A 60948-nucleotide genomic window follows, 5' to 3' on the forward strand; every position below is an offset into this window, starting at 1 on the left:
ATTTATGAAACCATATCACATGAGTCTAAGACATTTACACTTAGTATTTACGATCCTCGTTAAAACTTCCTCGTGATTAATGTGAAGAGTGCCTGTGGTACTCGCCTCTCATCTTCTCTCCAATCCTTGAACGGGGAGGTCGGGTAGCCTACTGGTTAAAGCGTTCGCTCGTCACGCCGAAGACCCGTGTTCGATTCCCGACATGGGTACAATGTGTGAAGCCGTGATATTGCTGGAATATTGCTAAAAGCGGCGTAAAACCATACTCACTCACTCACTCACTCCAATCCTTGTATTTACATTCCCCCACTTTTTCACTCAGTTGGCCATCTCGGAACCTATGTTCGTGGATCAAGTGTACATATACGAAACCTACCACGCTGGCGGCCTTCAGAACCTGTCTGTCCGAGACACGGCCAACAGCTGGCACCTTGTCTGGACAACACCAAACATCGTGGTCATCCCTCACAGCAGGATCTTTGCACCAGACTTCCAGGTATTAGACTTCAGGCTGCGACTTACTTATTTACTGAATCAGGATAATTGTTGCATGATAGGCAAGTGTAAATGTATGTTATTTGTTCCATCGGCCCGAATCGAGCTATGGCAACCATGACTTGAGTTCGAATTCAGGTAATGTATATATCTTAATAATACACCTGGAGTATAGAAGAGGTATACGATTTGCCTAATTCAACAGAGGTTGGTAAAGTTACCAGATAAGAACATTTTCTAGGGTGGCTGGGTAGAGAAGGGGTTACAGGGTTCTCTCTGTGCCGAAAAATAAGGCTTTGATTACCAACACTGGCACATTGACATGAGTTGCTTTCTTTGTATAATCCATCGTAATAAGACTGGATTATTTCTATAAAACTCGCTCACTCACTGAGACTCTTGTCATGTGGACGGGGTTTTACATCTTTAATCTTGTGCTCTTTTTAGTGCTTTGGGGATAAGGTTTACCAGTGAGACTATTTATATTTAGTATATAGCAACAAGAGCTATCTGCTATATCTCGTTTTTACATATTACATATAAGCATTTACATATGGATCATTTCAAATGTGTGCAAAGATCAATTATTAAACACTGTGCATGCCAGTATATTATATATGTATTCATGTGTTGATGTTATAGTGTTCAAATTAAAACTAAGGATTACCGAAGTATATATTACATGTTTCAGTCACCTTCGTTCCAAGTAACTGGTTTTCGTCTTCATGTTGACATGACTGTGGCAAATGGGTGGGTGCAGATGGACGCGATGCTTGCCGTGGGTCGGAAATAATGGAGGCTTTGGGAAAGACCCTGACGCATGCCTACTAACAAGGATCAATACTCTTTGCATCTCTCCACCCTGGTTATGCAATCAGAAAAAGGACAAGTAAAGTTGCACTGTACGCATTACTGACCGACCAAGGTCAATGCAGTTTGGTATGCTGATATTAGCAGAAATTAGCATACAGTTTAGTGTCTTTGGGCGAAGACTAATCTACTCTTTCTGTATTCGTCCTCGCCTCGCCTCGCAATTATATGGTATAGGTGCCTTCTGCTGCATAGAATCGCCTCAAAGATCCGAAAGTTGATGATTGTCAATGATTGTCTATGCCGTCGGTTGGACCCTTCTTCACATGAAAAGATCACTAATTCTTTCAAAACTCAACTTTGAATCCATGGTGGAGCCTTTAAAAGCAACTTTAAGATTCTATCCACCATCAAGGTCTAAGACCAAGGTATTGGATCTTTCCGAACCATCTCTATTGGCAGTTTGTACATTGAGGCCGATGAGCCATCTCTTAAACAGCACCGTATAAAATTATCATTACAATACATAATGAAATCATATTGAAATGAGTCAAATACTGCTTATAACTGCTTTTCAACCCCTCCTAATGAGGAACTTTTCAACAAGAAGTCATCTCTTATCCCATCCCCAGGAATCAGAATTAAACTTTTTATTCCTGCTGCTAATATTGAAATCGAAAGAAAATCTCTTTTCAGTCTGCTTTCTTCTCCTAATTGCCAATTGGTAAAGCCACCTGTGGTTCTGGGTCTGGATCCTTATCTAAACTAAAGAAATCTGACACTAATCAACTACAATATCAACATGAATATACTGAACCGCAAAAGTAACGTCACCCCAAGTAGCATTGCATTTAAATATCTTGGTAATGGGTAATTTTTGTCAAAGATCCTGAAATTTAACATTACCTTGTCCGGAAAAATTAAACTTGATGATAAAACACCCCAAAGCAGATGACAATAAAACGGATCGCCCAAATGCATCACAACAAAGGCCATGGTAACCCGATGCACGTGAGTTCCGTGCAAATTTAAATGCACATGCGTTTTCTTGCCCTATAAAAATCCACCCAGATGGGATAACATTTATTCGTTATTGAATTGCTACCACATGCCAAGATTGACAAGAAATCAGCGGCACCAAGCCCTTGGACGATTACAAGCTGGACAAAGTGCCCGGCAAGTAGCCAATGCATTATAAGTCCACGTAAGGACCATATACAGGCTCAAGCAACGGTACCAGACTACACTACAGATGACCGACCACGTAGTGGAAGAACAAGGCTCACCACCCGACGTGGGGATCGTCAGATTGTGCGACAGCTTCTTCAAAATTGCTTTGTTACTGCTGTGGAAACTACACAACAGACAATGAGGACACACCAGCGACACATTAGTGTGGACACCGTGCGTCGACGATTGACGAGCTCCACTGTCACAGGCCACACCGAGGACCCATTCTGACCCCGTCATCGCCGGGACCATCGTCAGTGGGCAACACAGCACCAGCATTGGCGCCATCACCAGTGATGGCCGAGGGAGAGTCATCTCGGATGCTTGTGTTGTTTTGGTCCGAGCATCATGGTGTGGGTTGCAATTGGTCTTGCACAGAGGGTCGGCCCTGTGGTCGTCTCAAAGTATGTTTACAGTGTTTGGACAAATAAGATTTTTCATATATCTATCCATGGTGATGTTTCTTTTGCGGTTTAGTATATATTTAGTTAAGAAGCGAATATGATACTCACAAATCTATTTGTACAGATGGATCCAAGGATGGTGATGCTGTTGCCAGCGCCACTATAATTGGATGCAGAACGTTATTACCAGATAACACCCATTTTCACAGCCGAATCACAGGCCAGTTTAACAGATCTGGAATGTATAAGTAAACAGTCTAAACACAAGGAATTCATTATTGTTTCAGACTCGCTGCTCTGTTTAGAGGCAATAAAATATACTTCGTGTCAACATCAAGTTTTACGTGACATTTTTCACTTGAATTTCATAATAATCTTGCTACTGAACAATACGACATCGTCTTTTGTTGGTTACCCAGCCATGTTGGGATCGTTGGTAACACATTGGTAGATACCCGAGCTTGAGCAGCTCTCAACAAATCGGTGACACCACTTCTTCTCCCATACAGCGATTATAAACATGTAATTAGATGTTACATCCGAGATCTAATGCAGAAGACACCCAAGTAGATATAAAAAAATACATTCAATAAAACCAAGTATCGGTTACACCTACTTGGGTTTTCGGTCCAGATTTGAAGAGGTCATACTAAGACGATGTCGTATTTGCCATTCCAGATACATACATGGATACTTATTGAAAGGTGAGGATCCTTCGTTTTGTGTCACTTGTGATGAAGGAATCACGGTCAAGCATGTCCTGCTTGACTCTGTTGATTTTCCCATCACATAAGAGAAATATTTAAGATCATCATCTCTTTACAAATATTAATTCTCATTTAAGCATATAAGGCATTTAGAGAAATTATGGATGCCAACTTCTTTATTATGGGGTACACAACGAGTCGGAGGTGAATGAATAATATGCTTACTTACTTACTTACTTTGGAGATTTAACGTGCGCTTTCCGACTGATGCGTATTTCGCACACGGGCCCGGCCAGGCCATTTAATGTGTTTCCGAAAGGGGCGAAAGTGGTGTATGCAACCCAAGAGGGGGCTTATATAGAATTTGGTAATTTTGAGATTTGGAATAGATGCCGATGGTGTTGGGGAGGAGAACTAAGGGAGCTGGGTATGGTGGATGTTTGTTTGTTTATGTGATTTTGATTTGGTAGGTTATTGTGTTTTTAGATGCGTTTTATAAGTTCCGTTTTGATTAAGAATACGCCTAAGGCCTTGAAGTTTTCTAGTTTATTTTGTGGGTTTAGTATTGCTTCTAGAGTGAGAGCCTTGTTTATATTGAGGGTGGTTTGCAATGCGGTTCGATGTGTTAGGTAGTGTGTGCAGTGGATGAGTGCGTGTTCTGGGGTTTCTAGTTGTTTGCAGTGTGGGCAGTTACTTGTTGTGTGTTTTTTTATTTTTTTTAGGTGGATATTTAGGTTGGTGTGTCCTGTTTGGAGTTTAGTGATTACTCTGTCGATTTTTTTGATGGGTGGAGAATTTTTGGTTTGGTTAGTGGTTTGCTGAGCACTTTTTTGATTTGGCTATTTGAGTTTAGATATAGGTTATGCCATTTTTTTGTGATTTTTTGCTTGTTAACACTTTTAATTTCTGATTTTGAGATTGGTAAGTTAAAGCTTATTTCTGGGATTTTGAGGGATAGTTTAGCTGCTTTATCGGCGTTTTCATTACCGTATATTCCTACGTGGGCGGGTATCCACAAGAAGGCAATTTGTTTGCCTGCCTTAGTTAGGTCGTTGGAGCTTTTAAGTATTTGATTTATTAATTTAGGTCGGTTTTTGGTATTTTTGTTTTGGAGGGCTTGCAGTCCACTTAGGGAGTCGGTAAGTATTAGGATTTTTTTTGTGGTTTTTGGATTCTTGATTATGGAGGGCTGAGGCCATGCCCATTAGTTCTGCCGTGAATATTGATTGGTTGTTTGGGAGTCGGAAGGATTGTGTGGTTTTAGTTGGTTTGTGTGGTATGGACTCCGAAACCTGTGTGTTTGGAGGTCGGATCTGAGGATCCGTCCGTGTAAGTGTGACACCAATTTGGCCAATTTTCGTGTATGTATGCTAGTGTGGTAGTTTTAGCTATGTTTGGGTCGGTTTGTTTATTTATTTGGCTAGCTAGTGTTGTGTCTATTTTGGGTATTTTAAGTTTAGGGGTGAAGATATTTGATTGTTTGCAGTTTTGTTTAAGATTTTTAATTTGGTGTTCATTTAGGTAGTTTGTTATTCTTTGGGATATCGGGGTAAGTAAGGGGTGTTTACGAGCTAGGGCTTGGTTTTGGGGGCTGATGTTTTGGTTTATTAAGTTTTGGATGAGAGGGTTTGATTGGGACGCGGCCCAGAAATTTAAGCTTAGCTGTTCCCTGCATAGACTTAGTGGCATTTCTCCTGTTAAGGCCTGAAGTGAGGTGTAGGAGGTGCCATGTTGGGTGCGTGTAATTAGTTTGAGAGCTTGATATTGTATTGAGTCAAGTTTTTTAGATAGAGAGTTGTTTAGGGTGTTGTATATGGCGCAGCCGTAGTCTAGTTTTGATCTAATTAGTGATATGTAGAGAGAGAGGAGGGAATCTTTGGAGGCTCCCCAGTTAGAGCCAGTTAGGCATCTTAGGGTGTTTAGGTCTTTACTGCATTTAGTTGTTAGGTTTAGGATATGAGGCAGAGAGCATATATATGTACGTGTAAGAACAACAAACGTAATAAGATAACAAAAAGTGGAAAATTAACAAGGGAATAATTGGTACTGTTGGGTAAAGGATAGCAATGGGCAAATGGAAGCCAACTAGATAATTGGCGCTAACAAAGATCCAAGCAATAAGTACCAAGCACTAGGCAGATATGTTAATTCATTCACCTGATGAAGGATAAAACATATCCTCCGAAACTTTGTGTTCTTCATAACAAAGAAGTTGACATCCATAAATTCTCTTCCTCAGTTAATTATAGTTTTTTTAAAAGAAATAGGACTTATTGATAAATTTTGAATTGTGAAGATAGTTTTTTTTATGAAATTGATAGTGTTAAATTTGTAACTTAGATTGTTAGTGGGTGTACCCCATTATAAGACATCATTCATGTACCTTTTTTCCTACCGATGTTTTAGAACGTAGTATATTTGTCATTTTAATTAATTCCGTATCATCGCCAGCAGCTGAAGGGATGGTGTTAATCTTGCTAGGGAACCGTACAGGTAGCAGAAGTATCGTAAGTTATTACTTGCTTACCAAAAGAAGATAGGCAAAGCTTTTCTTAAAAAATTGGCGCCCAATCTCATTTTTTAATACATCTTATAAACTTGCATCAGCAGTGATAGCAAAACTGTGTGACATGTTATAATAAATGAGGACCAAAAGGGATTTGTTCCTGGGAGATATATTGGAGAGGTGACTTGACTTATATACTAGCCACATAAAGAAACTGTGCACGGAGAAAATATAGATATAAGGGCACACCGTCCATATATGAAATATAGGTTTGAACACAGCAATTATTGGAGACATTCAAACGCTCATGCACGTGCCATGCGATATAACGTCATTGATGGGGGCCTATGGGCGTGCAATGTGTTACTGCACGTGTATCCTGTGCAGCTGTACGCAGCTGTACACAGCATGTGCAGCTCAAAATTCGCTGTCACTTTGGAAAGCATGATCTGTGGTCATTCAAAAATTCAAAACTTCTCAGGCGCAGACACAAGCATATCACAAGCAAATCATGCCAAGATTGACAGCTGCACAGCGTCATGAAGCCATTGTAATGATCCGAGCGGGAATGAGGCAACAACAGGTGGCAACACATTTCCAATGCCATCGTAACACGATATCGGCATTGGTGAGGCGTTATCAGAACACAAATGACGTTACCGACCACCCACGTTCAGGACGTCCCCGAGTAACGACGCCAAGACAGACAGATGGATTGGAGTTACACATCTCCGACACAGGTTCCAAACGGCAGTAACGACGTCCCAGACAATTCCTGGACTGCGCCGTATCCATCCCAACACTGTCAGGAATCGTTTACGTCAGTACGGGATTCGACCACAACGCCCTGCCATACGTCCCATCCTGACACACCGTCATCGAGTCAACCGTCTAAGATGGTTTCGAAATCATGTTCGCCAACCTCGAATATGGTGGAGAGTGTTGTCTTTACAGATGAATCGAGGTTCAACATTTCCCACAGTGACGGGCGCCAACGTGTCTCCCGGCGTTTGGGAGAACGTTATGCACGCAACTGTATTGTGGAGAGGAATCGTTTTGGAGGTGGGTCTGTGATGATTTGGGGTGGGATAACAGCACGGCACCGAACCCCTTTGGTGGTTGTTCAGGGCAATCTCACCGGTGTTGGCTACAGAGATCAGATTCTGAGGCCTGTGGTCATTCCTTTCCTGCAACGTCATGGCCCGGGATTGACATTTCAACAGGACAACGCTCGTCCTCACACGGCTAGGGTCGCAATGGATTTCCTTCATCATAACAATGTCATGTTACTGCCATGGCCTGCAAATTCTCCAGATCTCTCCCCAATAGAGCATGTGTGGGATGAAATGGAGCGCCGTCTGCGTCGTCTTCCACATCCTCCAGATAACGTCCGTGACTTGGCACAGGATTTGAGGAGGATATGGCAGGCCATTCCCCAGGCCTTCCATGCCCATTTGGTGGACTCCATGCGTCGCCGATGCACTGCTGTGATTCACGCACAGGGTGGTCATACCCGTTATTGACTTTGTGACTTTGTCGTTTGACCCCCTACTCCATTTTGATCTTCTGACGTCATCGTAACAGATGTTGTTCAGGTCCCGTTGACATTTTCTTATGGTCCGATCATTCAGCTGCTACAGCGTCTGCATCATTTTGTTCTTGCTGTGTTGTATTTCAATCCAGAATATATTTTCTCCGTGCGGAGTTTCTTTATGTGGCTAGTATATATGATTTAATTGATTATACAGAAAGTTACCAAATCCCAGGTGTAAATAGACTCCGAGAAAACTTTTGACACGGAAAACAGAACTTTTATCATTAGTACTGAAGTTCTTTCAATTTGGACCAAGTATTCAAAAATGGATGTCAACATTTTTTAATTGCATGTGATTTAGGTTCTAGCAGTCATGAGTTTACCGATCCAACACTAAGGCACAGTCTTGTACAAATATTAGACAAAATTGAGATTCCAGATTCAAAAGTTTATTACTTCAACGCACGCCAGTGTGCATGGATGTATTTGGTAAAAGGCTTCAACAAAATAAAACAAAGGAATTACTCTTCATGCAATAAAGAAAAGACACATGTACGTTGGTAGTTTTACTACCGTGTGGTAGACTATAACTTTATATAAATCCGAATCATCCCAGCATAGCATTAATACTGAAAGAAACGTCAGAGCAATCATTAAGCTTATACAGCAAACATTTATAAAAAAACTACGTGGAGATTTTAAGTTCGCAGCGTGGTTTCTAATGCTAAATTACACCAGAGTTTTCATACACTGAAAACCATATTGAAAACGAATTACACTTTTTGTTTATATGTCCAATTTACGACAACCTAAGATTGAAATATATGCCTGATATCACTTAGAACCACTATTCCATGAACAAAATATTAATTTTTAATGGTATCCCTAGTCAAAAATTAACTAAGATATTACAATACATCTATCAAAGTCTACAAGTGCGTAGTAAATTACTTAGTAAATCCGATATGTCCAGATATAATTAGTTGTTTTAAAACTTTCGCATCTAGATCAGGAGTATCTACATTTCATTTTTGTCTGTTTGTTTCTACTAGAAATGCATATACATTTAAATTGTCAAATTGTCTCGACATGATGAGTATATTACTGATAGATCCTTTTGTATTGAACGTCGTGCTGTGGCTGAAAGCCTTTGCGACGTCAAACTTCATATTTCCATTCCATTCCTTTTGTATTCCTTTTTATACTACTACTGCTGCCACTGTGGTTATTACCACTGTTATTACAATACCTCTATTACATGTCAAGCATCATATTAGTTATCCAATAATCATATAATGCGCTGTACAGCTGTAAATGATATTGTTTATCTGTATGTGTATATGGGCCAACGGCCTTTCATACAATGAAGATTGATTGATTGATTGATTACACACAAAATATAACATAAGTTACATCCAAAACATATCTAAAAGGTTCTTAACGATATAATCAATAAACTTACACTGTGGATAGCTGAAGTTCGACCTGAAAACCAATGTGGGGAAACCACGGTACCAATGTCACCCATCTTTTCAAAATACTACTCAGTGAGTGAGATAAAGGAGAGTAGGAAGAATGAATGTCTATATTTGATGGAGTGAGATAAAGGAGAGTTGGAAGAATCAACGTCCATATTTGATGGAGTGGTGGTCAGGCTCGCTGACTTGGTTGATGCATGTCATCGATCCCAATTGCGTGGGTCGATGCTCATGATATCAATCACTGGATTTTCTGGTCCAGACTCCATTACTTACAGACCGCCGTCATATAGCTGGAATATTGCTGAGTGCGGCGTTAAACAACAAACAAACAAACAAAACCTGGACAAAAGGTGTCATCGATCATATCCCGAAGACATCAAAAGACGATTGAAGAGACCCGCTATCATACAGAGGACCTACTTTCACCGGTGCATCTTACAAGATATACTGTACCATTTTAAATAACAGGTTATCCAAGCATGTAGAAGACAAAATTGAATGTTAGAAGATAAACGAAATGGATTTAGGAAAGGTCGGTCAACAATGGAGCCAATTGTAACTATTGTAACTATTAGGTCTATAGTAGAAACACTTAAAACTCTCAAGAAATCCACATCCGTAGCATTCTTAGACTTTATGAAAGCGTATGACTGTATTATCCGTTATAAAATGTGGACAAACCTATTGTAAGTCAACATAAACGGTAAACTGTTTAATGCAATTGCATCCCTCTAAAAAAGTGTACAGTGTTGTGTGAGACACAAAGGGAAATAAATCTACGTGGTTTGATGTGAAATGCGGTCTTAAACAAGGATGTTTGCTGTCACCCATTCTATTTAACCTGTCAATTTTATGAATGCTATTCAATAAAAATAAGTTATAGTAAGGATTTTCGATGTTGTGTACATGTCATGTGGTGTGATTTCGTTTACCTGCCATTTCGTTGCCTGTTCAACCATTATATGCAACGATTCGTCCTTTTTAGTAACCACGTACTGTCCGTGTGTTGACACAGTGTGCCAGGCCTTGCCTTGCCTTGCCTGTATGACGACGCAAATGCCAAACTGTCAGTAAATTGTTTTGAATAATTCTTCTTCTTCAATTTTTCATAACCTGTTCTTAAATGATCCGTCAATCGGTAGTCATCAACGCGGCAACAGCTGGCATGTTAGCATACGCGGGTGATATAGTGTTACCTTCAGATTCAGAAACTGACCTAAATGAGCTATGAGATTCTTACTAGGAGTGAGAAAATATACCCCCAAAATTGCAGTTTGTGGTATGGGTATATACCCTCCACCCCATCCAACCATCCCCTACCCTGCCCGTCAATGGGGAAGTGTTACTTGACTCTAAATGCGCCTTCGTAGTGTACACAATGGCTATCTAGAAGGAAACGTAATGAAACCTTTAGGATACAGCTGAAAGTATATACTCTTGGCCTGACGCACATAATCCCCAATGGGCAACAGATACGGCAGCAAATATGTGTCATCGGTAGTTCAATGCAGAATGTTTGAAGAACTTAAAGAACAGTGGAGAACAGCCGTGGAGTTCCCGAACAGCAACAGTGGGACAGGTTGCAATAAATTAAGAACGTACTGTACTTTTAAGGACCATTACGGTGTTGAACCATGTGTACATACAAGCCATGAAAGACCTCAAAGAATAGCCCTTCCAAGGTATAGAAGTGCTGTAGCATCTCTGAGAGTCGAGCCGGACCTACATTAAAACACGTCTGGGAGAAAGAGCTTGACCGTTTTGTACGGATGAATTAGAAGATGAAAGGCATGTTTTTCTATATTGTTTTACTGATGGAAACGAATAAAGGGACAATGAAAAATATAGGGAAATAAGCTTCACTGTCAGTACATTTGCAATCGCGCGCATACAAATTAAATACATGTCAGAATCAAATGTTGAGAATGTATTTGTGTGCATTGTTTCACACGCGTATAGGTAGACAAGGCTTGGAACCCATGATAGCATATCACTGTGTCTGAAACTAAGTGTCCCCTTATTCATTTCCACCAGTATATATGAAAATCATAGGTTATATCTTTTTCAAACTGTCGTTTTATATGTTCTGATTTTGATTGTTTCAGTGATTACCAGAAAGTAGGTTTTATTCTATCCAGCCCAGAATTGATTTCTGCAGCTGCCAAGACCTGCAATAATATGTTAACAACACGATCGAATGTTTTATACCATGTGATATTTTCCATTAATCGCTTTTGTGAATAACCTTTTACAGTCATTTACATTTTCTATATATATGTGAAAGTTAAACATGTTTTACCACTGTTTTATATTAGTCTCTCATAATTTCGTATGGAGTGGCTCGTCACCTTTTATGTTTTTATACTAAGCTATTTTTATTCCCAGTGTATTGTATATATGAGTGAGTGAGTGAGTGAGTATGGTTTTACGCCGCTTTTAGCAATATTCCAGCAATATCACGGCGGGGGACAGCAGAAATGGGCTTCACACATTGTACTCATGTCGGGAATCGAACCCGGGTCTTCGGCGTTAGGAGCGAACGCTTTAACCACTAGGCTACCCGACCGCCCATATTATATATATAACGATGTGAGACTCATATGATGAGATGTTTTTCTGTCTTCACTTGTTGGGCATAGGTCTTCAACCCATGCTTACCGTAAAAGGCGACTTTGCTTGTCGTAAGAGGCGACTAACGGGATCGGGTGGTCAGGATCGCTGACTTGGTTGATGCATGTCATCGTATCCCAATTACGTGGAACGATGCCCTTGACATCAATCCCTGGATTGTCTGGTCCAGATTCGATTATTTACAAACCGACGTCATATAGCTGGAATATACAGCCTTGTGGCCGGGTTTTCTTACAGCTAGTCTACACATTAACCTTTCGGACATGCGGCCGTTGTCACAAACATTCGCATTTTATTTCTCAGAATAATGTATATTTGCCTCGATAATTCTTCGAATAGATTATTCGTGTAGTGTTTTGTAAGGACTCCACTGACATCCCTTGCTCTTTCAACTATACTGTTATTATTTTCCAATGCATATTATTAATGCTACCTAAACGACATCAATAATCACACGGGGGTCCGTATTCCCAAGGGTGTAACAAAAGCCTGGTTATCGGTCCAAGGAACACCAAGGAAAGAAAGCTAAAAATCAATATAACTCGTTGATGCACTTGATCCTTGCAAAAGCATTGATCACCTTTCTTCACGTGTCTACTTTAAAAATGACTCCATTGTTTACATACCATAAAAACACACATTGTTGTAAATAATCACGTGAATTTATCTGAATACAAAATATGCGAATGTGGACAGATGAACACATATATCGGTATCCGGGGTTGTATCCAGCGGGTGATGTATCTGTGGTTGTATCCGGCAGGTGATGAATCTTTGGTTGTAACCGGCGGGTGATGTATCTGTGGTTGTATCCGGCGGGTGATGTATCTGTGGTTGTTTCCGGCGGGTGATGAATCTGTGGATAGTATCCGGCGGGTGATGAATCTGTGGTTGTATCCGGCGGGTGATGAATCTTTGGTTGTAACCGGCGGGTGATGTATCTGTGGTTGTATCCGGCGGGTGATGTATCTGTGGTTGTATTCGGCGGGTGATGAATCTGTGGATAGTATCCGGCGGGTGATGAATCTGTGGTTGTATCCGGCGGGTGATGTATCTGTGGTTGTATTCGGCGGGTGATGTATCTGTGGTTGTTTCCGGCGGGTGATGAATCTGTGGATAGTATCCGGCGGGTGATGAATCTGTGGTTGTATCCGGCGGGTGATGAATCTGTGGTTGTATCCGGCGGGTGATGTATCTGTGGTTGTATTCGGCGGGTGATGAATCTGTGGTTGTATTCGGCGGGTGATGAATCTGTGGATAGTATCCGGCGGGTGATGAATCTGTGGTTGTATGGAGGCCTGATGTATCCGGGGTTGTATCCGGCTGGTGATGAATCTGTGGTTGTATGCAGGCCTGATGTATCTGTGGTTGTATCCGGCGGGTGATGAATCTGTGGTTGTATGCGGGCCTGATGTATATGAGTATAGTCATGGGGTCCCTCACCTGCTCCTGGAAAAATGTCACCTTCCCATCCGGTGATTATGGGAAGATCACACTCACGGGCATGCGAGGACGGACCAATGCCACGAGTCGACTACGGTGTCTGGCGTATTGCAACGAGGACATTACCTCTACAGCGAGAAGAGCACGGACTGTGTGTGTTCTCGAGTCCACCCAGATGAGAGTCATTTGACAAATGCCGAGGAGTATTCCTACTATAGTATTGACGGTGTAATACTTCTTTCCAGCATGTCAAGGCCTACAATATAATACTAGTTTAACCTAGTAGTTCAGCCTACAACATGGTGTTGGCTTTTCGCTTGTCGAGACCTGTTATTTGTTATTTTCTTTCAATTTGCTAGTTAGGACGAATAACTTGAGGCTACTGGCTTCGTGCTTGTCAGGACCAATGATTTCATACTGGTTTTGCTCTCACACGCTATTAACCTAATATTGGTTTTTCGATTGTCGGGACCTATAACTTAATGCTTATTCTTTTCGCCTGTCGGGACCTATAAATTCATACTGGTTTTTTTCACTTGTCAAGACATGTAACTTTAGGCTGTTATTTGCATATCAGGACTTATTAGGACCTATAAGTGCATACTGTTTTTTTTCACTCGTCACATGTAACTTGATTTGCTTGTTGGTACCTATAATTTGATTCTGTTTTTATCGCTTGTCAGGGCGGTTTAGTTGATGCTATTATTTGCTTATCACGACCTGTAATTTGATGCTGGTTTCGCGCTTGTCAGAACCTATAACTCGGGCTTGTCAGGACCTATAACTCGGGCTTGTCAGAACCCAAACTCGGGCATGTCAGGACCTATAACTCGGGCTTGTCAGGACCTATAACTCGGGCTTGTCAGGACCTATAACTCGGGCTTGTCAGGACCTATATTTTTGTGGTGGTTTCGCGGATGTCAGGATTCAGAACTCGATACTGGTGTTTCGCTTGTCAGGCCCTATGGCTCGAGACTGGTTTGTCGCTTGTCTGAACCAGTGTCGTCATACTGTTGTTTTGATGTCAGGATCCATAAATTGATACTGTTTTTATTTTGTTGCTAGGACCTATACCTTTATACATGTCTTGTAACTTGTTCGCTGAATGATCGGACAGAAACTGTTCAAGTAATTGTGACACATTGAACTTTTCCCATTTTCATTTTGTTCGTTTTGTAACAGATCTGATCGTATCATCAGAATATGACCAGTGAATATGTTGCGTGCAAGTGATTCAAAGAAAACCAAAGATATTCTGAACATTGGCGCTTCACTATGAATCCTGCGCGTCAGTCATTTTCTTCCCTAATATACTAAACCGTAAAAGAAACGTCACCATGGATATATTTATAAGAAAACTTTTTTGTCCAAACACTCTAAACAAACTTTGAGACATATTAAAAAGATGAAACTTGGCACAACTGATAAACAAGGTTGAAATTAAAGTGTCAAATGTTCTTAAAGTGAAACACAACACTAGTCTCTGAGAAAATGGCATCACAAGTCAGTATCTCGTGTGTCCGCCATAGGCATTGATGACTGCCCTGAAACGTCGATACATGGAATGGATGAGGCGGTTGATGAAGGCCATAGGCACTTGAGCCCAAACTCCGAGGAACGCCTGACGCAGTTTAGCTGCAGTTGTCGGCCTTGGTCGGACGTTATTCAGCCGTCTTTGAATCTCGTCCAACAGGTGCTCAATGGGATTTAAATCGGGACTTAGGGCAGGCCATTGCATGGTTGTGATTCCATTCTGCTGGAGGAAGTTGGCACGGGCGTTATCATGCTGAAACTCGTGGTTGCGGCGACGTGCCAAATGAGGTCTCAAGACTTGATCAATGTACCGAGTTGCTGTGACACCATTGACACTCCCTGGACAGATGTTCTGGAAGACCACAGGGCCGACCCTCTGTGCACGACCAACTCCACCCCATCCCACGAGTCTCTCTCATCACAAGCATCCGAGTAACGTTCCCCACGGCGTCGCCAGACTCTCTCTCTGCCATATGCTGTTGATATACATTAACGGCTCTCGTCTGAGAAGAGGACTCTTCTTCACTGCTGGTGGCGCCAATGCTGGTGCTGTGTTACCCACTGAAGACGATCCTGGCGATGACGTGGTGTCAGAATGGGGCCTCGGTGTGGCCTGTGACAGTGGAGGTGTCTGCTCGTCAATCGTCGACGCACGGTGCCCGCACAAATGTGTCCATGGTGTGTCCCCATGGTCTGTCGAGCAGTTTCCACAGCAGTAACAAAGCGATCTTAAAGATGCTGTCGCACAATCTGAAGATCGGGACGTCGGGTGGTGACTCTTGATCTTCCACTACGTGGTCGGTCATCTGTAGTGTTGGTGGTCTGGTACCGTTGCTGGAGCCTGTAGATGGTCCTTACGTGGACTTTCAATGCATTGGCTACTTGCCGGACGGTTTGTCCATCTTGCAATCGTCCAAGAACTTGGTGTCGCTGATTTCTTGTCAATCTTGGCATGAGGTAGCAATTCAAAACGAATGAATGTTATCTGATCTTGGTGGATTTTTATAAGTAGAAGAAGAAGAAAAAGTGGAAGAAAATATTTTATTAACGTGTCACTGGATGCATAAAATCAGTAACATTGCAAATATGGCATGAATTTAAAATACATCCACCGTCCAGCATTGGCCTACGAGTCACGAATATACGTGTTACATCAATATTTTAAACATATAATATAAAATATACATCAATGCATTAAAACGGGATTAATTGGGTAGTGACATGATATTAAGAAAGTGTGTGACAACGACGCTTATACATTTTTGTCAGTAAAACGGCTAACTTATTACATATTTAATCATTATTCATTATATAATTAAACTGGTCTGCTGGATTAAGTTGTAGGAAGAAGGGATCTAAACTAGAAATAGAATTAAACAAATTGTAACGTAGGTCTTAGTAAAGATCACAAGTTACAAGGAAGTGTATTTCATCTTCAACACAGTTGGTACAAAACTTGCAGAGTCTATTTACTAAAGGTGTTACAGGGTTTGTGTAATTCAATCTCTAAAGGCAGGGTTCCACACCGAAATTTACTCAGAATACTTCTTTCATATCTATCAAGTGAAGCGCTGACATACTTCTCAGTATAAAAATCAGTTATAATTGTCTATACGTTCTACATTTCTCTAACATTCCATAATTCTACAAGCCAGGTAGTTTCACCCCTACACATTAACCACTGTTTTGCAGAATCAAATTCAGCTGGGGATATGTTCAAAACATTTGACACAGGTAATGCCAAGTTTAAAATAAGTGAATATGTAACATTATACCAGGATTTTCTAAACTTGAGCGACCACTTATTCACAGATTTATGTGTCCTTCGACACATTTGACCTCATTATAATTATCTAGGTCAGCTTGATCAGATTGTAAACAAACATTAACATGTTTTGAATACAGAGAACTATAGTCATTTTTCCATGTTTCTAACACAACATCTTTATCTGTAATGACAACGTCATCATCAATAATTTCTAGTGGAATACTCTTATTTCTATCGTTTGATATGCCTATTTTGCCAAAGGTCTTCCAGAACGAAAGTGATTCCCTATTGCTAAACTTTTCTAGTAGGCGTGCCTGTTCATTACGTTGATAATTTCTTTTACATTTTATTAAAAGTTTATGAAACACTTTACGTTCAGCAATGAACCTGCCCTTTAGCAGCTTGCATCTCAGTGTTTTACACTTCAACCAGAGGCGTTCACAGCTGCACACCTTGTCCCACTGCGTTTGTAGAGACTCACACCAGTAAGGTTTGTAGGAAGACCGAGCCCTGGGGTTGCTGACTCTCTGACTGCCTGGTAGAGCCGAGCAACCTTATCCATCTCGTTGTGCAGGAAAGCAAGAAAATCAGAATAGGCAGTATTAATGTCTTTTTAAAATTTTAAAAAGTAGCAGTGATTTTTTTTGTATGTACCTTTTTGAGAAAGAGGCATCGTGGTCCGGAGGGGAAACCTGGGTATTGTCAGCGATCTCAGGAGGGCTATGGATCTGCCAGGTCAGGAGAGAGGGCGAGAATGGTCAGGGAAGCTGTCGGGAACGTTGTTGCCGTTGCTTAAAGATGACATTCTCACCATATTGAAATCTGTGAAGCAGTCGAGATCTTCATGAGATGTGATGACAGTCCATGACAGAATGCCCATTCTTGATGTATGTAAAGTCCTGATGTCCGACTCTGTCGTTGAGAACACACATACTCCCGTTGACTAGGAAGTCAATAAATAAATCTCCATAGGCATTGTTAACCGAATCAATTTCACTTCTGTCTGGTATTTCGTCAGCTCCCTAAATATAATCACTTTCATCCCCCATCCTGGAGTTGAAGTCTCGACATATACATAGAAGACCTTCATTCTGGTACATATATAGCTGTTCTAAAAGAGTTGTGAAAAACAGTTCACCATCATTAGGACGTGACGAGCAGGCTGGTGGTAAATAACACATATAGTCTATACATAGCAGGGTTTTGAAGTCAGGCTTCATTCGAGAAACTAACTTTAACCACAGGATGTCCTCCTTGCTGTTATCCATTACATCAACGTTATATGTTTGTAGCAGACTGTTCTTTACAAAAGCCCCTACACCACCGGATCCCCCATTAACTCGTTTATTTATATGTGTCCTATTATTTCCATACCAAGAGTATCCCTCCAAGTTAATAACAGAGTTCCTAGTTAAAAAAAGTTTCACAAACACAGAAAATGTCACAGTTGAAAGATTTTACAACTGACTCTTTGAATTTACAGTTTTCAGAGTCCCTTTTACACAAACCTCCGGTATTCTAGAATCCAAGCCGTAAGAAGTCCTATTCTTTATTTGCAGCCACTAATATCTTTCCGTGAAACCGATACAGGTCAGATTTACCGACCTCTTTAAGTAATGTCTGGATATTTGCCCTTGACACTAATTCTTCTTGTGATAAGAGCTTGATCAATAAAAACATGTGAAAAGTCTTTGTTGTTCTTCAAGTCCTTTTTTGATTTTAGCAATTTTACCTTTTGCTGAACTGATTCGAATTTAAATTATTACATGATCCGGTTTATCGTCTGAGCGTCTTTTCTAATGGCGGACACCGCTCTGACGTAATTTAACTTCAACCCATCGCGAAACACCTGGGGCGCGTTGCAAGCCACCAATCGCTTAGAGAAAGCAACTTACTCGCTCACCCAGGGGTCTGCAACAGTTCGAAGCGCTTGCGCACTCTTCCAAAATGGCGGCGCAACCACCGCTTGGTTGCCTTGACGTAATGAAGAACGTAATAGAAGAGGCTCGATGACGAGCTGATCAGATTTATGACTACTTTGAAGATGTGAATCCGACCGAGGATGATGGGGTGTCAGCTGCCTTTACTCATTTCCTCGTTGATCCAGTCAAGAATTTCTTCTTCCGCTGTCAAAGTCAGCCGCCATTTTGGTTTGACAACGAAGCGACCTCAGCCAGCGATTGTTTCGCTTGCTAGCGGCGTAAAGTTAGCGCACTGATGTAAGGCGAATCGCTGTACATCGCTTGCAAGCGATTGGCGCTTTGCAACGCACCTAGGGTTTACGCGATTACAGAGCACGTTCTGATCCTCCTTTTCTCGTTTAGCCACGGATAGATTTCTCATGATGACAGATTTATCCAATCAGTTACTACCTGTTTCACGAGGCATTGATCTTATTTTGCCTTCAATATTGCACACTTATTTTTAAAGTCAATCGTTGTTATTTTCACATTTTTTTCAGATTTGTCACACGTTGTGTCAAGTTTTGCAATGTTTGCAGTTACATTTTTAACCTGTTCGTCGAATTCACGTCTTATTTCAGCTATTTCTGCTTTTAGTATGCATGTCAGACTTACTGTCAAGCGAGCTTCTAAGTCTTGAAATTGCGTTTTAAATGCCTTTTACATCATTTTTACCGCTTCTACAAGTTCGGCGTTAGATAACAGAATATCACCCAATCCGGTGGTGTCACTAGGCGAAGTCGGGACTGAAGGCTTACGTTTTTCTGCTGCGCTTGGCTGAGAAGAGTCCGTATCACATTGGTGAACATTTTTGTTTTGTTGACTTAAAACAGCGTCACCATACCAGTTTAAATCCTGGAGTACATCGCTGGCGATATTTACCGACGTGTCCATATCCACACTCAATGACTCTGCCATTTTCAACAAGTCATGGTTGAATTTTGAAATTTCTAAGTTCGTTGGAATTTAACGCTCTTTATACAGTTATAAGACTCAAAATTAAATGTTTGGCCTTAATAAATCACATATATAGCGTAACGTCATTCGCTAATTGACGGATGGATGTGATTGAACACGATTTTGTTGGAAAATTTGCGAGAGCCTTGTTGAACACGACTTGTCTTGCCAGGGTACTTAACTTACTCAACGTGGACTTGTAAATGCATTGGCTATTTACCGGGCACTTTTTCCAGCTTGCAATCGTCCAAGGGCTTGGTGTCGCTGATTTATTGTCAATCTTAGCATGGGGTAGCAATTCAATAAATAATGAATGTGATCCGATCTACGTGGATATTTATAGGAAGAAGAAGTAAAAGAAAAATATTTTATTAACGTGTCACTGGATCTGGGTGGATTTTTTATAGGACATGAAATGGGGGAACGCATGTGCATTTTAATTTGCACGGAACCAACGTGCATGTGGTAACCATGGCCGTCGCCGTGATGCGTTTGGGCGATCTGTTTTATTGTCATCTGCTTTGGTTTTTTCCATCAAATTTCATTTTTCAGGATAAGGTAATGTTAAATTTTAGAAACTTTGACAAAAATTACCCGGATATTTAAATGACAACTTTTCATGCAATGTTACTTGGGGTGACGTTTCTTTTGCGGTTCAGTATAGTATAATCAGCATATACAACACTAACTTTCCATTTGAAGAACGACCCCCCACCCGGTTTTAAATTTGGTTGTTCCTATGTGTAATAGATTTATAATATAATCTTCATACATAACATAATGTTGTTCTACCCATTTAATTGTTTGTTTCTATGTATAATAGACATATAATCTGCACATACAATATCACACCACCCAACCCTTACTGTAGCTTGTTCCCATGTATAATAGGTATATGATATAATCTGCATATACAACACCATCTTGTCTATGAGAGAAACACACAGACCCCTTCCCCCTTTTAATTTTGGTTGTTCCAATTTATAATAGCTATATAATATCATCTGCACATACAACACCATCTTGTCTATAAGAGACACACAACCCCTTCCCCCTTTTAATTTTGGTTGTTCCCATGTATAATAGCTATATAATATAATCTGCATTTACAACACCATCTTGTCTATGAGAGAAACACAAATCCCCTTCCCCCTTTTAATTTTGGTTGTTCCCATTTATAATAGCTATATAATATAATCTGCACATACAACACCATCTTGTCTATAAGAGAAACACAAAACCCCTTCCCCCTTTTAATTTTGGTTGTTCCCATGTATAATAGATATATAATATAATCTGCATATACAACACCTTCTTGTCTATAAGAGAAACACACAACCCGTTCCCCCTTTTAATTTTGGTTGTTCCCATGTATAATAGCTATATAATATAATCTGCATATACAACACCATCTTGTCTATGAGAGAAACACACAACCCCTTCACCCTTTTAATTTTGGTTGTTCCCATGTATAATAGCTATATAATATAATCTGCATATACAACACCATCTTGTCTATAAGAGAAACACACACGCACCTTCCCCCTTTTAATTTTGGTTGTTCCCATGTATAATAGATATATAATATAATCTGCATATACAACACCATCTTGTCTATAAGAGAAAAACACACAACCCCTCCCCCCTTTTAATTCTGGTTGTTCTTAAGTGTAATAGATATATAATATAATCATCACACACAACATCATTTTGTTCTATGTAATGAATAAAAACAACGCCCCTTCCTTTCAATCGAAGAGCACATCCCTCACCTTTTTATTTGTTATGTCCTAATATAGAATAATTACATAAATTGTAATGACTCCACAGTATAGCATCCGAACCATCCATATAATCTCATAGCAAAAAGCACTGGATGAAGGTAAAAACAACTGAGCAATCCTTTGTGCCATGGGTAAATATGTCATCGCCGGAGAATAACCAGTCTGGATTAACCACCCAAACAAATTCCATTCGGCGCAAAGACACAACCCTATTGAAATTATATGAATGGGCCATTGTAAGGCAATGGTGACACAAGGTGTTTGCGAAAACAATAATATAAGCATACTCTGCCCTACCGGTACCACCCTCCACTCTCGCAATATGCATACAAGTAAGCGTTAAACTTTGCTGGGGGACGCCGCACAGCAGTTCCCCTGCCATGAGACGGCGACATGTAAACAAACCAGACAATCAAGTGATGGACTAGAACATTCTTCGACACAATAGCGCACTTAATGACGTTATTGAACGTTTAACCACACACGCCTTTGATTGAGCTATACAAATGTGCTGTAGACAGACAGACAGAAGATTTTATTTACGTCTCACTCGTGGGGATACATGCATATACAATTAAGAATTAAGACATGTATTGTACACGACCAATCGCTTAGCGATTTATGAGAGACACTTTAAAACTTAAGTAAATATATACAACAATGCAATACATTAAAACACATATGTACACACATAAAACACTATTTATGTAAAAGCTGGCGTCTCTTTCTTAAAATATCATGGCAGGCTTTGGAAGAATAAAAGCTAAGGTCCGGGCTGGATAAAATACATAAAAACTGCCCACTGGGTTGTTTACTTATAAAATCCTGAACAGTACGAATGCACTGTTTATAAAGTAAATCTCTGACATCTTTGTATAAGGGGCAAAATAAAAGAACATGTATTTCGTCTTCGACTTTATCTGTACAGTTAAAACAATAACGTTGACTAAAAGGTATATTTTCGTAGCGCCCCGTTTCTACACGTAAAGGAGCAACCCAACAACGGAACTTGACATTAGGCACTTCTGTGGCCACGGGAGAGTGGGTATTTTAGATATTGTTCTGAGGAATACTTTATTTTGTATTGTTTATAAATTCTCAATTTATTCCTTTCGTGGTTTCGTGCAGATGTATCTTTTAAAAGCAGATTTTTCCATTTTGTTATATATTCTTCAAAGACTGATGTCTTCACTGTTTTTACAAATAGCCTGGTTTCAATAGGCATCTCTACATTACAAAAGTGACCTAGGTCCATGTTACGTAGACGGGATGTTACCCTGAAGTTCCAACTTTCCCTTTTACACTGTTCCGTCCACCTGAATATTCTATTAGAAGAAGAAGGAGAAGAAGAACTTTTATTTGCATGAAGGCCTCGGGCCCATATACAATTACAGTTCACAATATACCAATTGTTCACAGATGCAACGGTAAAGTAACGTGACACATGACTTATGTCATAATTGAATTGTACTACTTGTTCTTTTTGCATAAGCGTAATATATAGGAAACGTGATAAACTGCTAAAGACTGCTTCATTGTTATTACACATTATAGATTTGAAATGGTTCAAGCTAGGATATCGACAAAGTTTTGCCGTTAAGTATTATTTTCTGAGATCATTATAACTTGAACAAATGAGTAAAAAATGAAATTCATCCTCTATACCATTATTGCAGACTGGACATTTTCGAAAAGACTTTTCTATCGACAGATATTTGCCTTCATTATTCTTCAATTTTAAAAGACCTGCTCTAAATCTTACAATTATGATTCTAAATTTTCTTTCATTACAAAACTGAAAGATATTTTTCAGGTTCTAAAAGACTTTTAAACTCTGCATATAAATGATATATTGAACTAGAGTGTAAGACTGATCTCCAGTTTTGGTAAAAGATGTTTATACAAGTATCCTTCAAAAGTCGTAGAAATGAAAGCTGGTTCCCAACTGTTTGCGATATCCATCCAAAACCAAAGCCATGGGAAAAAAGAAGTTCTTACAGGCTAATAGATGAACTTTTTCCAATTTGTCATATTGCTGAAATCCCCACACTTCAGAGCCATATAAAAATCTAGGTTGTATTTGCGAATCGAATATCTTAAAAAACACTGACTTTGAAATAAGATCAATTTTACTTAAAGTTGCAATCAATTCGATCAAAGCTCTTTTTGCACTTAGTGCTAGATCAGATATGCTATTACTGAATTTTCCTGATGAATAAAGAGGTAAACCAAGATATTTGTAGCTTGACACTACCTCAACCTCCCCCCCCCCCTCCTATAATATCAAATATCATTTTTTGAAAGCACCCCACCTCGTCTGAATCCAACAACTTTTGTTTTTCCCAGATTTACCGTTAAATTCCATTTTTCTGTGTGGGTTTCTAGAATATTCAACTGAGTCTATAGCCCCGTGACACTATCTGATGTTAAAATAACATCGTCGGCAAACAACAATAACAGTATCTCTATTAAATCAGGGAATAACTGTACATTATGCTTTCCACTAGAAATAACTTCATTTGATAATTCGCTTATGAAAAGTGAAAACAGTAATGGACTCAAAATACATCCTTGTCGTAGACCAGTAGGGCAGTCAAAATAATCTGTGAAACCTAGATCACATTTTACACACGATTTAACACTTTTATATAAACTTCTTAAAGCTTTTAACATTTTACTACTTATACCATAAGACATTAAGAGATTCAACAACTTATCACGGTTAACAAAATCAAAAGCCTTTCAAAATCTACAAATGCAGCATAAAGTTTTGATTTCTTTTTACATAAACATTTCTGAATAATAGCATACAGAGTAAATATGTGGTCAGTGGTTGCATAACCCTTTCTGAAACCGGCCTGTGTTTCTGGTATTCTGTTCTTGATGTTTGCCCATATAGTTAGTCGTTTACTTAAAACAGACGTGTAAACTTTACCTATAACACTGAAAAGTGAAATACCGCGATAGTTATCAGGATTACTTTTCTCTCCTTTTTTATGAACAGGAATGATAATAGCTTTTGATCAAACATCAGGAAAAACACCAGACTCAAATATTCTATTAAATAACACATTCAAAAAGGGCATGACATCAGAGACTTTTAACATTTCAATTACCACATCATCTATACCTGAAGCTTTGCCATCTTTCAAATGAGATATAGCATTATGTATCTCTTCATCGGTTATAGTGGAGTCCAATATATACTCTTCCACATTGTTTACCACATTAGCAAAGTTGGGTTCTAAATTTACTTCGTTGTCTACATTCGATGAGGAGACATTCTGATCACATAAGATATCAGCATTGAACACATTGCTAAAAATGTTGACTTTTGGCAGACAAATTTATATCTATTCCATAAAGTACAGTATTGTCTTCTGAATAAGTTTGATTAATATCTCCGAAATAGTCTAAGATATTTCTTAGCTTTATGCTTAGCTATCCTACACTCATAACTGTAAAATCCATTTCTAACATTTTTATGGTAAACTGTTTTTTTCATACAACTTGCAGCATCTAGCAAAGTGGAAACAAACATATCAAGAGCTGAATTGATGTTGACATTAACGCTAGCCATGAGATTAGCAGAAGTTGCAAAATAGATCGATTTAAGGTTGTCAACAAATGTATTGACATTATCCACATTCCACTGGTATTTGGATGATCTACATTCTGTTGAATCATCTACTTCTACCTTACTAATGGGTGGCCTGTTAAAATATAGCAACAAGGGCATATGTTTTGAATCTAGCCTCTGTTCGACTGTGAAGCGAGTGAAGTATTCAAAAAGAGCAGGAGAGGCAATAAAATAATCAACAACACTACAACCTTGGTCAGATACATAAGTAAATTCCCCCTGCTCATCCCCCTTGAACCTCCCATTTAAGACATAAATGTTGAATGCAAAACAAAAATCTAACAACATTTTACCAAATCTATTCATAAATGTATCCGTTGAAGATCTCTCCACGACATGCACAGGTTCCTCCTCGGGGAATACACTTGTTTCCTCATCATTACCCGGCTCAGGGTGATTATTGTTATTACCAGTACGTTCATTTAAATCACCACATACCGGTACGTAAAAATCTAACAGTTCAGATGAATGTTCAATCAACCACTGTTCCTGTTGTTCAAAACTTGTTCTTTTTCCTGAGGTATCATAGTAGTTTGATCCATATGGCGGTATGTACATTCCAAATAAAAGAATATCTTTATCACAACCGAATAGGCATTTAGATAATTTTATGCAAATGGCATTATCAAAAGACAAGGGGTATTGAACGCAATAAGAAGATAAAGCTTTCTTCACATACATACATACCCCACCTGACAGTCTACCGTAATTTGCAATTTTATGAGCTTTGGCAAAGTAAATATCATAATCATTTAGTTCAGGAGCATCAACAGTTTTATCAAGGAAAGTTTCTGGTAAAATAACAATATCAAAGCTTCTAATATATTCAATGAATTCATTGTCCTCTAACTTCTTACGAAGACCTCCAATGTTCCATGACAAAATTGAGCAACACTTATCACCATTGTAACCAGATCCAGGGCCCTGGCCACACCCTCAACTTCTCTTAGTGCTCGATCGTGAAACACTCTTAGAATCTCTATGGGTAAACTGAGTCCTGTCACTGTTGTCCTCTTCCTGTGAAGCTGTTTTCCGTGCTGTCCTTTCTGCATAGGTGTCCTGTTGTGTAGATGTCTGTTGACGTCGCTGCCTAGTTTCCCGACCTCTCGCTTGATCCTGTTCCAAAGGCTTGGTGAATTTCGTTCTATTTTGAGGTATGCAATTAACCCCTTTTCTCTCATCTTAGAAATATTTTCGCGCTGTCGCTTCGTGAGATCATTGGCAATACCAATGTTTGCATTTTGTAGATTTTTTCGTGACTGAAGAGCTAATATTTTGTCCTCTGTAAAGGAAAACTTAGCGATTAATGGGCGTGGGCTGTCTTGACCATCCGATCATTTTGGTCCAATGCGATGCGCCCTTAAAATGTCTTCCTTCTTCCAGGTCTTCTCCTTCGCGTGGCTATTGAGTGTTGTGATCACAGCTTCTTTAGAGGTGTCATAATCTTCCTTACTTGACTCCTGTATCCCGTAGAACACAACGTTGTCCCGCCTACTAAAGGCATCAAGCCTGTTCACACTATTTTCAACAGCACCAAGACCACGATCTAACATTTCAGTTTTCTCATGTAAGGCATCTATATCACTATACATGATTTCCTGCTTATGCTTAAGGCAATTGACGTCAGTTTGGATACTCTTAACTGCTGTTCCAAGTTAGAGCATTTGACGCCGACCTGATCTAGTTGAGATTTAAGCCCATTCACAGACCCCTCTATAGAAGATCTAAATTCACGCATTTTCTCCAAAATCGCTGTTTTCATAGTATCGAGGTCTGACATTGTCACTGGCCCTTGAATATTCTATTGTTTAAACGCCTCTGTGATGTGTTACACATTCTGGCCCAGTGTCTACACACAGCTGCCCACTGTCTCACTATTGGAGGTACCCAGCCACTTTCACCATTTACTGCTACATTTGGGGCACACTTTCCGAGTCCCAAAAAGAAACGTATAGCTCTGTGGTGTAGAGCGTTTACTGCTGAATACTCTGCTGCTCCGTAGCTCAGCACCGACCATATCATTGTATCATAAAGTTTGGTATATACATTAAATGGCATACCACCTTGTGCTTTACATTTTGAAAATCTCTGGATGTAGGTATAAACACTGAGCAATCCTTTGTGACCTAGGTAAAATATAAAACGTCAACGCCAGAGAATAACCAGTCTGGATTAACCACCCAAACAAATTCCACTCGGCGCAAAAGACACAACAGCAGTGAAATTACATGAATTGGCCACTGTAAGGCAATGGTGACACAAGGTGTTTGCGAAAACAATAATATGAGCATACTCTGGGCTACCGGTACCACCCTCCACTCTCACAATATGCATACAAGTAAGCGTTAAACTTTGCTGGGGGACGCCGCACAGCAGTTCCCCTGTCGTGAGACGGCGACATGTAAACAAACCAGACAATCAAGTGATGGACTAGAACATTCTTCGACACAATAGCGCACTTAATGACGTTGATGAAAGCTTAACCACACACGCCTTTGATAGAGCTATACAAATGTGCTGTACATAAATTTCGTCTTAGTACGACGCATGACCGCATTTGAAAAGGGTAGAAGGTTTGTCAAATGAAGAACAATGTACTGTAACAAAGGACTATTGAGACCAGAGCTTGCGGGACTGCCACCAGGTTCGGCTTTAGGACCTCTGTTATTTTTAGTAATCATAAATGATATAGTGGAAAATTCCATTATTTGCTGATAATATATATATATATTAATGTCCCGGAATCATCAAGCACTTTTCTAAATAGCGACATAGAATCGTTATCAACATGGGCAAAAGCGTATGTAGATCATTTTGATCCTAACCGAACATTACCATTTTCTTTTTTAGAAATAAAACTCAAATGCCAAATATCTTCATGGATGACATCAGGATTGAATCAGTTTTTGCTCATAAACATCTTGGATAAATTTTGCAGTGTAATGGTCAGTGGGGAACCCATATCAATGATATTATTACAACTGTGATCTCAATGATGTTATTACAACTGTGATCTCAATGATAGATTATTTACGAAGTTTGAAATGTCGCCTTCAGAACAATATCCTTCTGATACTATGTACTTTAAAATATGAAATTAATCCGACGTCGACCCCTGGCCTAATCTTCATCATAAAATAAACGTGAGTAGCCCTTCCTTTTTTTAAAACTATAGGAACTAATCATCAAACGATAACACCAAGACGGCAGACTAAGAATGCAATGCGACTCTTGCTCTGAAGTTGTTTGATCAAGGTTACAACATTGAAATCCTCATTAAAGCTTCAACATGTGTTATGGTAGACTTGTGGACACTACGAAATTTGACGGATGAGTGACCAAATATTGATATGCCTGTACAAGAATCAACAGTTAAAACATTTATACATTCGATCGTTCCCAGGAAGTGCGTTGTACTTACATATGTTCTAAACATTATACATATGTGCACTGAACATGTCTTTGAAAACTAATTTTGCATGTTGACCAATCCAGCATTTGTTTTTGCAAATAAATATTGTTCACATCACTGTGACCTGTCTGATAATTTAAGTTCAGTGCTGTAGTTTTGTGCAGTCTTAATTATGCACACTCTGCATTGTTGTGTAAGAATGTGTTCCTTCTAGCACAGTCCACAAATTGGCCTTCACACTCTGTCGTGCATAACACACCAGTTTACGGTAGAACGCCTGTCCCCATTGAGTAGTATACATTTCCGTCAGAGGTTTACGCAGGTTGAATTTTCATTTCCGAGAATCGAAGAGAGTAATAATATCCCTTCCACTTGGACCAGCACACTCCGGATGCGTAGTTCGTGTTGTTGTATTGGCCGTTGAGCTGAGAGGAGTGACACGATCCATACCACCAGCCACTAGGGTAGAGAGCGCCACAGTTTGACGAGTGGGCGTCGTTGTCTCGGTCAAGGGTTGTAAAATTGCGACCGTTTCCATATGAGAAACTGTCCTCTGTCAAAAAAGACATAATGTGTTTGAGCTGCTATACATATCCATATCAGTTCATGGGTAAATCGAAACTTTCGTGGCCTCATAGATATTGCTTTGTGTAATGTGAGGTTTCGAAACGTATCTGAAGAATATCATCTCGTGAACATATAACATTGAGTGATAGACATTTTGACATTGTTGGCGATCATTTAACCAACTGCTAGCGGTTACCCCACTTGTCAGAGTCACATAACTGATCACCAAATTCATTTATAATAGTGAAGAAAAAAGGTTTATCAAATCATGTTACCTGTGACATTCCTGAAGTAACATTTCTTGGTAAGTCACGGTTCACAATTCACCTAAGGCCAACTTAAATGTCAAATTTATTTCTTCATGTGATTTAATTCATAAAAAAACTTGTGCCAAAAGAATTGTTGATGGACTAAAACTCTAATCACCCTTAAGATCACTATTGCTATTGGAATCAATATTGGGTCAGTACAGTTGATCGCAACTAACACTCCATATGAGCAGGTTGTGTGCAACATGTGTACTCAGAAGTTTGACACCAAATCAGAAATTGAGCCGAGTGGAAATATACGAGGACCTTTGTGAGCAATTATCCCCATAATCCTAGTCATATTTAAAAGACGAGACCTGGATATGTCCCTTTGATCAAAACATCCGAGGAGAAGTGAAAATATTTGTCTCAACCCCTACAAAAGAAGTTCAATCGGGTGACGTCAGTTGGTATGTCATGGATTAGGTTATCTGGACATTTGAGGATATTCATGATTGACTTTCAATGGACAATGCTACACCACAGAACTACATCCGCCGAGAGAAGCTATCAAAGAAAAACGCCTAGAAAAGTTCCGATCAGCTGTGCTACTGCTTCAGGCCAATGCGCTGTGTACACGTCATAATTTACAGTGGCTTTGAATTACCTTACCGTATCACTTACTCCCCTGACCTCGCACTCTTTGACTTATGTCTTTTCCCAAAACTCAATTACAGACGTGTTACCAGTAACCACAAGTTTCGTCAATCATGGTAAAGTCTCAAAAATTATACAAAGTCTATATTGCCTGATCACCAGCTGGTTATTGACAATGAAAGGGACTCAAACTGTCGAATGATTTGCAGTACTTTTAATCGCTGAAGATTTCTAGGACAAGAAATGTCAATGGCTTCAAATACATCCCAAGGCATTGATAATAAATAATTTATTGGTACAACAAATGTTGACTGCTTTTCTCAATTCAGGAACAATACCGGTGCCCCTTAATCTTTTTTGAGTAAATATTGTGGTTGGTACTTTCAAGAGAATGTATTGTTATTAACCGAAAGTACGGAGTTAACCATCGTGAAAGAAGGGAGAAACACATGCAATACATCGGGCACGGAGTGGTAAAGGCCAACCGGAAAATACTCACGACACTCTCCCGTGTAGCCACTGGTGGACAGCATGTATAATCCATCCTCGTCGGCTAGAGCGAATTGGTCATAGGTGGACACACAGGTATTGTCTTCAAAGTCTGCTAGGTCGATACGAAGCTTGTAGTCTTTCTGAGACGTTAGCCAATGGATGTAATCATTGCCTTAAACACAGAGATAATGTGAATCGGATTTAAACAGATATATTTGCCATTCTTAATAAATAGTATCAAGGGGTGGGTTTATCACCACGTACGAATATTGATTCCTAGACGTTTCAAAATGTCCGGAGGTGCTAAAACAAAATCTTGATCACGGAGGTACATGTAGTGGATATATCTCTGAGTGATGAGCGGATGAGGGAGTTTCGTTTGAACATTGTTTCAGTGATCCCACGGTGTGTCACGAAAGACTGGCGTGAGACGTTTACCAATTTGGTGAAACCCAAGAGGACGAGTTTGGTGCTGACAATCCTAGAAGCATAATCAGGACGAACCGGGATTCGAACCCACGATCACAAGTAATCAGAACGGCTTAGATGACTAGACTGCACATGCCTCCTCAAAATGATGAGGTTCGCGGGTCTTATCACATGGTCTTTGTCAAGTTTTTAAGGACATATTATCTCAAAGTGATAATGTAAAGGATATCCTAATCGACAGACGGACATAACTTCTCGGAACTGGCTGATACTGTTACAGTTCCTTTCCCGACGGCCAGAATGATGACCTCACTGACTTCACTGGAATACCAACCCCTCTAAGTGAATTTGATATTATAATACACACTGTCACCTGACACTAGTTTTAAAGTCGCATCTGACTGTGCCAATATGAGACACTAAACAAAGACACAAATACATTATCTGTATGGAATACAGTTACGGACATTCTCGCGTACTCGTTTTCTAGCGATCCTGACCTTTGCAAGCAAGCTAATATGCAAATAATTCGAGAATTCAACAGCGGGAAAACGCGCGATTTGGCCAAAGCTCGCGATCTCGTATTGTCGTGTTTTTTGTACATAGTACTTTTTTGTAAAAGAATGAGAACATGAGAATGCGGCATTTGGACATGATGTAAAATACCACAATCTCGACTTTCCAAATCTGGCCATATAATACGAAATCGTGAGAACGCGAGAATGTGACGTTTTGTCTTCTCGCGCTCTCGCACTTTTGTCATGTGTAGTTAATTTGACAAGAACGCAACAATGTCCCTTTCAGTATTTAATACACGTGATTAGCAAGTAATGACATGGAAAGGTCACCTCTTAACCAGTGAACCGTCGTGTCACGGAGGCATTAGTAAGAGATATTGTAAGCAGCTGTATAAACACATTTGTTCGACCGATATTTAATATGCACAGGGAAAAGGCAAGTTTGACTGTTATTCAGAAGAAAGACTGATCCTGGGATATTTTAGTACTTTTTGTTTAATATCAATTCTACAATATACACTATAGTTACGTCCCCATTGGCGGATAGTCTGGAAGTCACTGGGAAAAACTGGGAACAAGTACAATGATAACATACATGAATGTTACAAACCATCAGATAAGGGACTTCATTGGTAAAGAAATCACATTTGACTTTTCATTCTATTTTAAAATTCAGCATTTACTACAATTCACAAGCTTTCATTCATTGTTATTACACAGATACATAGTGATACAAACTGACGTCAAAGCACAATTGTATCCCAGAACCCATAAAGTCCTTTTTCTCCTGGTGGGTCACATATAATGTTATATATACTCTCTGGTCTGTATCATACCTAGCCAAAATTCAGTCCCCAAATAGCCGAATCCTTCTTTATACTCGTCCCAGGTTCTCTTAAAATCCACCGACCCATCCATTCGCCTCTGAATTACCTGCAGAAAAAGATTTGTTACCATTAAACGTCTTGACAATACAAACATGTGTAGCAATGGCAAATTCTAGATTTCTTATCTGTGCATGAGAGGAACCTACTTCTCATACCCTGCTGTAATGTAGCAATATACAGCTACATATGGACTTATTACTAAGCAGCCGGTGTCATGTGACAAACAGGTGGTCTGATCACTAAACACCTAGCTACACGTGACATACAGGTGAACCCATCACTAAACACCTTGCTGCAACACACGCAACAGACAGATGAATCCACAACTCAATCTCTAGCTGCAGATGACATGCAGGTGAAACAAACAGCAACAATATGCGGGAGTTGAGCATTGTTCTAACGCTTCAAACACTGCTTAAGTTGAAATAATACGGAGTGACAACATACTGCAAAATGTGTTGCAAAATAACGCTATAAATTCGGCATTAGTCCAGACCAGTACAAACAACCACAGCCACACAGCGTGCATGTACTTCGTTATGTAAGTGCAATAATCTTGAACGCGACGTTAACCCCTATTTCACCGCACCATTCGTCCATGTTACAGTGAACAAATACTGGTATTTACACCTGTAAATGATCAGAATTCATGTAGTGTGTGGACCTGTACTTACCAACCAGCCCCCGCCTGGTGTCTTCATGTCACAGTACACCTTGACAGTTGCATCTCCACCTCCTGGAGTCACGGTATAGAGACCGTCCACGACGCCGTACTTATAGGCGTCCGAGCAATCTAACAAACAAATGAAGACAACAGTTCACGAAGCTGTACTAATAGGCGTCCGAGCAATCTAACAAACAAATGAAGACAACAGTCAACGACGTCGTACTGATAGGCGTCTGAGCAATCTGGCACTCCTGAAGAGCAACCTTCACGTGGCGAGTGCTAGGTAACGCTTATCGCTCTTCCCCCGTGTGGACTCGGGGTAGAATGTGTCCTCAGCACCCCATTGCTTGTTGTACGAGGCTACTAAATTTGGCAACCTGTTTGCGCCTCTGTGTCGGGGGAGGACGGGATTCTGATGGTTGAGGGCACTGGAGCCTGGAAGGTGTTCCTTTTGCCCAACACTTCGACCCTTACTTCACCTAGACGAGTGGTAGAATTGGCCCGTTCCTATCAATCGGCTGGTCACGCCATGCCCAGTGCATGGAATAATTGAATGGAATAAGTTCGAAATATATCAAACTAATTTTGATCAGGATATTTTATAACCTTGATTATGTGAGTTTCACTTTTGCCTAGAGTCCTTTGCCAGTAGGCGGTGGCTCATGGACCAATCTGGTACTTTCGACCTCTGAGTTCTGATGGTCTTAATAAAGAATAAATCAATTTGTCATATCTAAATCCAGTGCAGGTATTTGTGGTGAAGTCAAGAATGTTTCACGGATCCGGAGTGGTTCTGGTTTGGTAGAGCGTGCACGGAGACAGCAAGGTGTTAATCTTTTGAAATGTACTACTTTTGCAAATACTGAAGCTGCTGTCTTTGCGCACAGAATGCTAAACTCAAGTCGACAGAGTCCGTTGTCTGACAGAATTGACAGAAGAGGAAACTCTTGATGAAATCAAAGATCAACCTGTGACTTCGATTTCAGTGAAACGTTTTACAAGAAATGATGGAGAAAACATTGTCCAAACAAATACATATTTGTTCACTTTTTCACTTTCGACCATACCCCAATCTATAAAGGCAGGTTATTTTAACATCGGAGTGGAAGTGTATGTCCCCAATCCACTCCGATGTTACAAGTGTCAGAAGTTTGGACACGGCTCCAAGTCATGCGATCGGCCGATTGTTTTTCACCGTTGTGGTGGAAATCATGACGCCTCAGATTGTACAGCTGACCCCAACTGTGCTAATTGTATGGATAAATATGTTGCGTCTTCAAAATCATGTCCTCTTTGAAATCATGAAAAAGATATATTAACAGTCGAATGTCAAAACAACATTTCTTTTCAGGAGGCTAAAAAAGTCTTTGCCAGTCGGTCACCTCCATCTGCACAAACCTATGCTGCTGCTGTCCCTCGACTTTCTACCACAAGATCTATAGAATGTCAAACTGACTTTCACTGACTGCACACTCTGAACACCCTGTGCCTATGGTTACAACATCTGAGAGTCAGACAAATAATTCAGATACTCAATCATGTGGCATCTCTTCAGTATCTCAGGTTGTGACTCAGGCTATGGCCCCATCTAAACCAACTCCTGAAGTACCAGCAAGTATGTATCAACTGAAATGCCCAAGAAACAAAAGAAAAAACTGAAAACATCTGTAGATGTTCATAATTTCTTTGACCCTCACGAGATGGATGTTACTCCATCTTCCAACAGTAGTGACTCCTCTTCACGTTCAAAAGAGCGATCTCCTATAGAACCATCTTGAACCATTTAAATATACTTCTATGGAATTGCAGAGCACTTAGGCACAATTTTAATGTACTACAGTTATTAACAACAGATTTAATTCCATCAGCAATTTGTTTACAAGAGACGTACCTCAAACATACAGATAAATGTGATTTGAGGCAGTATAGTTCCTATCATTCCTTCTCTCCTCCGGGCGAGAAAGCTACTGGAGGTGCTTCTATTTTGGTGCGGCGGCGCGTTGTTCAAAGTTCCGTTCCGCTTAACACAAATCTTGAAGCAGTTGCAGTTAGATTTACACTGCATATTGCCTTCACACTTTTCTCCTTATAGGAGTCTTCAGCGGAATGACCACAAGAAAAAATAATTTTGTATATTTGGTATTTCAAAAATATACAATTTTGTATAGTTGGTATTTCCAAAACTATACAATTTTGTATATATATGGATAGATTTTACCACTGCTTCATTGAATTTTTTGAACTCGTAAGAGGTTTTCTTGGGGTTTGAAACTAATGTTACCGAACAGTATTTTTGCACGTGACAATAACACGTTAATACTATTTCATTATGGCAACTATATTTGGAGTGTTATGAAATAAGTTTTATTTCTTTATGTTGACAGCATTTTACATAAGAAATAGAACATTTGTGCAGATTTTAGTAACAGATAATGTAAATAATACCGCTGTCTTAATTAGATTGTGGTTTGAAAAAGCACTGTTTGTATAACGAAAGGCTGCTGCTGTTTTAATTAGGTCGGAGTTAGAAAAGCACTGTTTGTTTAACGAAAGGCTGCTGCTGTATAAACTTAATTGGGGATAGAAAAGCACTGTTTGTATAATGAAAGGCTGCCGCTGTCTTAGCTAGGTCGGGGTTAGAAAAGCACTGTTTGTATGGGGAAAGGCTGCCGCTGTCTTAACTAAATCGGGGTTAGAAAAAACACTGTTTGTATAGCGAATGACAGACGCTGTCTTAAATAAATCGGGGTTAGAAAAGCACTGGTTGTATAACGAGAGGCTGTCACTGTCTAAACTAGAATAACCACTAAACGGAATAGCAAGAGAGTAGCCTTTTAGCGATTGTCACGATCATTGCAAAATAATAGATAAAAAATCCATGAATTTAAAATTGTACAAGGAAACATATATAGGAAACACATCGTTGGAATAAATTCCTATTATATTACGTTCACGACATTAGTTCTGGAGTTTTCAAAGTAAAATTTAATATATATGTTTCTGTGATTTCATGTAATGGTGATTCTAAATATGAAATATTAGTTGATATTGTTTGTCAAACAGTTGTACACACCGTCCATTGTGATACTTCTACTTAAGGATGTTTGTTTAGTCAATTGGCATTCGTTCATTGTAAACAAGGATCATTAGTGTGAAAGGATTACTAAGTTTGTCATCCAGTATAATGCACTTCCACGATTAGCATAATTAGAACAGAGTTTGTAATTAGGTACATCCGGACTCCAGTTAATCAAGGCAGCTACATCAGTTGAGAGTGTGAGCAACTGGAGAAGAGGCGAGCAACTCAATGTGATTAATGAATTAGTGGAATTTTAATAAATAAACGAACGCCTGTCGCCAAAATGCATTCGAACATTGAACACGCACAATCGCAGATTTCTATGGTACATTTGAGGGTGAACGTGAACGAAGCCGTGCAGGATGCCTAACAGCGATTTGTCTTGAGAACACATAGCGAGCTCAGGTGAGTTTATTAATGATGATATTTTTATTCATTCATAGATATGGCGATCATGAGCACTGACACTATATGTGTTCGCAATAGAACATTTGGAAGACTAGACACATATTGATTCACTATATGACTACATCAAATCCAGTATTTGTTTAATGCAACAGGTTTAAAGCATTCAAAATTGTGCATTATTATAAAATACAATGTGTGTCGCTTCGTCTCCCATGTAAAATACATTAATTATTTGTTTTAAATATAATTTAATATTACTATAAGTTTTACATTATAACTAAAATTTTTGAGTCTTGCATGTCGAGCCAACAAACTATGTACATATTATTCACAATGGAATTTCTGTTTACTGTGTTTGCGGTGGGGTCCAGACAATTCCCCAAAGGGACAATTCCAAATACTACTGCGTAAAATATTAATGCTGAATTGGAGAAAATTACCAAATGGATGAAAGTAAGTAAAATTGAATCCAGAGAAAACAGAAGCTTTCTATTTCACGTTAAATTAAAGTCTTCCCAAGTGCAAAACCTAATCTTAAAATGAAAGGAATTAATATTTATGACTTTGGGAATAATATTTCAGTCAGATTCTGATATTGACGAGTTAAAAGAAATTCCCTATGATTAATTGCCTTAGAAGTCTTAGATACCTTTCTGGTGTCCACCGCCGTAAACCATAATCACTCACTCAGTTAAATAACTCCTTTCACATAAATCGTTAGAAGTTATGAACAAGCATATAATGCCCATATTTGGGATAATTGTACCAAGAACAAGAATTAATCCTAGAATGTTTCCACTAAGATTCATTCCGGACGCTGAAATATTGCCGATAAGACGTTAAATTTTAACTCACTCACTCAATACGGACTATACGGACTATTTGTGGGGCGATAAGGGGTACAAGCCACGAGAAAATATATAGAGAAACTAACACAGCCATTACACCTTTTTACAAGATAGAAAACATCTTTGCTGTTAGTAATTACATTTATAGAAATCAAACCAATATACAGGCTATATGTTGTAGAACAGAATGCTTTGCCAAGTTATTCCTACCTGATACCATTAATAATTGGAATAGTCATCTGATATAGAGGATTATTAAACTTGGACAGTGTGACTTATATACAGTTAAGCCATGATACCAGATTTTGTCACATAATCCTTTATCGCCTCGGACTCGGTTGTAGTGATTTAAACTTCCATCGGCTTAAAAGACAATATATTAAGAAACGATTCGCCTTTCTATTCTAAAGGCTAAGTGAGTTTATATTCAGTGGTTTATGGGAAACAATTTGTCAATTTAGCTATTTTGAAATCGGTCCATGTACATCCTACGTTCGGGTGAATTTGCACAAATGTTATAACTTAAGAATTAATTCATATTTTAAGACACGTATTAAGTATTAAACAGTTAAATAGCTTTTCTTAGTAATTGAACACCTTTCCATCGACCGCACCAAACTGTTGACCAATCGTTTTTCATGTATTCTACGTCAAATAAGATCAGAACACCTGTATAATTACAACATCCCCAGGATACCAATAACAACGAAATGTACAAATTAACAAACATGACCAACATTATTATTTCATGATAATGTAGGTGTCATGCATGTAATTATAGCTATATGTGTTACGTGTAATGTGTTATGCAATTTGTGTATTCACGAAATAACATTCAACAAGTCGGGTGATTAAGGATTGATGCATTTGTATTTCATATAAATCAATGAATTACATTATTTTCTTAATCGTGTTCGAAATACGCATAATGTCGGAAAGCGCAAGTTAAATTCCCAAATACTGACTTCGTTCCTAAATAAATCACAACCTTCACTTATAATTGTATCACTGTATCACTTTAAATTTTAATGATGTAAATCACGTATCTGTCACTTTTTAATGTAGAATACGTCAGTCACTCAACCAGTTCCACTATTATTTTCCCAAAAGATCAAAGATTAAAAACAGTTATCAAGATTTAATTTCCATATCGTTAGATATATTTAATCTTAACATTGAAACATCTTCATGTATTATTCTGTATTGAATGACATTAGATATATGCTCCTATACCGCCGCTGGTGTCTTAATTTGCGAGAATTAAACATTTAGTTTGCATCCAACCATGCGCGTCCCAAATTATACAGCGTCAAGCTTTCAGAGCTCCAAATAAGTTTTCCAAAGTAGAAATTAAGCAAAATGAATATTTATCAAGTTTCCTTTTTTCCTAGAACATATGCATGCTGTTATGGTTTTTCAAAAAAAAATCTTCCTTCTCTCTGTTGTTTACAATATTAAAACAACAAGTACTATAAAATATAATACGGAAATATATTACATATCATTTACGCATCCGGCTGCTCACAAAACAATGCTATTAAACAATATTTGTGTCCCAGGGACTGAATACCAATTAGACCAAGCCAGCTCTACAGATACTGACTCTCTCAAAGACAGCAAGCTACATTATACAGTTAATTGAAAACTGTAATCTCAAACATATCTAATGCTACTTCAACACTTTATCATATACTTAGCAGTTGAATATTCTGTAAAATTGAAATTAATCCTCTATTAGTTTACAGTGACGATTCTTGCAGGCTATATAATGCAGGCACGGCCCGTTATGTATCATTCAATCTTTATCTTTCTCACTTTTTTATAAAGGCATAATGATCGATAATCTCTTCTGTTGCAGTGTGAAATGTTAATTTATTGTGAGTAAGGCTAATCCCTTTCTCCAGATATAAATTGATCACTCACCAACAACTGACAAGGGATTACTCCTCGTTAAGGCAATACTAAGTGATACAATATACTGCAGATTAATTAACTAATTAAGGGTTAAATGAGATTGTTTACTCAGAGTGTGATGTAATCCGTTTGATGTCGAATTACAAAGAGTGAATCTTCAAAAAGGGTAAGCATACCCAACACTACCAGTAGCACCTGGCATTTCCAAATAGTGTTGTTCTAATACATCAAGCTATAATACTGACACGTTGCTTAAGGGTTATCGGAATAAATTTGAATTTGATTTTCACATATTCTCCTCCATTGCTCATGAGCATATACATGGATATACATACATATGCATTACAAATGTATTTTGTCTCAAAAGCCAAAATGGTTGGTTGTTTAAATAGTGACACTTGAATAAACTATTCTTCTTCTTCTTCTTTTTGTTCATTGTCAAGATGCTGTGTATTACTTCCCAGACTGATGACATGTGTAAATTTTTTATCTTCAAATATCACGATGTGCCCACTGATACCGTCATTATGTTGATTGCCTGATTGTTTAGAACTATCAGTCGCGATATGTTATATGATTGCTTTGTATAACATCGGCATGCTGTTCACTTTCATTGGGACTGGATGCTTTGCACAATAGCGATAGTATCTCACTGTCAATTATTTTTTTATCATTTGCATTTACATAAGTAAAGAACATATCAATTTAATCTGAATACGTCAATGTGTCAATTTCTTGTTCTAAAAAGTACAGGTATAAGTATTCATATTCGACTTCTTATCATTTGTATTTGTAAGAATTTTTTAAAATTTTCTTGCGCCTGTTGTACATTACATTTATGGTCGTAGTTTATTGACTTTGCTAACAATATTAGACTGAGCCCCAAGAAATGTTTTGGGTTCCAGCCACTAATGCCTAAGTCCACTTTTGCCTACAAATAAATAAAACAGTGTGGAATAAATCCTACACAATGAAAACAACATACCCATGCTAGGAATGAACTCTTTGAAATTTCTTAAAAATCATCAAATATCTGCTGGTGTATAAATTATAAGAACTAATGCAATGATGCAGAAATGATGCACTGATAGTAGGTGTCGCTGAAAATCACTGGTGCATGACTTTGTTTATTGTAGGCCGTAGGCATTAGTGGATGTAGGCATTAGTGGACGAGGACGCCACATGGGAGCAATACTGCCACAAACGTGCAATGTCCCGTGCAATGTTGAAGCATATTGAGAAAAGCATACCTTTGTACTTATTATCTTTTGTAAAACATAAAACATTAATACAACATATATCCCCGTGTTATGGGTTTTGGGACGCTGAATAAACATTCATAGTTTTTTCACATGAACAACTGTAAAACATCTCATTCACAACTTTATCATAAAAAAAGTCATTATTGGATTATTAACAATTTCTGTGTGACCTCCCCGTACAAACGAATCCAAGCTCAGCACAAATTGATTTCAACACTTTCAAAACAGAAGTCACCGCCAATGCAATCACCCCCGACAGCTAATCCTCTCTGTGCATTTGACCATAACGTCTACTCACATACCAAGCACCGCGCCAGGAAAAGTACCAGACGCCTCAATCGCTTACCCGTCAATATCATTGCAAGGAGAGTATGTACTCCCGCTAACAGTGTGGAGTACTAATTAAACATTCCAGTAATGTTACACGCCACTATATCAGTTTTTTTGTAACTTGCTGATACTATTTTGCACATACAAAACAACTATCCTCCTTTACATACATATACAAAGAAACACAGTGCTCAACTTTAAACACTTCAATTTGCATATATATATAATAATTATACACAAATACATAACAATTATCTCCCTTTACCAATATATACAAAGAAAACAAATTTGGATATACCATATATACAAATTTGTATATTTTTGTATATGTCGTATATACAAACTTGTATATTTTTGTATATATCATCATTCCAATCTTGTATATCCTTTGGAAATATCATCTTTCCAAAGGATATACAAGCTTGTATACGTGTATATGGATTTATTTTGCAGTGGACCTTCAAAAGCTATACGACCAACTCCCAAAGCCCTGTATCATCATGGGTGGTCTAAATGGGCATAATCCTTTATGGGGAAGTTTTATCATTAATCAAAAGGGAAAAGTGTTTGCGATAATAATATATGGAACTTTAATGATGATTCAGACTAACTTAATTACACCCTGCTACTGGTACATATTCATCATTAGATCTGTCTCTGACGGATTCAGTTTTGTTAAATGAATTCTCATTGTCAGTCCACGATGACCTATGTGGAAGTGACCATTTCCCCACTGTTCTGAAACCAATTAATCCTACTGATGATCCACCTTCACCTCGATGGACTTTTATGAAGGCTGATTGGCTTTCAGAATTTCAGAATGTTATTGACCCAATTCAGTTGTTCTCATATCAACTGAATGGATTGCTTATGAATCAATCCCACGTGTTCGTAACCCATGGTTTGATGATAATTGTAAACAAGCTAGGAAATATAAGAAGGCAGAATAATCCTTTCGTAAACATCCTACTGTCCATAACTTAAACACTGTCAAATGCTAAGGCAAGACGTATATTCAAACAAAATAAACGTCCATCATGGAAGAATTATTTCTCAAAAATAAACTCTCGTACCCCTATGTCCAAGGTTTGGAACATGATTTAAAGAACATAGGCAAGGGATCACATTCTACGGCTAACCATCTAAAGGATGGCAATACTTTGCTGACTGATAAATCTGATATTGCCAATAGACTTGGGAAAACATTATCTCAACATTCATCTTCATCTAATTACCTTCCTGAATTAAAAAAAAATATCAGCTCCAACAGGAAAAGAAAAACATTAATTTGGTTTTGATTACAATTAAGTATTTTCACTACATGAGCTACAAACTGCTTTAGGGCAAGCTCCTGATACAGCAGCAGGCGCTTATAATATTCATTATCAGCTACTAAAACACTTGCCCGAATCATGCCTTGAAACGATATTGAATATATTCCATGATATTTGGACATCAGGGAACTTGCCGCCTTCATGGCATAATGCCACTGTTGTTCCCATACCCAAACCTGGACGGGACCATTCTAATCCATCAAAAGCTGTGTTTGTAAAACTATGGAACACATGGTAAATAGTCAATAAGTGTGGTACTTGGAAACAAATAATCTTTTAAACCAATATACCATGTGGTTTTCGGAAAAACAGGAGTACTATCGATCATTTGGTGAGTCTAGAATCGTTCATTAAAAAATCAATTGTAAATAGACAACATGCTGTATCAATATTTTTCGATTTAGCAAAAGCTAAATACAATATGGAAACATGGTATTTTAAGAGTTCTTGATGCTTTTGGTTAAAGAGGCCGTCTGCTTCATTTTATATCTCAGTTTTTAACAGACAGGCAATTTCAAGTCCGAGTGGGTTCTACCCTGCCTGATCATTATAATCAGGGTGAGGGTGTCCCACCAGGTAGTATTTTGTCTGTCGATCTATTCAGTATAAAAAGTAACAATTTGTCAAAAGTTTTAACTGATTCAGTAGATGGATCACTTTTGTGGATGATTTTCATATATCTTGTCGTAGTAAAAATATGCACACAATAGAAAGGCAATTACAATTTTGTCTAAATATAATTACCAATTGGTGTCTAGAAAACAGGTTTAAATTTTCCAAATAATAAAAATTACTGTATACTTTTCTGCAGAAAATATAAACCACATAACTAATTTAAGCCTACTGTTCAGGATGTCATTCTTTAGGCCTCCGAGCAATCTAACTTATATTAGTCTACAGTTTACGATGTCGTACTTTAGGCCTCCGAGCAATCTAACTTATAGTAGCCTACAGTTCACGATCTGGTACTTTAGGCCTCGGAGCAATCTAACATACATGAGTGGACTTCAATCCATAAAATACTGTCTATGCCCTTTCCAAACTATACCAAGACTATAACGACCGGTGCACGTCATAGCCAAAGAAATCCAGACCCTACACTATATTGATCCATATTTGCCCCCAAGCAATCGCGATAAGCTAAGTAAATTGGGGTGTATCCATGTGCTTCATATTTCAAGATTTCCAGGAATATTTTACAAATATACGGGGAGACCCAAGAATGGACCCGTGTGGAAAGTCAAACTCGAGGTTAGACATGGATGACAAGAAAACTCCACCGCCCTTGAGAAAAGAAACATTTTCGTTTTTTTACACGTTTGAGGTATGGGATGGTTGTATTGAAGACAAAGTAAGAAATTAAAAACAAAAGACAATTATAAGAAGGCATTGTAACTGATCTACCTAAATCTGTACCTAGGCATTCTATATGCAGTAAACTACGGTTATAACGAACTCAAAGGGACCACTAATTTTAATTCGTTATAACCGTAGTTCGTTATAAGCATATGTACAACATATATACAGCAAATGGACGGAACCAAGATATAGTTCGTTATGTCCCTCAGGTCGTTATAAACGTAGTTTACTGTATTACGAAACCGGTTGGTAGAGAACATTGTACTATATACGGCGCCCCTGTGTAATAGACGGTCCCTTGTACCAGTGCACATGCGCAATCGGAACCGGAACCAGATATAATTATAAACACGCCCGTGTTTCAACCTGTTCGATACTTGTTTAGTTATTGTCATTTCACGCTGATTTTCTCAAGTAAAGTGATCGAACAAATGGAACTCTGTTCTTATCTATAACTAAACAAGTTGAGGCAGTCAAGCGGATATCGTCAGTGCTGAGGAAGACACGACTTGGTGCAAACGGACCACGAGAACGTCGACAGGTACCGTACCCAACCGAAGCCCCCGGAACACTGTATACACGTCTGTAATACCGAAATTAGGACATTCGCTACAGAATAACAGTCCCGATGGCGCCTATGAATGTGGAGTGCCCGATCGAGGGTGGTGACCATATAGCTACGCACGCAGAGGCGACAGTGGTGGCGGCCATGCTGAGTATCGAGGCCAAGGAGTCTGGGAAGCGCTCGGCATCGCGCCTACTCGACGCTAAGATCACAGATGCCATCAATAGTCCCTATCGGCGGGGGATACGACAAGACGTCCGCACCAGGGGAGGAGCCAGGCCAGAGAAACCGAAAGCCAAGCCCGAAGGGGTATGCACCTACTGCGGTGAGGTGGGCCACAGCAAGACACCTCAGTGGCGCGCATGGAAAAAAGTGCCGGAAATGTGGCCGCCAGAACCACCTCGAAAAGATGTGCCTAAACGGCCGACCGACTAGGCCCCCATCGGGGGAGACCGACGGGATGTACGACGAGCATGCGGCAGCCTTCGTAGAGCTATGCACGGTCACCATGGCCAGCGCGGACAACAAGTTACACACACTCCCCCTCGATCACCACCTGTACGATGATATGTGCGATAAGTGGATGAAACGTGTGTCAAGCCTGCAGCCATACGTCAACCTCACTCTGACCACTGAGTGTGAAGATTACAAAGCGCTAGTTTTTGACCTCCTGAAATGCACTTGCCGACACGGGGTGCCATAGCTGCCTGATCGACATTAAGGTTGCCTAACAAATGGGCCTGAGTACAGAGGACCTCATACCCGTATCCATGACCATGAAGGCTGCAAACAACAAGGGAATTCGTATTCTTGGAGCCGTGGTGGTAAGATTCGCTGGTAACATTGACGACGCTCGGAGATTGGAGACGCGCCAAATCACGTACATGACGGACACTTCGGACCGCATATTCCTTTCCGTGCAGACTGCGTGGACCGAGGAATGATTTCGGAAAAGTTGTCAACACTTGGGGAGGTGAACCTAGCGACCTCGGAATTGTGTGACTGCCCGCAACGTGCGGAACCGGCGACCAAGCCGACAACACTCCCCATGCTGGCGACAGAAGCTAACAGAGAAGCACTACAGAAACACTTACTCAAGATGTACGCTCAGAGCACATTGAATACGTGCCCACACCAGCCCCTACCGAGAATGACCGGCCTGCCGTTACGTCTTATGCTTGATGATGTCACACTCCAATTGTTGTGGACGTACACCGGCGAGACGAAGTAAAAGCAGGCCTTGAACAGGACGTTAGTCTCGGCGTGTTGGAGGAAGTACCCATTGGCACTCCGGTGACATGGTGTCACTGCATGGTAATCTGCGCGAAAAAGAATGGCAAGCCGCGACGCACAGTCGACTTCCAGGCCTTGAACAAGCATGCATTCCCGGAGACCCACCACACCCAATCCCCGTTCCACCAGGCGAGACGCGTACCTAACGGGAAGCGCAAGACAGTGTTCGGTTACCGAATGGAACGGTTACCACAGTGTTCCACTACACGAGGACGACCGCCTCAAGACGACCTTCATCACTCCATGGGCTCGCTACTGGTACCTGTCGGCCTCACAAGGGTACATGGCATCGGGGGACGGTTCCAGACGGTACGACGAGATCGTCGAGGACGTTGAAACCAAGTCCAAGCGCGTGGACGATGCGCTACTATGGGCAGATACGATTAAGGGGAGCTACTTCCAGGCGGTCACTTGTTGGCTAGATATATGCGGCTGGAATGGAATCATCCTCATACCGGAAAATTTTGTCTTCTCCGCACCCACGGTGGGCTTCAGGATCACCATGACCGACGTGCGACCGTACAGCCGCTATCTGGAGGCAATCCATGATTTCCCACAACCGCGTAACGTCACAGATGTCAGATCGTGGTTCGGACTGGTCAACCAACTGGCCTACGCCTTCAGCATGGCCGAGCGAATGCAGCCATTCCAGAAGCTCCTGAAAAGTGGAGAACGTTTCGAGTGGTCCTCAGAGTGAGAGGCCATATTCCTCGAGTCGAAGGATGTGATCGTTCGAGTGCGGTGACAAGACCAAGCCAACCTGCATCGCCACGGACTGATCGAGAGAACGTAACATCAACAGATTCTATACAAGCACAGAGTAGTGACGGTTGACCGGTACACGAACTGGCCGATCATCTCGGTATGGACAGGTGGTGCCACCGGCCTCATAAACCACTTACATCGCGCCTTCGTGACGTACGGGACGCCAGAAGAGCTCTCATCGGACGGGGGGCTGGAGTTCACCTCGACCGAGACCAGGTCCTTCCTGCACAGATGGGGCGTAAAACAAGGTCTATCAACGGTGGCCTTCCCCCACAGCAACTGTCGTGCGGAGATTGGTGTGAAGACGATGAAACGACTTATCACTGACAACAACGGCCCGCAGGGAGAACTTGACACTGACGCTGTGCAGAGAGTGATACTACAATATCGTAACACACCTGACCCTGACACGAAGCTCACCCCGTCAATGTGTGTCTTCGGCCGCCGGATACGTGATTTCATCCTGATTATCCCCGGGAAGTACAGACCACACGAGACTTGGCGTGAGACACTCAAAGCAAGGGAGGAAGCCCTCCGCAAACGCCACATCCGCACAGCTGACACCTGGGCGGAGCACACTAAACGCCTTCCGCCACACGCGGTAGGGACTTAGTCCGTGTACAGAACCAGACCGGATCCCACCCCAACAAATGGGACAAGACGGGCAGTATCTTGAAGGTACGCCAACACGACCAATACGCAATCAAGATTGACCGCTCGGGCAGAGTCACACTTCGGAATAGGAAATTCCTGCGCAAGTTCAGCCCAGTTCACAACGACCAGCCGCCACCACGATCAATCTATGACGACATTGCAACCCGCATCACTGTAGCAGCACCCGTCATGACAACGCAGCTACCTGCCTTCGACAGCAAGCCCACGACGAAGACAGGAACCACAAGGCCGCCGGTACAGACGTCAGTAAGCACACCTCGGCGCAAGACACCACCCGATTCAGTCACGCCAGCAGCACCAGGGCGAGGCACACCGAGGCGCAGGATCATTCAGTCGCCACCACCGGCCCCTGAAACCCTGAGAGCCCCAACCTCACCGGAGCTCGATGTGATACCACCAGCACCAGCACCGGGTCTACGCCGATCCACCAGAGTAACCAGCGTACCTACTTGGCACAAGACTACTCCATGGAATAGTCATATGATGGGTTATATAGACGTTCGTTCACATCCATTAAACTTTATAATGGAATATTGCTGAGTGTGCGGCGTTAAACAACACTCCAGCCGACCAACGAAACCGGCTGGGAACCCTTAGATCAGCGCAGAAAGGAACGTTAACCTTGAGTTTTCGTCAAAAATAATGAAAATGTCTCGGATTATATTACAGATACCAAAAACCGTTGCTTCAAACATATCATACAGTCCTAAAAACTTCAGTGTTCCTTTCACAAGATTAAGGCATTCTTGCGAATCCTTTTACCCATCAACTATCCGATTGGGCAGCTCTATTCCATTATTAGATTGACATTCTATAATTTCTTGTTTTGAAATTGTTTTTACGTGTCACTCTCATACTCCCAATTGCATTATGATTTACATAGAACTGGTACAAAAAAACACCCGAACTGTGCGTGTTCAAATACATGTCAAAATGCATGACATTATTTCATGAAATCTCATTGTTAAGTGATCAACATGATATGTACTTACCTGTTATGTACCTGATTATATTGATTATATTACTTGAAAAGAAAAAAACAATATTTGGAAGATAACATTAAGTCGTCGAAAGAATTTTGGACAACCCTCCACAGACTAAATCCACATTATGAGTTTAAAAATAATATTGAAATTGATAAATGGTATGATTATTTCAAAAATATGTTTAGTGGTAATGGTGTTAGGGATGATACCTTCTTTGAATTAACAGATCAGGAAACATGTGACAATGACATAACTGCTACAATTCTTGACTCGCCAATCACAAGAGAGGAAATTCAAAAAGCTATCTACGATTTGAAAAACAGCAAGAGTTCCGGCATAGATGGTTTAATTCCAGAGTTATTTTTAACATTCTGTTAATATTCTACTCCCATACCTTGAATTACTGTTTAATATGATTTTAGAAACGTCTTATTTCCCAAAAGAGTGGACTATCGGTGTGATTATTCCACTACATAAATCAGGATCACGTACCGATACAAAAAAATATCGAGGCATTACCCTTCTGAGTGTTTTTAGCAAAATTTTTGTCTCTATTATTAATAAAAGGCTCACGGTCAGATTCATTAGATAAAATTTCGGAAGAACACGCAGGTTTAAGACAAGGGTACTCAACCACGGAAAATATTTTAGTACTTAATGTGATTATTCACAAATACATGCAGTGGAAAATGTTATGCAATTTTTGTAGGTTTCAAAAAAGCGTTTGATTCTGTAAACAGAAATATAATGTAGTCATTGTTTCTTTCAAATGGTGTGAGTAATAAAATGGGTAAATTATTATGCAATATTTATCAAAATGTAAAGTCATGTGTTAAAAATCGGGGAATATACTCTGATGTCTTCAGCCTTCACATGTAACATTTCTGTACGCCAAGGCTGTATTCTTAGCCCCTTCCTTTTCTGTTTTTTTCATCAATGAACTGGCTGCACAAAGTAAGGAAAATTGTACGGATGGTATACAGCTGCATCCAGATATTGTTAAGATATTTCTGTTGCTTTTTGCTGATGATATGGTCCTGTTCTCTAGTACGATAAAAGGTTTACAGAATTTAATAGATCAACTGGAGCTGTACTGTTCTAATTGTAAACTCCAAGTGAACACTGAGAAAACGAAAGTGTTAGTTTTCAAAGAGGGAAATAAACTATCAAGTAGGGAAAAAAGGTTCTTCAACTCACAACCGTTAAAATTTGTCACTTCTTATAAATATCTGGGGGTAACCTTCACAGGCAGATTATCGTGAATTACCACACCAGTAATGCAGCAATGCAGGCAAAAAAGATACCAATGGGAATTTTACATAGTATAAAAAGTTTCACTGATCTTTCATATCAAACCTTTTTAAAATATTTGATACAAAAATTACTCCATTTTTTTATATGGAGCAGAGGTCTGGGGGGGTACTGAATACAGAACAATTGAACTGGTCCATCTATATGCTTGTAAACGATTCCTTGGCGAACAAAACTCTACATCGAGTGTTATGGTATATGGTGAATGTACCACTTTACATATTTCAACATATTAGAGTTCTCAAGTATTGGTTCAAGATTCTTAAAATGCCTATTGATAGATTACCAAGAAAATGTTACAATATGATGTTATTGTATGAAAAACATGGAATCCGCAATTGGGTTTATGATGTAAAGTCGTTATTAAATGATTGCGGCTATGGGTATGTTTGGCATAATCAATGTGTACCAAACAATCCAGATTCTTTTTTAGTACCTTTACGCCAAAGACTTAAGGATATATACTTTCAAAAATGGGCATCGCATGTTTTAAGTCTAGAAAAATGCAATTATTATAAGCTTTTCAAGACAACAATTTCCCCAGAATACTATTTGTTTGACATCAACTTTAAAAGGTTTAGAATAAGTTTAGCACAATTTAGATGCAGCTCTCATAGACTTAGGATCGAAGTAGGCAGGCATAGAAACATAGCCAGAAAATTGAGAATATGTGAGCAATGTGATTTAAATGCTATTGAAGATGAGTTTCATTTTCTGTTAGTTTGTCCAAAATACGACAACGTTGGAAGAAAATATATTGATCTGCCTTGTTATGTACATCCCATTCTACAAAGATTTACAACGATCATGTCAACAACTGATAAAGATACTCTAAAATATCTATCAATGTTCATTTATCATGCTATGTTAATTAGAATATGACCTGTTAAACGGATCTGTAACCACTCCCGAAAACAAAATTGTACTATGGGCCTGAGGCCATTCAGTATGGAATAAAACTTATCCTATCCTATCCTACCTGTTGATATCAACTTACTGTTACGTATATAAAATGTAAATAATATCGTTACAGATAATGAAGCTATAGTTAAGGCAGTCCAACACTATACATGTACCCCTAAATGGACTGTAATGCATTTCCCCCCTCCTTTGTAGGATTACATAAGCATGTTTCTATGAATCACTATGAAATAGTGGTGACATCAGGTGCTCGAGAAAAGGTGAGCGTATCCTGCCAAATCGGTGGCACTCGTCACAAACACATGCAAAAGTAAGTTAATCATTCACCTGAAAAATACAACAACACGGGAACATATAGCAAGTCAAATTCATTTTAAAAAGTTACTGAGGCTATAATAAAATTAATTATTATGTGTTCCCCATAGATGTATCTGGGCAAAGTACATAAACACAATCGATCTCAGGAGAAAAGGTACAATTACTCGACGAGGAAATCGATCCCAGGAGAAAATGTACAATTACTCGACGAGGAAATCGATCTCAGGAGAAAAGGTACAATTACTCGACGTGGAAATTGTGAGAATATGCGGGTAATGCCAAACTCCCCCCCCCCCCCCCCCCCCCCCCCCCCCCACCACACACACACACACACTGTGTCAGACATTACCGTGGTCGGATTATTTAAATACGGCTAACAAGTTATGAGAGCTTGTACTTGTTATTGGCACACTTGAAAAAAGCTGTACATAATGTTCAAATATCATACACTCTTCAAAAAAAAGAAAAGAAACGCACAGGTAGTTTTTAGTAAATATAGTCCTTAAAAATATTGACAATTGAATGACAAATTATTACCTTATGCTTGCCTTTTATAGCCACTACAACGAGTTGCACGTGTATTTTGCTTTACTATTTTCCTTCATGACATTTTTGAACAAGTGTGAAAACAATGCCGTTTAAGACATTGCAAATCGACAATGGCTGCGTTTTGACGCACCGTTTGTCGAATATCAGGCAACCAACATTTTCCAATAACATATATCCAATTTAAATACCGGTTTTTTGAGTAGTCAGGCTCAGTGAACTAAATGCTACCTGTGCGTTTCTTCTTTGAAGAGTGTATAAGAAATAAATGACTCGTAGCCGTTGTTTATCGTACAATAAAACAATGCAGGGCTGCGAGTAATTTATTTCTTAATCAATGTATTTGTTCCTACTTTGAACACAAATATACACATTTGTTTTCACGCTTGTGGGATCCTTTGCTTCATTCTCACGAGGCGTGCCAATTTAACAGTAAGATTTTAGGAACATCATTAATTCCATTTATTGATATCAAACGTTCGCCATGAAACAATAATGGCAATTTGTTCATCGAGGACAACACATATCAATACACCGATAGCAATAAATAACGTTGATTTTGTTCTGAATGTGTGAAAGCAATATATTGATATCCTGGAATGAATTATTGATATCTCTATGTCCAGAATAATGTTGTAAAACGTAGTACGTTGGTGATATCGATTTGTTTGTTTTGTTTCTTTGTTGTTTAACGCCGCAAGAACCCCTTAATCTTCTGAGAGGAACACTGAAGTTTCTAAGACTGTATGATATGTTTGAAGCAACGGTTTTTGGTATCTGTAATATAAGCGGAGCCATATTTTCATTATTTTTGACGAAAACTCAAAGTTAACGTTCCTTTCTGCGCTGATCTAAGGGTTCCCAGCCGGTTTCGTTGGTCGGTTGGATTGTTGTTTAACGCCGCACACTCAGCAATATTCCAGATGTATGACGGCGGTCGGTAAAAAGTCGAGTCTGGACAAGACAATCCAGCAATTGACATCATGAGCATCAATCCACGCAATCAAGTCAGCGAGCCTGGCCACCCGATCCCGTTAGTCACCTCTTACGACAAGTTTAGTCGCCTTTTATGGCAAGAATGGGTTGCTGAAGACCTATTTTACCCCGGATCTGGAGCTTGGAAACCTAGGCTTACATGCTGCATATCAACTCACACATCCTTCATGAAATAAAGAAACGTGTTCATTGCAAATAAGTGGACTAACACAGCTCACTCACTCATTACGAAAAATGCAGATCAAATATTCATTTCTGTGTAAGCTAAGTGTGATGGCAAATTGATTCCAATATTACATAGCATTTGGTAAAGGTAATATATTTGTGGATGTGATATGTCGATTTCCCAAGTGAAATAGATTAGTATTATATTTTTTTCATTTATTCGAAAACAGATATCACATGATATCTCTGCTCAAACGCAAAGGTTGTTGTGAAAGACATAAACACAATTTCGATTTCCCGAATGGGTACAATGTTTGGAGCCCAATTCCCCCGCTGTAATATTGTTGGAATATTTCTAAAAGCGGCATAAAACCATAATCACTCATCCCCTCCTCCCATATACCAATGAGTGGTGTTCAGGGTTAGATTCACACAGTCAGTAGCGAGTGCGTCAACCTTGACCTGACACCTTCGCCTTATTCAGGCCACAAAACGTTACAGCGAGGTCTTGGGAATGGCGTCATATCTGCGGATGGATAAGCCGTAGTTCCTGCAAACGTGTTGCAAGATTTGGAAAACATCGTAATTGTCGTTCCATTTCATCCCAGATATGTTCAATTAGTGACAGATCAGGGAATGGTTAAAGAAAACCTTGCCTCATCAGTGAAGCTGACCCTTCTCCACCAACCGAAAGTGTAAGAGATGGAGAAGTGAACGTTTATGTTCAGATATATATAAAAGTGATTCTTCTGTCAGGATTTAAATTCTGCTTGGCCACTTGGACGGATATCGTTGATGCGCCATTGGACTCTTTTCTCAGATACGCCAGTGTTGCCTGGTATGGCAAAGGTTGTGAGAGCTGCTGTCCGGAACCTGTATCGAAGATGCGTCGTTCGAATCCCAATGTTTTAGCGAGGGTGAAATTCGAACCAACGGTTCTATGAATCCGGCGACCCATAATCTGATAACCATCACGTTATGCTTAGACATATTTATATTTTAGTTTTGGATTCTCTAAGTGTGTGAGGGGGCACGGGTGGCCCAGTCGTCTAAGGCGCCGCGATTCGCTGTGCAGAGTTGCGTCCCTTGGGCACGCCAGAAACCTATGATTGTGGGTTCGAATCCCGGTTCGCCCCGATTATGTTTCTAGGTTTGTCAGCACCATACCCGTGCTCGTGGGTTTCACCGAAGTGGTAAACGTCTGAGACCTGCATCACTTCGGGCTTTCCTCCCACATTAAGCTGACACGCCGCGATATAACTGGAATATTGTTAAAAGCGGCGTAAAACCCAACTCACTCACTCACTCACTCTAAGTGTGTGACGGATGTTATACATTCTATCAAGACTGTGACATGTGTGTGACGGTTCATATCAAGGCTATGAGAGATGTGTTACGGATCTTACCGTTCTGAGTACAGTTTCTGTAATATACCCATGCGTCTCCAGGCTCCACGTCTGCAGCTGACACGGACCGGTTAGAGATCCCTTGACAAGTGTGGGTTACAGTGTTGTAGAAGAACGACTTGCACCTGGGATCCCTGTAGCAGTCCCCTGCACATTCCGCCACCAGCTGCTTGTCACCCCTACTCCACAGTGCACCCAGGGAGGTGATAGACCCAGCCAGGGAATGATCCGGACAAAAGTTGTCTCTCTCCAGTAGCACTGAGACGGCAGACCCCAAAAATCCCAGCAAGCACACAAGCTTTATATAAGCCATGTTCTCCTAATGAAACTCTGTAAGGACAAAAAATGTCATAGATTTAAGTGCCAGGCCTCACAAAGAAGGGATTGCGTAATATCTTTTCTTGCGGATTTAAAAATGATGTCGTTGACTTTTTTTTCCACAAAACACTTGAGTCAATTGAACAAATTGACTCGCCTTGACAAATCAGTAAACTAAACAAGGGCTTAAATTGTACTGTTAGCTCAGACTGTGAGACCCTACTTCAACCGACATTCGTTGAACCCACTCGTCTAGATAAGGCCTCACTTGAAAGCTCACATGCATTTGTGTATCGTGTCTTAAAATAACCCCCTCCACCTCAGTTTCAACAAACGTCTCCATAACGACCATTACAATGAACCATATAAACCATCCCGAAAATCTATTTATTTACGTGTTCTGACAAAATCGCCTCATCACTTACTGCTTGGTGTGCTTTTAAACAATGTTTTCTTCCATTGATTCTAAAGAATGAATACATATGATGGGGCTAGACTATTACAGCAGGGACCAGGTACATTCTCCCACTATGATGGGGCTATACTGTTACAGCAGGTATCAGGTACTCTCTCCACTATGATGGGGCTAGTGTGTTACAGTGTATCAGGTACTCTCTCCCACTATGATGGGGCTAGACTCTTACAGCAGGGACCAGGTACTCTCTCCCACTATGATGGGGCTATACTGTTACAGCAGGTATCAGGTACTCTCTCCACTATGATGGGGCTAGTGTGTTACAGTATGGATCAGGTACTCTCTCCCACTATGATGGGGCTAGACTGTTACAGCAGGGACCAGGTACTCTCTCCCACTATGATGGGGCTATACTGTTACAGCAGGTATCAGGTACTCTCTCCCACTATGATAGGGCTATACTGTTACGGCAGGTATCAGGCACTCTCTCCCACTATGATGGGGCTAGACTGTTACAGCCTGGATCAGGTACCCTCTCCCACTATGATTGGGCTAGACTGTTACGGCAGGGATCAGGTACTCTCTCCCACTATGATGGGGCTAGACTGTTACAGCAGGGAACAGGTACTGACCCCCACTATGATGGGGCTAGACTATGATGGGGCTAGACTGCTACAGCAGGGATCAGGAACTCTCTCCCACTATGATGGGGCTAGACTGTTACAGCAGAGATCAGGTATTCTCTCCCACTATGATGGGGCTAGACTGTTACAGCAGAGATCAGGTATTCTCTCCCACTATGATGGGGCTAGACTGTTACAGCAGAGATCAGGTACTCTCTCCGACTATGATGGGGCTAGACTGTTACAGCAGGGATCAGGTACTCTCACCGACTATGATGGGGCTAGAAAGTTACAACAAGGGCCAGGTACCCTCTCCCACTATGATTGGGCTAGACTGTTACGGCAGGGATCAGGTACTCTCTCCCACTATGATGGGGCTAGACTGTTACAGCAGGGAACAGGTACTGACCCCCACTATGATGGGGCTAGACTATGATGGGGCTACACTGTTACAGCAGGGATCAGGAACTCTCTCCCACTATGATGGGGCTAGACTGTTACAGCAGGATTTAGTTACTCTCTCCCACTATGATGGGGCTAGACTGTTACAGCAGGGATCAGGTATTCTCTCCCACTATGATGGGGCTAGACTGTTACAGCAGAGATCAGGTATTCTCTCCCACTATGATGGGGCTAGACTGTTACAGCAGAGATCAGGTACTCTCTCCGACTATGATGGGGCTAGACTGTTACAACAAGGGCCATGTACCCTCTCCCACTATGATGGGGCTAGACTGTTACAGCAGGTATCAGGTACTCTCTCCTACTATGATGGGGCTAGACTGTTACAGCAGGTATCAGGTATTCTCTCCCACTATGATGGGGCTAGACTGTTACAGCAGGCATCAGGTATTCTCTCCCACTATGATGGGGCTAGACTGTTACAGCAGAGATTCAGGTACTCTCTCCCACTATGATGGGGCTAGACTGTTACAGCTGAGATCAGGAACTCTCTCCCGCTATGATGGGGCTAGACTGTTACAGCAGAGATCAGGTATTCTCTCCCACTATGATGGGGCTAGACTGTTACAGCAGGGATCAGGTACTCTCTCCCACTATGATGGGGCTAGACTGTTACAGCAGAGATCAGGTACTCTCTCCGACTATGATGGGGCTAGACTGTTACAGCAGGGATCAGGTATTCTCTCCCACTATGATGGGGCTAGACTGTTACAGCAGAGATCAGGTACTCTCTCCGACTATGATGGGGCTAGACTGTTACAGCAAGGATCAGGTACTCTCACCGACTATGATGGGGCTAGACCTTTTACAGCAGAGATCAGGTACTCTCACCGACTATGATGGGGCTAGACTGTTACAGCAGAGATCAGGTACTCTCTCCGACTATGATGGGGCTAGACTGTTACAGCAGGGATCAGGTACTCTCACCGACTATGATGGGGCTAGAAAGTTACAACAAGGGCCAGGTACTCTCTCCCTCTATGATGGGGCTAGACTGTTACGGCAGGGATCAGGTACTCTCTCCCACTATGATGGGGCTAGACTGTTACAGCAGGGATCAGGTACTCTCTCCCACTATGATGGGGCTATACTGTTACAGCAGGATTTAGTTACTCTCTCCCACTATGATGGGGCTAGACTGTAACAGCAGGATTTAGTTACTCTCTCCCACTATGATGGGGCTAGACTGTTACAGCAGGTATCAGGTACTCTCTCCCACTATGATGGGGCTATACTGTTACGGCAGGGACCAGGTACTCTCTCCCACTATGATGGGGCTATACTGTTACGGCAGGGACCAGGTACTCTCTCCCACTATGATGGGGCTATACTGTTACGGCAGGGATCAGGTACTCTCTCCCACTATGATGGGGCTAGACTGTTACAGCAGGGATCAGGTAATCTCTCCCACTATGATGGGGCTATACTGTTACGGCAGGGATCAGGTACTCTCTCCCACTATGATGGGGCTAGACTGTTACAGCAGGGATCAGGTACTCTCTCCGACTATGATGGGGCTAGACTGTTACAGCAGGGATCAGGTACTCTCACCGACTATGATGGGGCTAGAAAGTTACAACAAGGGCCAGGTACCCTCTCCCACTATGATTGGGCTAGACTGTTACGGCAGGGATCAGGTACTCTCTCCCACTATGATGGGGCTAGACTGTTACAGCAGGGAACAGGTACTGACCCCCACTATGATGGGGCTAGACTATGATGGGGCTAGGCTGTTACAGCAGGGATCAGGAACTCTCACCGACTATGATGGGGCTAGACTGTTACAGCAGGGATCAGGTACTCTCACCGACTATGATGGGGCTAGACTGTTACAGCAGAGATCAGGTACTCTCTCCGACTATGATGGGGCTAGACTGTTACAGCAGGGATCAGGTACTCTCACCGACTATGATGGGGCTAGAAAGTTACAACAAGGGCCAGGTACCCTCTCCCACTATGATTGGGCTAGACTGTTACGGCAGGGATCAGGTACTCTCTCCCACTATGATGGGGCTAGACTGTTACAGCAGGGATCAGGTACTCTCTCCCACTATGATGGGGCTATACTGTTACAGCAGGGATCAGGTACTCTCTCCCACTATGATGGGACCAGACTGTTACAGTAGGGATGAGGTACTCTCTCCCATTATGATGGGGCTAGACTGTTACAGCAGGATTCAGTTACTCTCTCCCACTATGATGGGGCTAGACTGTTACAGCAGGGATCAGGTACTCTCTCCCACTATGATGGGGCTATACTGTTACGGCAGGGATCAGGTACTCTCTCCCACTATGATGGGGCTAGACTGTTACAGCAGGCATCAGGTATTCTCTCCCACTATGATGGGGCTAGACTGTTACAGCAGAGATCAGGTACTCTCTCCCACTATGATGGGGCTAGACTGTTACAGCAGAGATCAGGAACTCTCTCCCACTATGATGGGGCAAGACTGTTACAGCAGGTATCAGGTACTCTCTCCCACTATGATGGGGCTATACTGTTACGGCAGGGATCAGGTACTCTCTCCCACTATGATGGGGCTAGACTGTTACAGCAGGCATCAGGTATTCTCTCCCACTATGATGGGGCTAGACTGTTACAGCAGAGATCAGGTACTCTCTCCCACTATGATGGGGCTAGACTGTTACAGCAGAGATCAGGAACTCTCTCCCACTATGATGGGGCTAGACTGTTACAGCAGGGATCAGGTACTCTCTCCCACTATGATGGGGCTATACTGTTACGGCAGGGATCAGGTACTCTCTCCCACTATGATGGGGCTAGACTGTTACAGCAGGCATCAGGTATTCTCTCCCACTATGATGGGGCTAGACTGTTACAGCAGAGATCAGGTACTCTCTCCCACTATGATGGGGCTAGACTGTTACAGCAGAGATCAGGAACTCTCTCCCACTATGATGGGGCTAGACTGTTACAGCAGAGATCAGGTATTCTCTCCCACTATGATGGGGCTAGACTGTTACAGCAGAGATCAGGTACTCTCTCCCACTATGATGGGGCTAGACTGTTACAGCAGAGATCAGGTACTCTCTCCGACTATGATGGGGCTAGACTGTTACAGCAGGGATCAGGTATTCTCTCCCACTATGATGGGGCTAGACTGTTACAGCAGAGATCAGGTACTCTCTCCGACTATGATGGGGCTAGACTGTTACAGCAGGGATCAGGTACTCTTACCGACTATGATGGGGCTAGACTGTTACAGCAGAGATCAGGTACTCTCATCGACTATGATGGGGCTAGACTGTTACAGCAGAGATCAGGTACTCTCTCCGACTATGATGGGGCTAGACTGTTACAGCAGGGATCAGGTACTCTCTCCGACTATGATGGGGCTAGACTGTAACAGCAGTGATCAGGTACTCACTCCCACAATGATGGGGCTAGACTGTTACAGCAGAGATCAGGTATTCTCTCCCACTATGATGGGGCTAGACTGTTACAGCAGAGATCAGGTACTCTCTCCCACTATGATGGGGCTAGACTGTTACAACAAGGATCAGGTACCCTCTTCGACTATGATGGGGCTAGACTGTTACAGCAGAGATCAGGTACTCTCTCCGACTATGATGGGGCTAGACTGTTACAGCAGGGATCAGGTACTCTCACCGACTATGATGGGGCTAGAAAGTTACAACAAGGGCCAGGTACCCTCTCCCACTATGATGGGGCTAGACTGTTACGGCAGGGATCAGGTACTCACTCCCACTATGATGGGGCTAGACTGTTACAGCAGGGATCAGGTACTCACTCCCACTATGATGGGGCTAGACTGTTACAGCAGAGATCAGGTACTCCGAACCAACTATGGCAGAGGGCAGTGATGAAGAAGGTCTACTCACCAGCATGTAGTCTCCATCACGTCAGCCTGAAACTTCATGTCACATACACTGCCTGGACCAATGGAACAACCAATCCTAGTTTTAAAAACATACGACTAGTTCTTTCAGCTCTAAGTACATTAGACATTCAACAATATGCTAAGTGCTAAAACATTAAGGCTTCCGACAAAGGGAATTTATTAGTATTCAATTTATTGACGAGGAAACGATTTAACACACTTTTTAACCTCCGAACACAGACGCACCATTGATTTGGGAGCCATGACAATGTATGGGACGTGTCATGGAACACTGCTCTTTGTTAGTTTATTATTAGATATTGAATGTGTCTTCCTCGCGGGCATTATTGTGCGACACGCAAATATATAACGTCAACCTCAGACAATAATCCGCCTCGATCATCCGCCCAAACAGCCCCTATTGGACGCAAAGGGTAAACAAAGTGCTGAAAAACACATGAACGGACCACCAAAAATCTGCAAGAACAGGAAGCGTTAGCGAAAAATGGAAAACGGTAAGCATGTCCTACCCTACCGGTAGCACCCGCACATGAGTAAGTGAGTGAGTGAGTGAGTGAGTGAATGAGTGTGGTTTTACGCCGCTTTTAGCAATATTTCCGCAATATCACGGCGGGGGACAATCGAAAATGGGCTTCACACATTGTACACATGTGGGAAATCGAACACGGGTCTTCGGCGTGACGAGCCAACGCTTTAACCACTAGGCTATCCTACCGCCCCTTTTCACACATGATGATCTTGGCTGACTACGAGTCATTGTTCTCATACGGCCTGCTTTGTTGGTCATACTGTCAACCACTGGTTCAGTGGAACAAGGCCCGATTGTGTTTGGGCTATGATTACAATATTGGTTAATGTTAAGTGCCATTTTGTTATTCTAAGCTCGGTGTACGACCGATGAACAGACCGCCACGATATAACCATCTTCCCGAAACAAGGATGTTATCTGAATTTAAAAGTCCAGTTTCCACCCTTGTCCAACTACGCTTGAATTTCGTGGCACGATCGTAGCGCCACCAGTGGCTATTACGAGTTATGCCCCTTCTATGTCCCTCCTATTGACTAATCAGATTCCACCTCTCATGTCACGTGCATTTGCTTCAAACAAAATGGCGGCCCCCAATCAAGACGATCTGATCTGTAATCAATATCTATATTGTTATTAAAAAACCCGGGTATTACCTCACGAAGCGCACCAATCATTTGAGCGTCTTGATTAAAGACATGAATTTTTTTGGAAAATATCTGTCGACGCCCAGTTGTCGGTACACATGCTTTGCAAATCCTGCAGTGGATCGAAATCTGCACTTTGAATTCCGTGTTGTTTACGAATCGGATGTCCAGTTCGTTGCGCGAATTTGATTGGACTATCCACAGACACGATAGTCCAGCCAAAATGTAACTCCGGAATTCCAGCCTAGTTCGGCAAGGGTGGAAACTGAGTTTATACAGTCAGTTAACTCCCTTGCCTCGGGAAGATGCGATACAGCGTACAACGGCCAAATTAATAAACAAAGTTTATACCATTCCACACATTTTCAATTGAGTGAATAACGAAAGCCACAGTAGTTATTCTTATCGCTGTAATGCTGCTCACTTCAGTGTCATAATTCATTCATATATGAACTCGGGGAATAGCTAATATTATGTGCTGGTGTCCTGTGTCTCTGGAAATGATGTCGCTGTTGAAATGCAATGTGCCGAAATCTTGTGTTGCTTTGGTTGGTTTGTTGTTTAACGCGGCACTCAGCAACATTCCAGCTATATAACGGGGGTCTGTAAATAATCGAGTCTGGACCAAACAATCCAGTGATTGACATAAGCATCGATCCACACAATTGGGATACGATGATGCATCAACCAAGTCAGCGAGCCTGACCACCCGATCCCGTTAGTCACCTCAAACGACAAGCATAGTCGCAAATGACGGCAAGCATGGATCTTCCACCCCGGAGCTTCAAGCAATCATTACGACTTAGAACGTTTCTAAATTGAATTCGAAGC

General features: G+C 40.7%; 2 protein-coding genes across 2 annotated transcripts in view; one reads left to right on the forward strand and one right to left on the reverse strand.

Annotated features, from left to right (window-relative positions):
* Positions 1-2419, forward strand: part of LOC124144440 — a 5345-nt gene extending 2926 nt beyond the window's left edge. Inside the window, exons 4-5 of the mRNA XM_046513842.2 lie at positions 323-496; positions 1187-2419. Of these exons, the coding sequence (XP_046369798.2) occupies positions 323-496; positions 1187-1288 (276 nt within the window). The 3' untranslated portion in view covers positions 1289-2419. The remainder of the gene's footprint in view (positions 1-322; positions 497-1186) is intronic.
* Positions 2420-22582: 20163 nt separating this feature from the next.
* LOC124129060 (microfibril-associated glycoprotein 4-like) lies at positions 22583-59000 on the reverse strand. The gene is made up of 6 exons (XM_048402808.1): positions 58925-59000; positions 53243-53572; positions 32769-32887; positions 32044-32140; positions 30268-30432; positions 22583-28849 (listed from the first exon to the last, which is right to left on the reverse strand). Exons 2-6 carry the CDS (start codon positions 53553-53555, stop codon positions 28611-28613), a joined length of 933 nt encoding a protein of 310 aa, XP_048258765.1. The 5' UTR covers positions 53556-53572; positions 58925-59000; the 3' UTR covers positions 22583-28610.
* Between the last annotated feature and the right edge of the window lie 1948 nt (positions 59001-60948).

The sequence above is a fragment of the Haliotis rufescens genome, unplaced genomic scaffold (genome assembly GCF_023055435.1).
Source record: "Haliotis rufescens isolate VD_foot unplaced genomic scaffold, xgHalRufe1.0.p SCAF_29, whole genome shotgun sequence".
NCBI classification, from domain to species: Eukaryota; Metazoa; Mollusca; class Gastropoda; order Lepetellida; family Haliotidae; genus Haliotis; species Haliotis rufescens.

What these genes read in the sequence shown, in the direction of transcription:
- LOC124129060 (XM_048402808.1), bottom strand. Translation starts at nt 53,555, where the DNA reads ATGGCTTATATAAAGCTTGTGTGCTTGCTGGGATTTTTGGGGTCTGCC. An exon ending in GGGGACTGAATTTTGGCTAG is followed by an intron (nt 30,433 to 32,043) that starts GTATGATACAGA and finishes TCTGTGTTTAAG; the next exon opens with GCAATGATTACATCCATTGG. An exon ending in TGGCTACACGGGAGAGTGTC is followed by an intron (nt 28,850 to 30,267) that starts GTGAGTATTTTC and finishes CTTTTTTGACAG; the next exon opens with AGGACAGTTTCTCATATGGA.